The following is a 72,089-nucleotide window of genomic DNA, read 5'->3' as shown; positions in this document are numbered from 1 at the left end:
GTACCCATCCAAATTATTATATTAAACATACGGTGATGTATAAACATATCAACATCCAATGTTTCTCAAATATTTCGTTTAACACTAACAATTTCTTCAAAGGCTCTTTTTAATTGAAAGAAGCTAGAACTAATCAATAAAAGTTGCGATGAATATATATTGATCGATTGTATTACCAAGTAAAAAAAACTAAAAGACATGTATAGTAATGTAAATACCGGTTCAACAAAAGCCAGGGACGCCATTTTCACACATGCATCATCGCCCAGCTTGTCCTCGTACTTGATTGAGATCCACATCGCTATCAACATAATATTTTAATTTAACATCTACTTGTTTGGTCATGGATAAAAAAACACATTATAATCACAAAACATTAACATGGGCATTTTAACAAACACTTAACTATACATCTATAGTTTCTATTAAAATGCTAAAATGATGACATCATAAATTGAAGATATCCAGCCTACAATCTAGAAGCCCACCTTCTAGATATTCAAAGTAGGCAACCTTGACAACTCATATGAAAGTAGCAAAGTTGATGACGATGACGGCCGCCAACCTTCTCCGTTCACACTATTCCACCGCCATAGAATTTTTACTATAAATAGAGGTGTAAACCTCAATTGTAAATCATCCTAAATCACTCAGAGAAGTGTAATCACAACCTAGAGAGTGTGTGTGAGTTTGAGAGTTTTTTTGTAAGAGTTTTGTAATACTCTGTAATTCTATTCTTGTGAGTAATAGAGTTGTTTTTCTCTCAAATTTATATCTCCCAACGTCCAGGCGATCCCCTCTTCCTAACAAGTGGTATCAAGAGCTTGGTTAGAGACGTTGGTTGAGTTTTTGGGTCTTCTGAAGTTTTCTCAAAATTCAATTTTTAGTGTACCATTGGATTCGTCTCGTCGAACCGAGTCCAACGCAAAAAACGGCGACTTAAACGGAGTTATAACAAGCCCAGAAAACGCGGTCAAATTTTGGTCAACTCGCCGGAATCTCGCCGGAGAAGACGACCGGTGCCGGAATTTTCGCCGGAGAAGACGATCACTGTAGATATTCACTGTAGCAGCTGGCGGTACTGCAGCAGGTCACTGTAGCAGTACTGTAGCGGTACTGTAGCAATTCTTAAATTTTACAATTTGGCCCCTGAAATTTTCAGAATTTCATTTTTGGTTCCTGAAGTTTATAAAAATTATAATTTTGCTCCGTAAGTGGAATTTAAGCCGCGAAGTGTCTATTCCACCATTTTCAACCGTTCCGGACGTAACGGTGATCTCTGTTTTCTACAATTCAACCCCGTTTGTGTTAAAAAAAATTATTTGTAAGGTGATAATGTCCACAGAAGAGTCAACACCATCTTCCGGAGCTATGATTATGCTCACAGCCACAAACTACACGCTGTGGAAACCTCGGATGGAAGATCTCCTCAGCTGTAAGGATTTGTTCGATCCTATTGAATTGAAGGGTATAAACCCTTATTCTGCCAAAGAGAAAGAGTGGAAGAAATCAAACCGAAAAACTATTAGTCAGATCCGTCAATGGATTGATCATAGTGTCTTCCACCATGTTGCACAAGAGACAGACGCATATGTCCTCTGAAAAAAGTTGGAGGACATGTATCAGGCCAAGACTGCTCGGAATAAAGCCCTGCTGATGAGGCGTTTAGTCAACATGAAGCTCAAAAGTGGAACTTCAGTTTCCGAGCATACCAGTGAGTTCCAGAGCTTGGTCAACCAGTTATCTTCTGTAGAGATGCCGCTTGGCGATGAAGTTCAGGCGCTACTGCTACTTAGTTCCCTTCCCGATAGTTGGGAAATGCTGGTAGTAACACTCAGCAACTCAGCCCCGAATGGCAAACTTACCATGTCAATGGTCAAGGATGCCCTATTCAGTGAAGAGGCAAGGAGAAAAGACATGGGCACAGATCAGACCCATGTCTTTGTCACAGAGAATCGGGGGAGACAGCGAATGAGTAGCAAAAATAAATGGAGAGGCAGAAGCAAGAGCAGGGGCAGGTCAGCTGATGGCAGAAAATCAACATATAAATGCCATCATTGTGGATTAGAGGGACATATGAAGAAGAACTGCTATAGATTGAAAGAGGAACAAGGTCAAATCAGTTCACAGCCGAAGAATAAGGGTGGAGAAACATTAGTGACTATCTCTGGTGATATAGCTTATTGTTCAACCCATGATGAGACATGCCTTCACGTCTCACGAGAAGAAACAGAATGGGTGGTAGATACTGCAGCTTCCTACCACGTGACTCCATACAAGGAATACTTCACAACATACAAAGCTGGAGACTTTGGAGCTGTGAAGATGGGAAATTCCAGTTCCGCTGAGATTGTCGGAATTGGTGATGTCAAGATAAAGACAAGTTCCGGGAGCACAATCACTCTGAAGGATGTCCGCCATGTGCCAGATCTTCGGCTGAATCTACTTTCGGGGGTAGCTCTCGATAAACAGGGCTATGATAGTCATTTCAGTAAAGGCACATGGAAATTGTCAAGAGGCGCTATGATAGTCGCTCGAGGACACATTTGTGGCACACTATACAAAACTCATATGAAGATCTGCACAGACAGCCTTAATGTTGCAGAAAAGGAGGCTTCACAAAATTTATGGCACCAGAGACTCGGTCACATGAGTGAGAAAGGGTTGTCTACCCTAATAAAGAAGGAGCTTATTAATGTAGACAAGGACGCTGCACTAGATCCTTGCAATCATTGTCTGTTTGGTAAGCAGCATAGAGTCTCATTTAATTCCTCTTCAATGAAAAGATCAGAGTTACTCAGTTTGGTGCACTCTGATGTTTGCGGTCCCTTAGAGGTTGAATCAATTGGCGGCAATCGATACTTTCTAACGTTTATCGATGATGCTTCTCGAAAGGTGTGGGTATATTTCTTACGGACGAAGGACCAGGTGTTCGATTACTTCAAACAGTTCCATGTCATGGTAGAACGTGAGACAGGAAAGAAGTTAAAGTGTCTTCGATCCGACAACGGCGGTGAATACTCTTCCAGGCAGTTCGATGCCTATTGCAGATTGATGTCATGCGAGGTGTATATAAAATAGTTTATATTTTACTAGGAAAAACTATTGAATACGATACAATTTTACACAAGATATTTATTTATTTATAGAATGGATATACTTAAACCTTGCTACAACACTTATAGGCAGTGTACCTAATCGTATAGTAGTGTAGTTTTTAGTAAGTCCGGTTCGTTCCACAGGGAAATCTTTAAACAAAGCTCAACGCTATATTAGTTTACTTTTATAAAAATACAAATATATATATAAGTAATATTATTATTATAAAGGGGGGGTTTTTACCGTTTAATGACCGGTTTGTCGATTTTAAAACTTTAGTCGCAGTTAAAACCTAATGTAAAATATTAAATAAATAAAAGACTTAATTTAAAGCGTAAAGTAAATAACGATAATGAAATTGCGAATAATAAAAATGCGATAAAATAAACTTGCGATAATTAAAAAGTACGATAATTAAAAGTGCGATTAAATAACAATAAATAAAAGTGCGATAATTAGAAGTGCAATTAAATATAAAATAAAGGAAATTAAATATGAAATAAAAGAATTATGCTTATTTAAACTTCCGTAATCATGATGTTTGACGTGTTGATTTTAGTTTTATGCCCATGGGTTAATTGTCCTTTGTCCTGGATTATTCAATATGTCCGTCTGGTTTTGTCCATAACAGTCCATCAGTCATAAATATAAAGTGCGAGTGTCCTCGTCAAATTATTATTATACCCGAAGTTAAATATTCCAACTAATTGGGGATTCGAATTGTAACAAGGTTTTAATACTTTGTTTAATGAATACACCAGGTTATCGACTGCGTGTAATCCAAGGTTTTACTACTTTGTTAACAATTACACCAATTACCCTTGAATGTAATTTCACCCCTGTTTTAATTATTCTAGTGGCTATTAATCCATTTCCGTGTCCGGTTAAATGAACGATTATTCGTACATATAAATACCCTGCCCATCGTGTCCGATCGAGTGTATATGGTAATTTATAGGGACGCCCAATTGTAAATCTTTATATTAACATTAACAAACTATCATTTAGTTAAACAAATATAAAGCCCATTAATAGCCCATAGTCTAATTTCCACAAGTGTCGTTCTTTTGTCCAAACCCCAATTATGGTACAAAGCCCAATTACCCAATTTTAGTAATTAACCCAACATCATGATTACTTCGTTTTAAATAAGCATAATAATAACTTAGCTACGAGACATTAATATAAAAAGGTTGAACATAACTTACAATGATTAAAAATAGCGTAGCGTTACACGGACAGAATTTCGACTTACACCCTTACAACATTCGCTAACATACCCTTATTATTAGAATTAAAATTAAAATTAAAATATAAATTATATATATATATATATAAATTTTACGTATGATAAGAAAAGAAAAAGATATGAATTGTGATCAGAATTCGGTTGGCTTTATAGGGAATTTCGATTTTTGGGGCTCCGCGACTCGCGGTGAATTTTGCCTTCAAACTCCGCGAGTCGCGGAGGTTAATTTTACAGCTCAGAGGAGTTTGGCTCTTTGTTTACCGACGGTTTATAATATATATATAATATATATATAATTAATATAATTAATTATATATTATATTATATTTATATACATAGTTAACTTGTAATTTTTAGTCCGTTGCGTCGAGCGTTAAGAGTTGACTCTGGTCCCGGTTCCGAATTTTCGAACGTCCTTGCGTACAATTTTATATTTTGTACTTTGCGTTTTGAATCTTGTACTCTTGTGATTTCGAGACGTTTCTTATCAATAATTGGAACCTCTTTGATTGTCTTTTGTTCTTTTGAGCTTTTTGGTCGTTTGCGTCTTCAATTCGTCGAATCTGTCTTTTGTCTTCACCTTTTATTATTTAAACGAATATCACTTGTAAATAGAACAATTGCAACTAAAAGCTTGTCTTTCTTGAGGAATAATGCTATGAAATATATGTTCGTTTTTAGCATTATCAAATATTCCCACACTTGAGCGTTGCTTGTCCTCAAGCAATATTGTCTTGAAATACAAGAATCACTTCTTTATTCTTCACACTTTGTACATCAGTGATTTCTATACGGTGGTATAAACAATGGTAGTAACGATATGGTTTACAGTCCCACATGACTATAAAAATTTAGATCCATTAAGGAAATTGGATCTTTATGAAAACATTTGATCTTTTGAAATCTAGTTTTTACCCTAGATAAGTTTTCCGGAATAACCCTTTACCGGTGTTTGCAAAATATTTTTGTGGGTTTGGTGGGTTTTAGATTTGAAAATTTTAGCTCAAAACTTGTTGTTTTGTGTCACCCACTTGCTAACCTTGTATTAGGAAAGCAACACGTCCAGTTTACTTGTTCCGTATATTACCTTTCGGCAAACTACCGTCCGGTTGTAAAGGAAAGCGTTGAACAAGCAACTGTTAAGGCAATGTCCCGTGACATGCTTTTGATTATGGTCTATAACGTGTCGGACGCAATTACTATCCTTGGTAGGAGCAATAGTAAAGCTCACCCTTATAATTTTTCGGTCTGGCACAAGGTCCTGTCTTTGACCATGCTATGCAACCACCGTTCTTACGGTTGACACCCGATTTAGTTCAGGTGACCTAATGAATTCCAGGTGAATTCCTAGGATTTTACGTTCAATGGTAATGAACGCATTGAAAATAGGGTTTTCAGAAAACAAATTGGTTTGTATTTTTGATCAAAATATTTTCTCGTTCAAGCTCGAGTTTAGATATCATTGAATTCCATGAGTTTGAATTCTCAATCTTTAAGGTCAATCTCAAGGATTGAGTAATATCAGTCTTAAAAGCTGATTTTTAATCTTTAAGGAGATTATCCTTTCTGGGGATCTGATTCATTAGTCTTATCCAGCTAATTTGCATGGTTCCCCCCCCCCCATTGTACGAGATAAATCCTTCTCATGGTTAGGATAAATCCGACCACTTGGCGACCCTGTTTAATGCTGAGGTCCATGGATTTCCTGCTGATTTTAGTGATGACTTTTCTAGATTTTTCGTCAACCTACAGCTGGTCTGGACGACAACTTCATGACCTAAATCAAGAAGCGCGTGTCTTTTTCGGAAGACTTTACTTCCTTTTAATGATGGAATTAATTCATCGTGTAGATCCATCTCTTCTTTTCTTTTATCGGGTAAAACAGTTTAGTTTAGTCCAAAGCAAAAGTATTTTCAGTTATTTGTTACAGATATATGTGACATATGTTTAAAATAACTTGGTAAATTTTCCCACACTTGGCTTTTTATTTTTCTTTTTATCGTCCTCTATTCCATTTTAAATGAATTTTGACATTTTAGTTTGTTTCTTAATTTATGTCCTTTCCGAGGTAACAATAATTTCGGTGTTAAAACCTAGTTTTATCGTTCATAAATATGTATAAACATGATTTTGAATTCATTTAATTGAAAATTTTGAAAAATTTTACTAGAATTGGGTAGTCAGTATATAAGACTAGGGCTGTTCTTTTTTATCAGAGAGCACTAGATTCTAATACAACTACTGCTTTACTAGTATTTTTAATGGTAACCAAGTGTATAAAGTAAAAATTTTTAAAATCCGAAAGAATTTAACCCCTTCCCACACTTAAGATCTTGCAATGCCCTCATTTGCAAGAAATCAGTAACAATTTAAATTATTGAGGGTGATTAGTGTGAAAATGATTAAATTTTACCAAAGTTTCCAAATATATTGGCGTTTGTTTGCTGAATGATAAATGGTGCACATCATTTGTTCATTCCGTCTTGTTGTTATTTCACATATATTTTGCATCTTGTCGTCAAAATTAGTTGCTTTTGCTGAACTTAATGCCAGTCTTTGAAAATGCGTTGTTTTACCCTGTTGTGTACATAAGATAAACTGCAAACATATATACATATTTTTGAAGTTTGGTATATTACCCCACATTCAAAAATTATTAAAATCTAAGAATAAAAGTTAGACAATTATAAAAATGATTACAATATTAACAAAAGTATTAAACGTATCAATAATTACAAATTACAAAATAAAAAAAAATAATAAGTAAACTAAGGATGATATTGGTACCAATAGGGGTTCCAGGCATAACCATAAGTGCTATAGAATGCTTCGGCAGGGTCATACGTAGGATATGGTGGCTGCATCTCTATAGACCAAGGAGGGAAGATGGGTTTCGGTGTAGGAATATAGTTTCTACCTATATGTTGGCAATGAGCTATGATCTGGTTCTGATGAACTTGCCAATCTTCAAATGCTCTCTGTCTAGCATTTTCGTATTCCTGAGAAGCTATAAACCTATGCATTTCTTGCATCTCATTCCCCCCTCCTACATTACCTTGTTGTTGGTTTCTCTCCACCTGTGGATGTCTACCATGGTATCGTACTGCGGCGTTATTTCGCCTCTTCAAAACTTTCGCACCATGGTATACATTTAAACCTATAGTATCGCGGGGTTCCGGCTCTTCTAGTAATAATCCCCCCGACTTATATTCACACTGAGATATTCACCAATCAAAGTAATAAAAATACCACCTCCTATTATGCTATGTGGTCGCATCCCCCGAACCATAGCTGATAAATAATAACCCACACAATATGGTATACTTACAGCGCTTTGTGGGTCTCGAATACACATATGGTAAAACAAATCCTGTTCATTTACTTTTTCCTTGTTTTTACCCCTTTGTGTAATCGAATTAGCTAAAAACCTATGTATCACTCTTAATTCGGCTCTATCTATATCCAAATAAGAGTAATTTCCCCCTTTGAAACGGTGATGGCTTGTCATTTGACTCCACACACCGTGTGTATCAAAATTCTCATCTATCTTTCTACCGTTTAGTATCAATCCTCTACAATCGGCAGACGCTAACTCCTCAGGCGTATATATACGTAAAGCCTGAGCCATGTCCAGTAAAGACATGTGGCGCATCGAACCGCCTAACAAAAATCTAATAAAAGAACGACCGGTTAAACTAGCTACCCGATCATTCAACTCTATACTACATAACAATTCTTCACACCATACTTTATATACAGGTCTACGTATGGTGAATAAACATACCCAGTCATTAAAAGAAGAATTACCATACCTCTGTACAAGTAATTCCCTAATTGGCCCGGCCAATTCTACAGCTTCTAAGGGTCCCCATTCTATGACCCTCGGTACCTCAACAACCTTAGAATGAAGAGTATGCAAAACCCGTTGATATTTTGGATAATCTATCCAAAGTCTGTCAAATCTCAGGTTCGGGTGCAACTCTTCCAAGTGCATATCGGAAAAGGTCATGACTGAATGAGGTATATCCTGCTTGTAGTAGTTATCCACCTCCTGTTGTTCCAAATTCTCAGCAGGAGCATTGCGGGCTTGGGATGAAGATTCACCCCTTTCATTCTGCAAAACACATCAAACACAATTTTTGTGCATCCAAATATGCATTAGTGTCAGCAAAATCATCAATCAAAATAATTACAATGACATTATCAATTTATATCAAACTTAAGCTCATTTTCACATTTTTATCAAATCTACACTTTTTCAAATAAGCATATACGAAAATGTTCGCCAAGTTCATAAGCATTCAACTCAAATAACATGTCAAAATAATCATTACTAGCAATCAAACAAGTCGCAAATGGCATTATCTTTCAAAAATCAAGTTCATGAATTTTAGACTTGAAAAAGTCCACTTTAATTCTCAAAATCATGTTTAGGCTCAAAGTTTGGATCATTTAACTACCTAGACATGTTACACTACTCAATTTAGCAACAATTCATGACAAAAATCGGCCATAACCTGTTTATATCAAAAAGCCCCAAATTTGCTCAAGAACACAAACCCTAGATTACTCAAAATTTGAAGTTTAAGGCTTCTAATCATGTTAAACAGCATCAATCTAGGTTATACAAGCATAATACATAAACAATTTAAGTCTAATTACACTAAAAAGCATCAAAATCAAATTGGGGAAAAAATTGCTCAAGAACATCAAATTTCGGATTAAATGGTGTTTAGGTGTAGAAATTTACCGTTTTTCTTGAGTAATTCTTAGATAGCATCCTTCTCAACATGATTTTAGCAAAAGATTTGGTGATTAACGGTTAAAAATTGTGATTTTTGGGGTGTTTTTGGGTGGTTTTTCGGGGTTATGTTCGCAGTATTTTTGGATGTGGAGTGTGAAACTGAGCTGTTGCAGCTCTTATTTTTTTTTTCTATAATCCGGTCCTCCGCGAGTCGCGGGGATTAACCCTCCAAACTCCGCGACTCGCGGAGTTTGGTATATTTTTTTTTTTTTTTTTTTTTTTTATAATCATTAACTTATTAAAACAATTAAGTAATTAATTTTAAAATTTTGTTTCCCTTGTTATTTAGGACGAGGTCGTTTCAGATCGATGTCCTAGTCCGTCCTTCGACAAAATTTTAAAATTTGTCTTTTTGTAGCGATTGTTTTAAAAGCTAAGATTTTTTTGGGTTTTTTCAATGTTTTTGGCATACTTTAATTCAATAAGATTAAAAATAATGATAATAAAAGTTCTCGTCCCTCCCTCGGGTAAAGCAATTTCGGTTCAAAGACCTAGTCTTCAACTTACGACGAATTTTAAAAATCATATTCTTAACTTAATGAGATAAAGTAAATTTTTGTTTTTAAATTCACACAACTTAAATATAAAATTCAAAATTAATATTAAAAATTCACACCAAACTTAAAATTTGAAATGCATAAAATTAAAAATTAATATTTTAAAAATTAAAAATTCACACCAAACTTAATTTAAAAATTTATAAATTCATATCAAACTTATATTAATTTTTCAAATATTTACAATTTTAAATATATTGTTTTTACAAAGTTTACAATATTAATTTAAGATTTAAATATTAATTTTAAAAACATGGTAAAAATAAAATTAAAAATCTTTTTGTCTTTTTATCCCACTTTAATCAATCAAATATTATCAAAAATATGCGCCCCTCTTTTCGGTAAAGTAATTTCGGTTCCAAGACCTAATTTAACTCATGACGAATTTTTGAAATATTTTGGGTTGATTGATTAAAGATATTTATACCTTAAGAATAAACGTTAAAATTCGCAGTGATGTAATAAATTTTTGAATGATATCAATAATTTCGGTCGCCAAACCTAATTTTATTCAATACCAATTTAATACTTTTTAGCGAACAAATTAGCGTTTATTATCAAAAGGTTTAAAAATAAAAATAAAAATAAAAACTGTACAGACATACCTGTGAAATAGATTTCTTAGTTATATGATCTATCCCATTCATAAGATAGTCGGTTTAATTGGTTTTCCATGGATACATAGGCGTAACCTCGAGCATTCAGTGTCTTTTCTTCTAAACATATGAACGGTCCGTCTCTGCATAAAGTAACAAATTCGGTATTTGAATAGGTTTGATTATTTGAACATTTACCTCCATGTGACCATTTTCCGCATTTGTGACATCGTTCTAGGTGTCGTGCTCTTCTTTTCGCTGCGGATTTTGATTTTCCTTTACCAAATTGTAACTTATTATCTTCGCATCTGGATTCTTTTCTAACTCCGTCCATTCTTTCTCTGATTACTGATACTATTTCACTTGGTAGTATGTCATTATTACGTTTAGTGATCAAAGCGTGTAGCATTAGACCATGGTTTAGTTCACAGGCAGTCTTCATTTTGTAAAAACCTAAAAAAAATAAAAATTCAGAATGGGGGGAGAAGACTAGTTCTTTAGGGTCTGCTAGGGAAAGACCATTCGGGTTCCATTTTCGAGAACTACACGAAAACAGACAATCTAACTCTAACAGAAATACATATTATCCTTTAAAGACTTGATTCTCCCCACACTTAGTTAGCTGTGGTGTCGAAATTGTGATTAACTTCGTTGTCGACTTCCATCGGACCATGTATGTAATGTTTAACTCTGTGACCATTAACTTTAAATTCCATCCCATTTGAATTTATTAATTCTATCGTTCCGTATGGGAAAACTCTTTTGACTATGAATGGTCCAGACCATCTTGATTTCAATTTTCCAGGAAATAGCTTGAATCGTGAATTGAAAAGAAGAACTCTGTCTCCTTCTTTAAATTCTTTTGAACTTCTGATTCTTTTATCATGCCATTTCTTCGTTCTTTCTTTATAGATTAACGAATTTTCGTATGCTTCATGTCTTAATTCTTATAATTCGTTTAGTTGACTTAATCGTAGACGTCCAGCTTCATGTAAATCAAGATTACATGTCTTCAAAGCCCAAAATGCTTTGTGTTCAATTTCTACTGGAAGATGACATGCTTTTCCATAAACAAGTCTAAAAGGTGTGGTTCCAATTGGAGTTTTGTAGGCTGTTCTAAAAGCCCAGAGTGCATCCTCCAATTTAATGGACCATTCCTTCGGATTTGATCCTACGGTTTTCTCTAGAATACGTTTTAAAGCTCGGTTTGTATTTTCAACTTGTCCACTTGTTTGTGGATGATATGCGGTGGAGATTTTATGAGTTACTCCATATCTTTTAAGAACTTTCTCAAGTTGATTATTACAGAAATGAGTACCCCGATCACTTATTAAAGCTTTCGGTGTTCCAAACCTTGCAAAAAGACGTTTTAAAAAGTTGACTACAACTCGTGCATCGTTAGTTGGGAGAGCTTGTGCTTCCGCCCATTTAGATACATAATCAATGGCTACGAGTATATATAGATTATTATGAGATTTTGGAAATGGACCCATAAAGTCAATACCCCAAATGTCAAATACTTCACATACTTGGATGACATTTTGTGGCATTTCATCACGTTGACTTATTTTTCCGGCCCTTTGACATGCATCACAGGATTTGCAAAGAAGGTGTGCGTCTTTGTAAATTGTAGGCCAATAGAATCCAGCTTCATAAACTTTTTTTGCTGTTAGTTGAGGCCCATAATGCCCTCCTGTTGGTCCTGTGTGACAATGGTTTAAAATTTTACTAGCTTCATCTCCAAATACACATCGGCGTATTATTCCATCGGGACAACTTTTAAACAGATGTGGATCTTCCCAGAAATAGTGTTTTATATCACTGAAGAATTTCTTTCGTCTTTGGTACGATAATCCTTTTTCAAGGAATCCACAAACTAAGTAGTTTGCATAGTCTGCAAACCATGAGATTTCATTATAATCTATCTTCAATAGATATTCATCGGGAAAGTTGTCTTGTATGGCTGATTCATTCAGAACTTCTAACTCAGGATTTTCAAGACGAGAAAGATGATCAGCGGCGAGATTTTCTGCTCCTCTTTTATCTCGGATTTCAATATCAAACTCTTGTAAGAGTAAGATCCAACGGATTAATCTTGGTTTAGCATCTTGTTTTGAAAATAGGTATCTAAGAGCAGAATGGTCGGTATAGACCACCGTTTTTGCTAGAACGAGATATGATCGAAATTTGTCAAAAGCAAAGACAATAGCAAGGAGTTCTTTTTCAGTAGTTGTATAGTTCGTTTGTGCTCCTTGTAACGTCTTACTAGCATAATATATAGGTTGAAATCGTTTTTCAATCCTTTGTCCTAAAACGGCTCCCATTGCAAAATCACTTGCATCGCACATTAGTTCAAATGGTAGATTCCAATTTGGTGTTATCATGATCGGCGCATTAGTGAGTTTCTCTTTAAGAATATTAAAAGATTTGATGCACTCATCTGAAAAGATGAATGGAGCATCCTTTTCTAGGAGTTTATTCATAGGAGTGGCAATTTTTGAAAAATCTTTTATGAAACGTCGGTAAAAACCGGCATGCCCTAGAAAACTCCTAACTCCTCTAACATTGGTGGGATGTGGAAGTTTAGAAATTACATCTACTTTAGCTCTATCCACTTCAATTCCTTCTTTTGAAATTTTATGTCCAAGAACGATGCCTTCTTTAACCATGAAATGGCATTTCTCCCAATTAAGTACTAGATTTGATTTTTCGCATCTAATTAGCATTCGTTCCAGATTAACTAGACATGATTTAAATGTATCACCGAAGACTGAAAAGTCATCCATGAATACTTCCATGCATTCTTCTATCATGTCGTGAAAAATCGCCATCATGCACCTTTGAAAGGTTGCAGGGGCGTTACAAAGTCCAAATGGCATGCGTTTGTAAGCAAAAGTACCATAAGGGCACGTGAATGTGGTTTTCTCTTGATCTTCGGGTGCTATTGGAATTTGAAAATATCCGGAAAATCCATCTAGAAAACAATAGTAACTATTTCCGGCTAATCTTTCCAACATTTGATCTATGAAAGGTAAGGGAAAGTGATCTTTTCTGGTGGCGTCATTTAATTTTCTATAATCAATACATACACGCCATCCTGTTACAGTCCTAGTAGGAATAAGCTCATTTTTCTCATTTGTAATGACAGTCATGCCACCCTTCTTAGGCACGCATTGAACTGGGCTTACCCATGGACTATCAGAGATTGGATAAATTAAACCTGCATCTAGCAGTTTAATAATCTCTTTCTTAACTACATCTTGCATATTAGGATTTAGTCTTCGTTGGCGTTGCACATACGTTTTATGACCTTCTTCCATAAGGATTTTATGTGTGCAATACGAAGGACTTATTCCTTTAATATCATGAATCTTCCATGCAATGGCTGGTTTATGAGCTTTCAACACAGAAATGAGTTGTGATTTCTCATTTTCAGTAAGAGAAGACGATATTATTACAGGTAATTCAGATTCACCATGTAAATAAGCGTATTCCAAATGGTTTGGAAGTGGCTTTAACTCTAATTTCGGAGGTTCTTCTATCGATGATTTATATCGATATCTGTCTTCTTCTTTTAGCATTTGAATTTCTTCTGTTGTTGGTTCATATCCATTAGCTATAAGTGTAGCTAACATTTCAGCTTCATCAATTGGTTCATTACCTTCTCCTAAAGAACATTCTCCTGTTCCTTGTAATTCTGGAAATTCTTCTAATAATTCTGCATGTGCATCTATAGTTTGAATATAATAACATGTATCATCTGCAGATTGTGGTTGTTGCATTGCTCTATCAACTGAAAAGGTAACACTCTCATCCTCTATACTTAGGGTCAATTTCTTACCGAACACGTCTATCATTGCTTTAGCCGTGTTTAAGAATGGTCTTCCTAATATGAGAGGAACTTGAGAATCTTCTTCCATGTCCAAAACAACAAAATCTACTGGAAATACTAAAGTACCAACTTTAACTAGCATGTTCTCCATTATCCCTCTAGGATATTTTATTGATCTATCGGCTAGTTGTATGCTTATTCTGGTTGGTTTCAATTCTCCAAGGTCTAGTTTAGTGTATAGTGAATACGGCATTAGATTTATACTAGCACCTAAGTCTGCCAATGCTTCTATTGAACTAAGACTACCCAGAAAACATGGAATTGTGAAACTTCCTGGATCAGATAATTTTTCTGGTATCTTATTCAACAGCACTGCTGAACAATTAGCATTCATAGTAACAGCCGAGAGTTCTTCCATTTTCTTTCTATTTGAGATTAGATCTTTCAAGAATTTAGCATATCTTGGCATTCCTGAAATCACATCAATGAAAGGAAGATTTACATTTATCTGTTTAAACATATCCAAGAATTTGGATTGTTCAGCTTCAAGTTTCTCTTTCTTCATTTTACTCGGGTAAGGAAGTGGTGGTTGGTATGGTTTAACATAAGGTTTATCCTTAACTGTGTTATTTTCATTAACTTTTTCAACTACCGGTTCTTTTTCCTTATCTTGATCAGGTTGTGGTTCTTGTGGAGTAGGAATAGTTTCATCAGAAGTTATAGGTATTTCAGGTGGTTTAAGTGTTGTACCACTTCTTGTGGTAATAGCTTTAGCTGTTTCATTCCGGGGGTTAGCATTTGTATCACTAGGTAGACTTCCCGGTTTTCTTTCACCTATTAACCTTGCTAGGTTACTTACTTCTTGTTCCAGATTTTGAATAGAAGCTTGTTGATTTCTAAATGCTTGAGCATTTTGTTCATTGGTTTGTTTCTGAGATGTGAAAAACTGCGTTTGAGTTTCAACTAGCTTCGTCATCATATCTTCTAAATTCGGCTTTTTATCATCGGTTTGTTGTGGTGGTTTGTTTTGAAAATTAGGTCTTTGCTGATTGTAAGTATTATTGGATACTTGTTGATTGCTAGGACCTTGTTGGTTGTTGTATGGAATATTTCAGTTATAATTCTGGTTTTGATTGTAAATTGGTCTTGGCGGTTGATAATTATTCTGATAATTATTTCCAGGCCTTTGGTTTATGTATGAAATATTCTCTCTTTGTTCCATTGTTAATTCAATACTGAGACAATCTTTTGTCAAATGTGGTCCTCCACACTGCTCACAACTAATTCGTATTGAGTGAATATCCTTAGTCATCTTTTCCATTCGTCTCTCCACAGCATCTATCTTTGCGGAAATGGAATCTAAGTCATGGCTAGAATCGGCTCTAGCTGCTTTAGATGATCTAATGATGTCTTTTTCTTGGTGCCACTCATGTGAGTGGGAAGCAGTGTTATCAATAATTTTGTAAGCATCAGTTTCGGTTTTCTTCATAATAGAACCACCAGCTGCTATATCTATGTCTTTCCTTGTAGTGATGTCGCATCCTCGGTAGAATATTTGTACTATTTGACAGGTGTCTAAACCATGTTGCGGACATCCTCTTAACAACTTTCCATATCTTGTCCACGCCTCATATAGAGTTTCATTTGGTTTCTGTGTAAACGTAACAATTTCTGCTTGAAGTCTTACGGCTTTAGATGCAGGAAAGAATTGTTTAAGAAATTTGTCAATTAAAACGTCCCATGTATCAATCGCCCCTTCAGGTAACGATTCTAACCAATCTTTGGCTTCTCCCTTTAAAGTCCAGGGAAATAACATGAGATATATCTGTTCATCCTCCACTTCTCGGATTTTAAATAGTGTGCAGATCCTATTAAAGGTACGTAGATGTTCATTTGGATCTTCCTTCGGCGCACCACTAAATTGGCATTGATTAGTCACCATGTGTAGAATTTGTCCTTTGATTTCATAATCTGGCGCATTAATGTCTGGATGAGTAATTGCGTGACCTTGGCCAGTGCGTTTAGCTCTCATTCGGTCTTCCATACTTAAAGGTTCCAGATTCTCCATAATTGAATTTGTTGAATCGGTATCACTAGATGATTCTGATTTAATGGTTCGTTCCTCAATAATACTTGTTTGATTGATTGGTGGCTCCGGAGGAAAGTTTAATGGTTCAGGATCTACGAACCGTTCCTGAATATTTTCCGGATTCTCAATTGTGAGGTCGGGTTCAAAAAATGGATTATCGAAAATTTGAACTGAAGTACTTGGTCGACTGGATGACGATTCTAAAGAAAAATCAACGGCGGTTATATTTGCTAAATGTCTTGATCTAGTTACAGGTGGTGAACGTACAAAAGGTGATGAACGTCTTGCTCGGTGCATTCACTGAATATCCTATTAGTTTTTAAAAGGAAAGAAAAATTATAATAAGTTATCCAATCAATAGACTTTTCTGATTTTGCCCACGTTTCGAATAGCCAAAAGATGCAGCAGAGGGGCAGGATTCGTTTGGTCTCAATATAATTGAGGACTGTTTGGCTCCAATAACCCGGTCCACGTACAAATCCAACTATTACTACGAACCAGAAAATTTTGATGTCTATCAATTTAACCACTCAAAATAAATTTTTGTAATTTTAAGAAATTTAGATAAGAAGTAGAATAAAAATCTATGTCCTAAAACTAGAATAGCGAGAAATAAGAGAGAAAAAGAGTTCGTCGCAAAAGGTTGAAAAAGAAAAAAAATGGTTGAAAAATAAAAGGTGACGGAAAAATAAAAGAAACTTATAAAAACTTAAAAATACTTGACTAACCTAACCTTATTACTACAACTAACTTAAAATTATAATCGCAAATTGAAATTACTAATTGGAATGATAATTGATACATAGTAAAAGGTCTAAAAATATTAAAGCTTACAAGGAAAAACTAAATCCCAAATGGAAATAACTTAAAAAGAAACTAAAACTTAAAAAGGCGTCGCAAAATTCTAAAGCACCTAAATCTTAGTCTAAAGAAAAAGCACTTAAGGAATTCTACGGCAAAGCCTAAAAATCTAGGAGTAAAAATAACTATGGCAAAAACTGAATTTAAAATTAATTATGAGCTAAAAATACAAATATTACGCTACAATGATTAAAAAGGGACAAAATATAAAAATATATAAAAAGTTGTAAAAAGAACAATTTTTATAAAAATATTATTTTTATATTATTATTATTATTTTTTTTTTATAAAACTACTAATTTTACAATTTAATAAAACTAATTAATACTAAATACATAAATTAAATAAAAAGTAAAAGTAAAAATAAAACTAATAATAATAATAATAATTAGGGTTGAATAATAATTATAATTAATAATAAACCGTAATTAATGCTGAATTAGGGCTTCCTGTTCGCGTGTCAGAGAAGCTCCGCGACTTGCTGTAATTAATGCAGAAAACCCCGCGAGTCGCGGGGTTCCAGTTTTCAACTCTGGATCAGTTTGAAATTTTACGCGTTTTTTCTTTATTTATTTTTTTTTATTTTCTGTTTTCTGTTTTTAAATAAATAAAAGATATTTAAATAAAACTTATATTTTTATAAACTAAAATAAAAATAAAGAAACTTATAAAACTTAAATATTTAACAAAATCTTAAAAATGCTTATATTTTTGTTTTTTTCTTTTTATATTTTCGAATATTTAAAACATATTTTTACAAAAGCGAATTTTAATAAAAGTAAACAAAAAATCTTTTTTTTATTTTTATATTAGCGTTGCGCTTCCGGCGTTTAAGAGTGTCCCCGGCAGCGGCGCCAAAAATACTTGATGTCATGCGAGGTGTATATAAAATAGTTTATATTTTACTAGGAAAAACTATTGAATACGATACAATTTTACACAAGATATTTATTTATTTATAGAATGGATATACTTAAACCTTGCTACAACACTTATAGGCAGTGTACCTAATCGTACAGTAGTGTAGTTTTTAGTAAGTCCGGTTCGTTCCACAGGGAAATCTTTAAACAAAGCTCAACGCTATATTAGTTTACTTTTATAAAAATACAAATATATATATAAGTAATATTATTATTATAAAGGGGGGTTTTTACCGTTTAATGACCGGTTTGTCGATTTTAAAACTTTAGTCGCAGTTAAAACCTAATGTAAAATATTAAATAAATAAAAGACTTAATTTAAAGCGTAAAGTAAATAACGATAATGAAATTGCGAATAATAAAAATGCGATAAAATAAACTTGCGATAATTAAAAAGTACGATAATTAAAAGTGCGATTAAATAACAATAAATAAAAGTGCGATAATTAGAAGTGCAATTAAATATAAAATAAAGGAAATTAAATATGAAATAAAAGAATTATGCTTATTTAAACTTCCGTAATCATGATGTTTGACGTGTTGATTTTAGTTTTATGCCCATGGGTTAATTGTCCTTTGTCCTGGATTATTCAATATGTCCGTCTGGTTTTTGTCCATAACAGTCCATCAGTCATAAATATAAAGTGCGAGTGTCCTCGTCAAATTATTATTATACCCGAAGTTAAATATTCCAACTAATTGGGGATTCGAATTGTAACAAGGTTTTAATACTTTGTTTAATGAATACACCAGGTTATCGACTGCGTGTAATCCAAGGTTTTACTACTTTGTTAACAATTACACCAATTACCCTTGAATGTAATTTCACCCCTGTTTTAATTATTCTAGTGGCTATTAATCCATTTCCGTGTCCGGTTAAATGAACGATTATTCGTACATATAAATACCCTGCCCATCGTGTCCGATCGAGTGTATATGGTAATTTATAGGGACGCCCAATTGTAAATCTTTATATTAACATTAACAAACTATCATTTAGTTAAACAAATATAAAGCCCATTAATAGCCCATAGTCTAATTTCCACAAGTGTCGTTCTTTTGTCCAAACCCCAATTATGGTACAAAGCCCAATTACCCAATTTTAGTAATTAACCCAACATCATGATTACTTCGTTTTAAATAAGCATAATAATAACTTAGCTACGAGACATTAATATAAAAAGGTTGAACATAACTTACAATGATTAAAAATAGCGTAGCGTTACACGGACAGAATTTCGACTTACACCCTTACAACATTCGCTAACATACCCTTATTATTAGAATTAAAATTAAAATTAAAATATAAATTATATATATATATATATATATAAATTTTACGTATGATAAGAGAAGAAAAAGATATGAATTGTGATCAGAATTCGGTTGGCTTTATAGGGAATTTCGATTTTTGGGGCTCCGCGACTCGCGGTGAATTTTGCCTTCAAACTCCGCGAGTCGCGGAGGTTAATTTTACAGCTCAGAGGAGTTTGGCTCTTTGTTTACCGACGGTTTATAATATATATATAATATATATATAATTAATATAATTAATTATATATTATATTATATTTATATACATAGTTAACTTGTAATTTTTAGTCCGTTGCGTCGAGCGTTAAGAGTTGACTCTGGTCCCGGTTCCGGATTTTCGAACGTCCTTGCGTACAATTTTATATTTTGTACTTTGCGTTTTGAATCTTGTACTCTTGTGATTTCGAGACGTTTCTTATCAATAATTGGAACCTCTTTGATTGTCTTTTGTTCTTTTGAGCTTTTTGGTCGTTTGCGTCTTCAATTCGTCGAATCTGTCTTTTGTCTTCACCTTTTATTATTTAAACGAATATCACTTGTAAATAGAACAATTGCAACTAAAAGCTTGTCTTTCTTGAGGAATAATGCTATGAAATATATGTTCGTTTTTAGCATTATCACAGATCATATGGCATCCGACATGAGAAGACGGTCCCACGTACCCCTCAACATAATGGTATAGCAGAAAGAATGAACCGAACAATCATGGAACGTGTTCGGAGCATGCTCAGTATGGTTAAGCTGCCAAAGCCATTCTAGGGAGAAGCAGTCAGAGCCGCTTGTTATTTGATTAACCGATCTCCATCAGTACCACTGAATTTTGAAGTTCCGGAGAAACTTTGGTCTGGAAAGGATCCATCATACTCTCACTTAAGAGTATTTGGATGTTTGGCGTACGCACATGTATCCAAGGAGCTCAGGCAGAAGCTGGATGCAAGGACCACTCCATGCATATTCATAGGCTATGGAGATGAAGAATTTAGATACAGATTATGGGATCCAAAGGAGAAAAAGGTGATCAGAAGTAGGGACGTGGTGTTCCATGAAAGCCAGACAATAGAAGATATTGAAAAGCCCACAATATCTCAGAAGCCAAATGTTGCTGCTCAGGTGCCAGAGGCAACAACGGAATCATTCATGAGAAATGAATTTTCAGTGCAAGAAGAAATGCCAGAAGTAGAAGATAATGAGGAAAATGACGGTGCTGAGCAGGGGGAGCCACAACCCCATCTGCCAGACGTTCCAGCACCATCACAAGGTCAAGATGATGTTGGATCTCCTCAGAATGTTCCAGAAGTTCGTAGATCTGAACGAGGTCGGATACCATCGAGTAGATATCCAGAATTCGAGTACCTTCTACTTACTGAAGATGGAGAACCGGAGAGTTTTCATGAAGCAGTAACTCATAAGGATAAAGAAAAATGGTTGCTCGCAATGCAGGATGAGATGGATTCTCTGCAGAAAAATCAAACTTATGAGATTGTAGAACTTTCACGCGGGAAGAAGCACTGAAAAATAAATGGGTGTTCAAGCTGAAAAGGGATGGTAGTGGAAAAGTGGTGAAATACAAAGCACGACTTGTAGTCAAAGGATTCCAACAGAAGAAAGGGATTGATTTTAACGAGATATTTTCACCACTAGTCAAGATGACTTCAATTAGAGTCATACTTGGATTGGTCGCAAGTATGAACTTGGAGCTTGAACAGATGGATGTAAAGGCAGCTTTTCTTCATGGAGATTTACATGAAGAAATTTACATGGAGCAGCCAGAAGGTTTTGAGGTTTCAGGAGATAACCTCATATGTAAGCTGAAGAAAAGTTTGTACTGTTTAAAGCAGGCACCTAGGCAGTGGTACAAGAAGTTTGACTCGTGCATGGTGAGTCACGGGTACAAGAAAACTGCAGCAGATGAGTGTGTCTACATTCAGAAGTTTTCTGAAGGAGATTTCATTGCTCTTCTACTTTATGTAGACAATATTTTGATCGTAGGGAAAGACGCAACGAAGATCGACCAGCTGAAGAAGGAACTCTCTAAGTCTTTTGACATGAAAGACTTAGGACAGGCTCAACAAATTTTGGGAATGCAGATAACCCGAGACAGGAAGAATAAAAGGTTATGGCTATCTCAGGAGAAGTATATTGAACGAGTGCTTTCACGTTTCAATATGAACAATGCCAAACCTGTTAGCATTCCATTAGCTAACCATTTCAAGTTAAGCAAGAGTTCTTGTCCCTCATCCAAGGAAGAGATCGGGGAGATGTCGTCAGTACCATATTCTTCAGCAGTTGGAAGTTTGATGTATGCGATGGTGTGTACAAGGCCCGATATTGCTCATGCAGTGGGAACGGTGAGTCGTTTTCTCTCGAACCCCGGGAAAGAGCATTGAAATGCAGTAAAATGGATTCTCAGATATCTTAAAGGTACAAAGAATCTATGTCTTTGTTACGGGGGAGCTAATCCAATCTTGGAAGGCTATACAGATGCGGATATGGCCGGAGATCCTGATAGTAGGAAATCTACTTCAGGATTCATTTACACTTTTGCAGGGGGAGCTGTTTCATGGCAGTCAAGACTACAGAAGTGTGTTGCATTATCCACAACTGAAGCAGAGTATATTCCTGCCGCAGAAGCTGGAAAAGAAATGTTGTGGTTAAAGCGTTATCTCCAAGAATTTGGAATCAAGCAAAAGGAGTACAAGGTACATTGTGACAGTCAGAGTGCTCTAGATTTGAGCAAGAACTCCATGTACCATTCCCGTACAAAACATATTGATATTCGCTATCATTAGATACGCGAGGTAATTGATCGACAACTGTTGAGACTAGTGAAGATCCATACAAAGGAGAATCCTGCGGATATGTTAACAAAGGTGGTGACTCGAGGGAAGTTGGAGTTATGCAGAGACATAACTGGAATGTTCGTGGATTCGGCTGGAGGGGGAGAATTGAAGATATCCAGCCTACAATCTAGAAGCCCACCTTCTAGATATTCAAAGTAGGCAACCTTGACAACTCATATGGAAGTAGCAAAGTTGATGACGATGACGGCCGCCAACCTTCTCCGTTCACACTATTCCACCGCCATAGAATTTTTACTATAAATAGAGGTGCAAACCTCAATTGTAAATCATCCTAAATCACTCAGAGAAGTGTAATCACAACCTAGAGAGTGTGTGTGAGTTTGAGAGTTTTTTTTGTAAGAGTTTTGTAATACTCTGTAATTCTATTCTTGTGAGTAATAGAGTTGTTTTTCTCTCAAATTTATATCTCCCAACGTCCAGGCGATCCCCTCTTCCTAACATAAATAAGGTTTATCAAAATATAAAAATAATTCAAAAAGAAAAAGGAAAAAATCTAAGCTATCTTGATAATGTCATTAACATTAATTAATTAGATTTTAAAATAATTAATAATAATAAAAAAAAAGAAAGAAGAAGATTGATAGTCGTTCGTTATTTGAAAATAGGGTTTACGACCTCACCCCTTCTCTTGCTCTATTATTTTCAGTTACTTTCCTTTCTCTTTATTTTTTCTTTCGATGCATTCATACGAATTAAGAAATTGTACATACATCCAGGATAAACAATCAGAATTTTGTTCATCTATTCTAAGGTTGCTCATATAAATTTTTCAGTAAATCAAAATCTCACGGAGTTGTTACAGGTAAATCATATTCTCTATATTGTGACTTTCATTCATCTTCTTCATCATTTCATCACGATTGCACCTGCTTTTGTTTATATGATTTCTATACGGCCTTAGGACATAGATTTGAAATTGTTAGGTTTCGACTCTTATGGTGTCGTGCTTCTGTTTGTTAATTAGGTGTTTGATTTTTTATTTTTTTTTAGGGTTTCTGATTTGTTTGAATTTTGTAGGGATTTTGTTTTGCTTGCTTGATTTTCTTAGGTAGTAAGAGTGTTTATGTCTATAATTAAAGTTATAATTTAAGCTGATCGAGCCCATCAAAATTTGGGATAATGGATGATCCGTAGATATTAGTTTGGCAAGGTACGTTTCAGTTGCATAATAAGTTTTATAATTTTGTGGAAGTTAATTTGTCTGTATTTTGTTTTGAAGCAAATAAAGAAATATGCAGTTAAACAGTTAAGCATTTTTTGAAGAGAGGGAGAGCTTAAATTTAGGTCCTGAAGATGGTTTGCATAATGTGGTATGATTATATCTAATATGCGCAACGATGATTTCTCTGTTTCGTTCTTCGTAATGTAAATCTGATTGTGGGATATGGTTTTCATCTTCAGGTATAACCCTATATTTATTATTTCTATTTATACTTATGTTCGACATTCATCTTCTTTTATCATTCTCAAATTTCAGATTTAATCTAAAGATAGATCAGGTTGGGACTATCTTCAGGTATAGATCTATAAAAGTTATTGACGATCAATTTTTGTTGTTTATTTACAGCTATTTTGTACTCTGCACTATCTTTAATTTGGTCCTTATTATTGTGTTTGATGCGTTCGATTTATAACTTTATAATTGGGATACTATATGATGTTTATGATTCGAAGTCTGACATTAATATCGTTATTATTATTTTTGTTTGCAGCTACAATAGGAAGAGGCGAATGGAACAAGAAAATAGCAGATGTACATATACATATGTAGACGCTTCATCCAATTATAATCACTAAGGCCTGTAAATGTATTCCCATAAATGGGCAATGATTGTGAGTTCTGTATCATATGAAGTCGTAATTGTAGAAGTTTCAATAAAAGAAGCACAAAGCCCGCAGTAAAGCACGGCTCACCTATTTCCCGAACAATATTTCAGATTCATAATGTATGACCAACTTTACGAAAGTGCCCCAAATTTCCAGTTGCCACATATGAGAGGACGAAACATGTTTTAGATTATGATACTACGAAAGAGCCCCAAATTTCCAGTTTCGATAAAAGCACAAACATGTTGTATTTACCTCATTTGATTTCCACATCCATCAGTAGTTCAACCACAAATTCTGCCACATATATCTAAAGAGAAAAAGATTATAAAGGTATATATCATTTTTTCTGATTTCGCGTTTTTAGTTATAATCTGGGTGTAATAATGATTTAGGGTTTGTGACTAGATTTGAGATTATGTGTTTTAAAGTAATAAACCATTCATTTTCTTTTTGGTACATGTGGTTTAGCTATTCATTTTGGGTGGTGTTCGTTTTATGATGCCTATCTAATGTAACGTTTTATTATGAGGCAATAGATATAACCATGATTAACTACGTAATTCTGCACGCCAACTATTTGTTCAAATGTGCAGGTGAAAAACCTGTTTGATCTTACATGTTTATAATTGTTTTTTGTTCCTTCTATGAGTTTATATTCTATATACATGTTTTGGTGTTTTGGTTTAGATTATTAGTCCTTCGTTTATTTATGTTAATAGCTTCATTTAGGTATAAGTTTGTTGATTATTTTTTCCTTTTGTTATGTATTTTTCTTTAGGCTTTAAATGTGACAGTTATTATATTATAGTACTGATTAAATGCATTCCATTTTGCAGCTTAATGAAGGTCACAATAAATTTTATTGGATTCTCTTATTTGCCGTGGTAATAATGACTATGAAGGTATGTGTTTTGTTATCTTTAAAGGTTCAGTTAGAAGTAAAAATAAAGGTGCTATCTTGATGTTGATGATAAGTAAGTAGTATATTCCAAGATTGAAGAGGCAAATGGAAATCTTGATGGTCCTTTGACAAGATTGTTAATATATGCATGTTCTTGTGCTTTTTATCAGTAAAGTAGTCAATAGCTGTTTGGCTAAAGACACTCATCTTCATCTCTGTTTCAAAACAAAATGAAAGGTACTATTTCTCTTCTATTGCTTTTGTTCTAATTTTTGCATGACGGATTGATGTTTGTTTTTATTTACCATGATCCTGTTACTATTCTGTTTCTATGGTTCATTAATCATGCTTTTGCAAGTTAGTGATTTATTTTTTATTTATATAGCGATCTTAAGGTCTTTGTATGTAGTTATGATTTTGATTTTATACTACTGTGATAATATGATTGAACCTAGAATTTGAAAATAATATCTACTGTTAGTTTTTTTACTTTGTATCTGTTAAACTGTAAGTGTAAAATATGTGCGGATGGAAATATAAGTGGGTCTTGGCATATTGTGTTATAACTGACTTTTGATAAAGCAAAAGGTTGAAAATGAGTTGAATAAAGCTGAGAATGAATGATCAATATAATAGCTGAATTTGATGGCCAAGTACTGACTTTATAAGTCGCAGTGCAACTTTTATTGAAACTTACATGTCATTTTCATTTTAAACAACAACAGGTACTCAATGATACTTAGAAATTAGAATACATCAACTCAATGTTTTTAAAATTGAAAATTGTCGTCTCAGAGTATGAACAAATTTAACCCATTTATGTTCTAACTTAGAGTCATCTTATATATGTTCATTATAAGTTAGCATTAAGAAATTCGTTTGCATATATGTAAGATTTTTTGTTTTGTGTAAATTTCATTACACCATATTCTTCTTTTAGTTTTTCATAGATTCAAGTTAGCGTAGTTGAATTTGTATATAAGTTTTCAATTTTATTTTAGATCCATATAAGATTTTGATTACATTAGTCCAACTTGATTCAATGTAGGTGGTTGAAATGGAGGACGCATTTGGTGGTTGGAATGTGGGACACATTTTGAAGGATCAAAATAGCTAAATGTTCACCATAGGTGTTTCCATTTTGATTTTCTTTTTCATAAGTTTTATATGACAGACATAATGTTTCTCTATAAATGTACCTATAATCTCTCTTTTAAGTACTTAATAAATTTCAAATGTTTTATGTACTAATGTCAAATTTGAATTTTCTTGATATCTTTGATTTAAACAAACCCGTGAATTCACGGATCCTTTAACTAGTGTAATTCTAAAAGAATGCAGACCTTGTATAAATATATAATTAAACTAAACGAAAATTGATAATCATTCAAACTTTTGAACCCTTAGCCATCTGCAACTTCAATGGTTTAAATTAAGAAACCCTACAACCTTTTTATGTACATGATTGATGAATGAGTAAAGAAGAAGCGATTTAACTTACCTGGTGAGAAGATGAATTTGAAAAGTTGCGTGTATGATGTTTAGAAGATGAATTTATATTTATATTTATTTATATGATTATTAATTTCAAATGTGATAGTGATTTTATAGTGAATAAAGCAGACGTGAATTAGGTTATGAAAGCCTGCTTTGTAATTTTGGGCATCCTTAAACCTCACCGTTAGTCTAAGTCTTGTGCTAGTTACGTGGTTCTATATCTCATCTTCTATTCATCTTTCTTTCTGTATCTCTAAACCGCTCGATAAAACCTCTCTGTTATAATTGTTGGAAATTTTGGATAAAACAAATGAGTTTTACCAAACTTTGGACACATATTTATATATGATAACGTAATATATGTTAGTAGCTATTTAGTGGGTTTTTGTAGTCCTTGACGAGGACTTTAAAACGAGCTATAGTGTGTCCAAAACGGATAAAATGTGAATGAGATATCGAGTCTCAATGTTGTGTGTTTGATGCAAGAATATGGAAATCTAGTAGGAATGCATCTTGTCCCACATAGGAGTGGAGATAGACTTATGAGATGTATATAAGTTCTTATCTCCAAACCTATGTCAAGACCTTATGTTATATTTTACTCTAGCACCTACTCTCGCGCAAAAACTTGGGATTTCCTGTGATCCAACGGGCGTGGCCGCACGACCTGCGGACACGAATCCGGGCCTGTGCGAGGCAGGTTTTGTTTTTGCATTACATTTTTTTGTCACTTGTTGGAGTTGTTGGATCATGATTGTACAGGTTGGTGATGAGTTGTTAGTGACCCACTCACTTGTTGGAGTGGAGTTGTTGAAATGATTGAGTGGAATATATTATTAAGCTGGAATGATTACCCACTCACTTGCAACTTTTCTGTATATAAATAGTGGCTCAAACTGCAGAAATAAGCCACACACCAAATTAACCTGCAACTATACAGTACACGATTCCGTTTTCATCTCTGCTTCCGAACTTCTTTTCAGGCAAGTGTTAAGTCCGGCAGTCCGCTGCTTTCAACCGGTGTACCCTGGGAACAGACGACGAATCTGTTTAAGGGAATTGTGTCAAACACAAGCCCGGTTCAACCTTTATATTCGTTTGATCGATTTATATTTTCAGTTTTTATAACGCATGTTATTCATATGAATTTTATGTTTATTGTAATATCTGTATTATCAGTTTCGTATGCATATGTTCCTATATATAAGTTGCTTACTTGAATATAAACTGATTTACTATATTTACTGTTTATATTGTATGTGATTCAAATCATGAACATGATCTACATTTAATATACACAGTTACTTAATTGACCATGTGCATATGCAATTATTTAATACGTATGTATTAATAGTGCTTGTTAAATTAATCAACATGCTTAATTTGCTGGAGCTTGACATTTATTTGCAATCGTTTTGTGTAACCATGATAATATTATACAATTTTCACCTTATGTAAATTTGTAGATCATATTTATTATTGCATGTGTATTCGAATTTAAATGTACATGAGATTTATATATGTACTTCATTAGTGTGGCTATTAATTATTTGTAAAATCGACCTTGTTACTAATTGAAACTTCTTTTCAGAATGAATACTCAGTCGAACCCGGATTCCACTACCGTTGCTGCTACGAATACTGGTGCGACAGTATCGATCCCAAGCTCCTCCACTGTTAGTGCTACTGTTGCGACAGCTGCACCACTACCGAATGCGGTAGTTTCTCATGCTGAGAAACCTGAAAAGTTCACTGGTGTGGACTTTAAACGTTGGCAGCAAAAGATGCTCTTTTATCTGACAACGTTGAACCTTGCGAGGGTCTTAACTGAAACAGCTCCCCAACTTGTTGCTGGGGATGTTCAAACTGTGAGCGCGGTTGAGGCATGGAAACATTTGGATTACCTGTGCCGGAACTATGTCTTGAATAGTTTGGAGAATTCTCTCTATAACGTGTACTGCACAATAAAGCCTGCCAAAGAATTATGGGAGTCTTTAGAGCGAAAGTACAAGACTGAAGATGCTGGTACCAAGAAATGGGTAGTAGCTAAATTCTTGGACTTTAAGATGGTTGACTCAAAGACTGTTATGAGTCAAATTCAAGAATTACAAGTCATTATTCATGACATATATGCGGAAAAAATGATAATCAGTGAAAGTTTCCAAGTTGCAGCTATGATTGAGAAACTGCCACCAAGCTGGGTTGATTTCAAAAATTATTTGAAACATAAGCGAAAGGAAATGACCGTTGAAGACCTTGTGGTCCGTCTTCGTATTGAGGAAGACAACAAAGTTGCTCTTAAAAGGAGCATTACCCCTGTTTCAGCAAAGGTTAATATTGTTGAACACGGTTAATCCTCAAAAGGTAGCAACCGCAAATGGAAGACTGAGAAGAGTAACAAGGGAAAAGGGTTCAAGTTTGGACCAAAAGGAGGTGTTGCCAAGAAGAAAAAGTTCTCTGGCAAATGCTTTAATTGTGACCAGCCAGGTCATCGTGCTGATCAGTGCACTAAGCCAAAGAAATATACTTCTAAACAAGCTAACATGGTTGATGATGCTGACAACCTGGTTGCTATGATTTCTGACCTCAGTATCATGATTTCCGAGGTTAATCTGGTTGGTTCTAATACCAGAGAGTGGTGGGTTGATACTGGGGCTACCCGTCATGTGTGTGCTGATAAGAGCCTCTTTAACACTTTCAAAGAGGTTACTAGTGGAGATAAACTGTTTATGGGAAACTCGGCTACAGCTAATATCAAGGGTGAAGGAAATGTGATCCTAAAAATGACCTCTGGAAAGGAACTTACTTTGACTAATGTGTTGTATGTTCCTGAGATTCGTAAGAATCTTGTGTCTGGGTGGTTATTGAATAAGTTTGGCTTTAGACTAGTGTTTGAGTCTGATAAGGTCGTGTTGACCAAAAGTGGTGTTTATGTTGGTAAGGGTTATGCCCTTAATGGCATGTTTAAGCTAAATGCAATGGTTATTAACACTGAAGCTAATAAAACAAGTACTACTTCTGTTTATTTGCTTGAGTCTTCTAATGTATGGCATGGTAGACTAGGTCATGTTAATTTTAATTCCATTCGTCGCTTAATTAAATTGAATTGCATACCAACGTTACACATTGACTCAAACTATAAATGTAAAACATGTGTTGAAGCCAAATTAACAAGATCATCCTTCAAATCGGTTGAACGAATAACCGAACCCCTTGATATGATTCACACTGATGTGTGTGATTTAAAATCCATTCCAACGAGGAATGGTAACAAGTACTTCATTACATTTATCGATGATAGCATGAAGTATTGTTATGTTTACTTATTGAAAAGTAAAGATGAAGCAATTGAGAAATTTATTGCTTATAAAAATGAAGTTGAGAATCAACTTGAACGGAAAATCAAGGTTGTCCGCAGTGATAGAGGTGGCGAATATGTTGCACCTTTTACTGAATTTTGTGCGCAAAATGGTATTAGACATGAATTCACTGCACCTTACTCACCCCAATCAAATGGCACTGCTGAAAGAAAGAATAGAACCTTGAAAGAAATGGTGAATGCCATGTTGGTGAGTTCAGGTATAAGCCAGTCAATGTGGGGGGATGCCATCCTATCGGCAAACTATCTTTTAAATAAGATACCCCAAAAGAAAAGGAATGAAACTCCATACGAGTTATGGTGGAAAATAAAACCATCATATGAGTACCTCAAAGTGTGGGGGTGCCTAGCAAAGGTAGCTGTTCCACTACCTAAGGCACAAAGGATAGGGTCAAAGACTGTTGACTGCATATTTATTGGATATGCTGAACACAGTACGGCTTATCAGTTCCTTGTGCATGAATCCAAGATTTCGGATATACATAAAGGTTTCGATCATGGAATCGAGAAATGCTTCGTTCTTTGAAAATGTATTTCCGTGCATTGCAAATGAACATGTTGAAGTTGAGACACCTCATGAAAAAGTTCATGAGGAACTAGTAGAATCTGAGGAAGAAGAGCTTGAGCTGAGACGAAGCAAAAGAGCAAGGACAGAAAAATCATTCGGTCCTGATTTTCACACTTACATGGTTGAAAATGAACCTACAACTTACCGTGAAGCGGTGTCTTCCTCTGAAGGACCTCAATGGAAGGAGGCCATTAAAAGTGAAATAGATTCTATTTTACAAAACCATACTTGGGAGTTAGTGGATCTTCCTCCGGGATGCAAGCCACTAGGTTATCGATGGATCTTCAAGAAGAAGTTAAAGCCAGATGGTACCATTGATAAGTATAAGGCAAGGTTGGTGATCAAAGGTTATAGACAACGAGAAGGTCTAGATTACTTTGATACATATTCGCCGGTAACGCGAATAACCTCAATCAGGTTGGTACTTGCCATTGCCGCCATTAGAAACTTGGAAGTACATCAAATGGATGTGAAAATCGCTTTCCTAAACGGAAATCTCAAAGAAGAGATTTACATGGAACAACCCGCGGGGTTTAAAGCGCCTGGACAAGAAAGGAAAGTTTGTAAACTCGTTAAGTCCTTGTATGGACTAAAACAAGCTCCCAAACAATGGCACCAGAAGTTTGATCATGTCATGCTTGATTTAGGATTTAAGATCAATGAATGTGACAAGTGTGTTTATGTGAAAGACACACCAGATGGATATGTTATCCTTTGTCTATATGTAGATGATATGCTCATTGCTGGTAGTAATGAGAAGATGATTAAATCTACAAAAGACATGTTAAAATCGAAGTTTGACATGAAAGACATGGGTTTGGCAGATATGATATTGGGGATAAAAATCACACGAACCCAAAGTGGACTTGTTCTAAGTCAAACCCATTATGTGGATAAAATTCTTGAGAAGTTCAATGCAAATGACTCTAATGTAGCTAGAACTCCCATTGACACGAGTCAACATCTAGCTAAGAACAGAGGAGAACCTGTTAACCAATTAAAGTACTCAAGAATTGTTGCCAGCTTAATGTATCTAATGAGTTGTACTCGACCCGACTTAGCATATGCTGTAAGCAAGCTAAGTAGATACACGAGTAATCCAAGTATGTCTCATTGGAGGTGTATGATAAGGTTACTTCGGTACTTAAGATACACTAGGGATTACGGGCTGCATTATAACAGATATCCTGCAGTGATCGAAGGTCATTGTGATGCAAACTGGATATCTGATACAAATGATTCCAGAGCGACAAGTGGATATGTATTCACACTTGGAGGTGCTGCTATATCGTGGAAATCGTCTAAACAAACGGTTATTGCTAGATCCACGATGAAATCAGAATTCATCGCTTTAGACAAAGCTGGTGAAGAGGCAGAATGGCTACGTCAATTCGTTGAAGATATACCAAGATGGCCTAAGCCGGTGTCGGCCATAAGTATACATTGTGATAGCCAATCGGCGATTGGTAGAGCTCATAGCACAATGTATAATGATAAGAATAGACATATACGACGTAGACATAATACAGTACGACAACTAATCTCTACAGGAATTATCACTATTGACTATGTGAGGTCAAAGGATAATATTGCAGATCCGCTGACAAAAGGCTTAAGCAGAGAGTTAGTGTATAAGCCGTGCGTGGGAATGGGACTAAAGCCCATGAAAGGCTAAGTTTATATGAAGGAAAACCTAACTCAGTTGACTGGAGATCCCAAGATCTGAGTTCAATAGGACAACCTACTTGTATGAACTAGCGAAGTCACTGTGGGGGAGTTAATTACTAAACTAGCAATCCCTACACTTTGAAAATGGAGTTTACTAATTAAGAGTAGACTTCCTAGTCCATTCATATAAGTGACAAGTAAGAGGATAAGCCTATGGCTTTTAATGATTCAACTGAAATAACCATGCGTGGTTAATCAGTAGCCACGCTGTGGTGAATCACCTATGTGAGAGAGAAGTGGGGTCGCTTCGAAGGGTATTGTTGGGGCACAATATTTGATAAGCTCTCGCAGAACCAGGTGAATGTTCACGACCATAACGAACATAACTATGAGGACTTGACTTTGTCAGGGAGAGTCTTGTGTGAAGCGTATTGTCGCCGACACAAACGGCAGACGAGTTCAAAGACATCATCGTCTACTCAGAGCCAGTAGACTAAGTGCGTTTCATAAGCGAAGGTTCAAAGGGTAACACCTACCTATCGTATGCAAGATTCAACTGCTGAAATTTAATCGGAAGATTGTTGTTTCTGAGAGCGATCTCCATTCATGTGGGGGATTGTTGGAAATTTTGGATAAAACAAATGAGTTTTACCAAACTTTGGACACATATTAATATATGATAACGTAAAATATATTAGTAGCTATTTAGTGGGTTTTTGTAGTCCTTGACGAGGACTTTAAAACGAGCTATAGTGTGTCCAAAATGGATAAAATGTGAATGAGATATCGAGTCTCAATTTTGTGTGTTTGATGCAAGAATATGAAAATCTAGTAGGAATGCATCTTGTCCCACATAGGAGTGGAGATAGACTTTATGAGATGTATATAAGTTCTTATCTCCAAACCTATGTCAAGACCTTATGCCATATTTTACTCTAGCACCTACTCTCACGCGCGCGCGCGCGCGGGGGGGGGGGGGCAAAAACTTGGGATTTCCTGTGATCCAATGGGCGTGCCCGCACGACTTGCGGACACTAATGCAGCTCCGAAAATCCGGGCCCGTGCGAGGCCTGTTTTTGCATTACATTTTTTTGTCACTTGTTGGAGTTGTTGGATTACACGATTCCGTTTTCATCTCTGCTTCCGAACTTCTTTTCAGGCAAGTGTTAAGTCCGGCAGTCCGCTGCTTTCAACCGGTGTACCCTGGGAACAGACGACGAATCTGTTTAAGGGAATTGTGTCAAACACAAGCCCGGTTCAACCTTTATATTCGGTTTGATCGATTTATATTTTCAGTTTTTATAACGCATGTTGTTCATATGAATTTTATGTTTATTGTAATATATGTATTATCAGTTTCGTATGCATATGTTCCTACAATAATCTGGAATGTTTGCTGTAATTAGCTTCGTTAATCTTCGCCTAAGAATAGTATAGTGACGTAAGCACCTAATCGGCTAATTGCATAAACCGGAACTCTTGGTGTTATCGCTGAGCGGTTTCGTGTGATTGCCGTAGCAAATATAATTGCTGAGATCGTGATTTCCTGTTGATTTTTGTTAATTTAGTTTTCATTTATGTGGTTGGTGAAGTGAGCGAAGACGGAAGTATCCGGTGAGTTAGTGTGGAATGAGATGGAATGATTACCTCTTCAACATGTATCTACCTTTTATATAAATTACGGAGTATGTTTTATATTTGTTCCGGTGAATAATGGCATAATGCATCTCTCAGATCTCTAGTGTTTTGTTATTTGAAATAGAACATAATTTATTGAGAATTTGTGCAATTTTCCGATGAGAATTTTTACTCCAATTTCAATCATGTATTATAATTATTATATTCATCTATATCAGTTCTGAATTTTGTTGGAGTTTTGTCAATTATTCTAACAATTTGCATTTTGTTGACCTTCTGATGTGGCAATAATATGTTTCACTTGCTTTTAATCGATTGGATGGCTGATAGTAATTGGTTGATTTAACAATTCAAAGTTTTTTGACTTTCTCTAGTTTCTTTATTCACATTGCAATTGAGCTAATAATAATTTTTTGCCTGTGCATATTAAAAGAGATAATATAAATGCTCAACCTGCTGCTGCTATGCAGGGGAGAGATCCCATGTCGAAGCGGAAGCATGATAAGTTCAGTATAAATGATCTTTGATTGGATGGAAAAAATTTCCAAAATGCCCTGTACTTAATGTCACGTGAATAGCACAAGACTAAGACTAAAAGATTTAACAGAAGTTAAGACAGGGATTAATTTGAGACGTATTTTAGCATTTAAGGATGATTATTGCAGTTTTGTGAACACATGGACGATTTAGACAAAAATACATAAACACGGAGATGATTTGGGCAATTTTGTCATATTTTTAATTGTAAATTAAATTATTAATGATGTCATCTAACTTCTTTAGATTTTTTTCTAATCTTTTTTATTTTTTAATGAAGGAAAAAGTTTATTTATGATGTTATTATTTTAGTAATTTAATAGAACTTTTATATATATATATATATATATATATATATATATATATATATATATATATATATATATATATATATATATATATATACTAGTAAATCTCAGCCGTGCATACGCACGGCCCATTTCAGAGATACGAAAATTGACATACTTGAAGTTATCATATAACGATGAACACCCACCCCAATTCATAAGATCATCCATACATACATAACCATCGACTATATATATACTATTACACCATTTGTAAACAAACTTCCACCACCAATTACAAGTAATAGATCAATTAACAACTTGCAACTAATAGATAAGTAACAACAATATCCTAACAAATTGAGTCAATAGTAAGAGAAACTAAGCAGTCATCTGAAACTGAAATAGGTATGATACACAGTGTAAGCAAAAATTCTATTGTATCATTACTATGTCTGTTATTGAAGTACAACAACAATTGTAATATATTACATTTGGTTCTGGTTATTAAACAATGTTTCATTACGTTTCCTGTTTTCTTTGACCCGTGCCTTAGGTGTTGACTTGATTACCAAATCCCTATTTATTTACATGTCCCCTACCAGATCCATTAACGAATTTCCAAAGCCGAACTGAACTATACAACTTTCTTTGCAGAAGTTGTAGTAATACGGCATAAGATCAAACTATGCAAAATTTGAAAATGGATCAATAAACCCAAATTTCATTATGCATGAACAGTCGCCTGACCATGGGACATGATCTTTTCCAACCACAAGCTTGTTCAAAACCCAAAGCAAACGATTTCGCTGCCAGTTGTACCGGTGTGTAATGATCGAACTTCATTTCTCCTAGATATTGACCTTGCGCCTGAAGTAGATGATCACCAAAGGCGGGTAGCAATATGCCTTCACCTGCAATATTGGTGAGCTGGGCAGTTGAAAAATGCAGATCGTGACGTATGCAAAGTGTAATTTAAGAAAGGGTACCTCGGTATCTCTTCAAAAATTCAAATTTGGTTACACCTAATTATAAATTACATGGTTAATTGTGGAATACTATTTTATTGATACTTACCCGAGTCAAAAGATCCACACATAACGTTGACGCGAATAGCCATCTTGACCATAGAGTTGGACAAAGAGAATGCCTTCCATTCTGAAAAATCAACTAAGAAGGGTGTCACAAATATAAAAGAAAAACAACCAAGAAGAATAGTATCACCACTTCACAATCAAATATTATCTAAAAACAAATATAAAAGACACATTAATTAATTAATTAAATACCATCTAAAAATATTCCGTTACATGCTAATTTTAAACAGTAACATAAGAAAAAAAAATATACAAGCACAACATAGAAATAAACAATATGCTACTTCTATTTAAATCATTAAATCAAGCCAACGTTATTTCTGCTAAAAAAATCCGACAGCCTTCAAATCATACTCTTGATTTTCCCCCTAATATATCAATAATTCGCATATATAATTGTTTCAGTGAAAACATCTCACAAACATATCAATATTTCAAATAACAGTTTAATTAAATTGTAATAATAAAACTTAAGAAACGGAAAAGCAAAAGAAAAAGAAAGAAGAAAACATACCGGTCAAAGTTGTGCTTGGAAGAGTAAAAGAAGAGAGGATGTTTTGTTAATTTTTTTGGTTGATGTATATAGCATCTTAATGGGACTGAGATATAACACCTGTCATGAGCTAAAGAAATACACGTATTGTATGGTATTGTCATCCGCAAGCTGGCATTTTGAAGACAAAACGTGTAACGCAATGAAGGGCCAACAAAAGAATGTTATAAATATATCTTGAGCAGAAAGTTAAGCTAACAAAAGACAAAATAAAGATAAACATCCCTTTAGACTCAAACAAGGAGAGCTACCAGCCTGCTACTACAGTAAACAAAAGAATGACCAGTGAAATTACCATTATACCCCTGCTACAGTAATTAAACGCCTCTTTTTATGAGTAGGTATATATATATATATATATATATATATATATATATATATATATATATATATATATATATATATAGGGGCAGGATCAATGGGGAAGTAATCAATCGGGGAGAAGCGGGGGGAAGTAAAAAAAAATCGTTTTTTGAAAAAACTTTGTTCACGAACATTATAGAATGGATGAAAATATGAACATTTAAAAAAGACACTTCATGATGAATGTTATTATTTTAACGGAAAAACGATCGACAAAAATAACATTCAAGATAATATTGTTCGTTAAGAATGTTAACATTTTTTTTTCATGTTTTGTGAAGTAAAATTTAGCCCGATGTAGAGTTTAGGGTTAAGGGATTAGGGTTTAGGGTTTAGGGTTTGGTGTTTTGGGTTTGTGTTAAAAACTCAATCTAAATCCTAAATCTAAACCCTAAACCCTAAATTTCTAAACCCTAATATATAAACCCTATAAACCCTAATATCTAAACCCTAACATCTAAAACCTCAACATACACTCGAAAAACACGATAATTGTTATATATTATTTCTTCGAGCGTTTTTCCGCCAAAATAAAAACATTTATCACAAAGTGTCTTTATTAAATGTTCATATTTTCATCCAATATATAATGTTCATGAACAAAGTTTTTTCAAAAAACGAAAAAAATTAAATTTTGCTTCCCCCCGCTTCCCCCCGATTGGTTACTTCCCTCTTGATCCTACCGCTATATATATATATATATATATATATATATATATATATATATATATATATATATATATATATATATATATATATATATATATATATATATATATATATATATATAAGCCAAAAGTTTTTTGTGAATTGTGATTGAAAGTTATTTAAGAATATTTATATCTATATATAATTAATACTCAGTATTGTTTGCTTTGCTACTTTATCATTATGCAATTTTCAATTTGATTAATTAACTATATCATCAGACTTTAAGAATAAATAACATATTCTAGACTAAATACAACATATTTTATTATATACACAGAGTACTTGCATACAATATACCATTCGTATACACAATTTTGTAAAACTAATTATACTTGTCATGTTAGTTTAATTTTCTATGAAATTTATAAATGACGACTCTCTCAAGTATCCTTATTTTATTGAAATGACCAACAACATTTTTAAATTAAACTCGCGAGTTATGCTTTTATTTAAAAAATAATTGTATATAATAATTATAAAATATTTTACCACCGTCCAACGTACGGGCTCTAAAACCAACATAACGGGCTCTTAAACTCAAAATAATAATAAAAAAAATATTAATGGTGAAAAATAAAAAAATTGTAGACGTTAAGTTACTAACACCACTTTTAAAATTTGTCAACAACATGGACTCTTCAACTTAAATAAAGTTTTAAATTTTTTTAACACCATGGGCTCTTAAATAATTCTTATAATTTTTCTATTTTTTAGTATCCCTATTTACATATCAATATGAACTTCAAATTACGTTTTTTACGGTTTTTTACACACTCGTGCAACGCACGGGCTCAAAAACCTAGTATATATATAACAGAAAAAGTTATTCTTGATTGTAGTTGAAAGTTATTTATGAATTGTTATATGTATATATTATATATATTATTTACAATTATATAAATATAAAATAAAATATAAATGTGAAAGTGAAAGTGAACGTGATTTTGTCATACGGAGTATTAAACAATGCATTATTTATATATTGAATTGATAATTTAAGAAGAATTTAACAATTTATCCCCTTTTATTTGGGTAGTTATTGTAATTTACTAAGGGTAAAAAATATAACTCGAGGGTTATATAAAAGGTAAATTCACTATTTAATATAAACCTACCAAATAAAATCCACCAAAATTTTTGAGGATTTATTTTTCTGTTCACCACGAGTTAGGTTCCACAGCCATTACCATTTGTAACATCCTCAATCAGGCCTAGATGTAAGATTACTAAAGTGCCCTTAAGTTAGTATTGTGTTATTATATGCTTTTATTTTTATTTAATATTTACTATTAAATAATGTTGTGGTTAGGACCAGTTTGTGACAAGGGTCACAGAACAAGTTTGTTTATTTATTTTGGACTTCGTTTGGGCTATCAAATGATGTACGAAAGATATCAGATAACTGATAAATACCCGTGTGTTGCACAGTGTGAGAATTTAACCCAATTAAGTGACTAGTGTGCTGGTTCCTTTCTCATTTTCCAGACTCTTCCACACACTCCCGTACTTCATCCTCTTCACCTAGCAAACCCTAAATTCTAATCCTTGTTCTTGAGCTCAAATCTTTTACATTATCTTGTTCCTTTTGATTTACTGATTCTAACAAGGTAAGATTCATAGCTTTTCATGCTTTAATCTTTGAGAAAAATGAGTTTTTGTGTAAAGTTTTTATAAAGTGTGTAATTTGGGTCAAAGTGGTTAGATTTGATGTTGTTTGAGTCCAAATCTTGTGGGTTTATGTTTCTTAATGTATAGTGTCTTCGATTTGGTCAGTTTTGAGGTCATAAACGAGCTCTAGAGCAAGAATTGGTCGATTTTGGGTGAAACCTGTCACTTTGTCTTCAGCTTCTGCAGATGAACACGGTCGGCCGAGTGTCTCCTGACACTCGAACGACTGACTCGACCATCGACCGAGTGTGTATGACCTACAGCCGAGTGTGTCTGCGAGAGACCATCGACCGAGTGACTAGACACTCGGCCGAGTGAGTGTAGATAGTCGGCCGACTGTCTCTGACAGTCGACCGAGTGTCTTGGACAGTGAATATTTTACCAAGTGTTGATTTCTAGCCGTTATGCTGCCCGTTTGTATTTTGATGATCAGGATGTAAATTTTGAAAGTGCACAAGTGTTAAGCAAAAATTTTTAGCGGATACTTTTTCTGACAAAAATTTATATATTGTGTTATTTGATGTTAACGAACAGAAACTAACTTGTGTATATGTTTTCTCAGGAGAAAAGGAGAAAGAGAAGGTTCAGTGATTAGATAGCTGAATACCTTCTCGTTTGCTGGTATTTGGTGAGTGGGACTAACTGGAGAATATAGTATATAGAAGCATGTTATATTATGATTGACATGCTTGTTAGATATACTTATTGTTGTGGTTAGTTAGATCTTGTGATGACTTAATGTTAGTTGATGCTTGTCTGCTGGAGCCCAGTGCGTCCCTATTGTGTGGTAGCCTCGGTAGGAGAGATCAACCTGCGGGTTGGGTTCCTCTGTGGTAGCCTAGATAGTCGTGGTGTATATATATGTGAATGACGCGTCCGTCGCGTGTGGATTATGTATATACATACGGTGGTGGAGGAACTTCTGGTAAGCCCTAGTCCGATCAGCTGGTGGTTAATGGTTTGGCCGAGCCGCCAGAGTCTCTGTAGACGGCACTTGGGTGATGTTTGTGTGTTAGACTATTGTGACATGATTAGTATAACGCTTATGTATGCTATGGCCTGTAGTTAGTCGTACTCACTTAGCTTCGTGCTAATTCCCCTCCATCTCCTCCCTGCAGGTTGTTAGCTTTTGTAGATATTGCTTTTGGGAGAAGACGGGCATGGTGATGTTATGTTTGACATGAGTCAACTCTGATGTTGTCTTGCTTTATGAAAATAATAATCTTTTGTAAACTGATTGTAACTACCTCTTCTCCGTATAAACATGTATTTTGTAATGACACGTGACACTGGTTGTCTTAGCAATAGTTAATGTTTATATTGTAATTAATAAATAAATGCTTCCGCCAAGTAATAAAAAAAAATAGCGGTGTCACAAGTTGGTATCAGAGCTTAGTTTGGGAGCATGTGCATTGTGATCTAAATGTCATGTTCCCAAACTTAGTAGAGTCATGTCAAACATAACATGCTGGGGATGGGTTAAGTGAGTATTAGGACAGGATAAGTGTTAGTTGTTAGTACTAACAGAATTTATACTAAGCTTTGGTTTGAGTGTTGTGGTAGTGCAGTAATGGCAGATAATGAAGCAACCGCTACTGGCCTTACTGTCCCTGGAACTGGTACTTTTAGAGCCCCAGACGAAGATGGACAGGTGTCTTCAGAAGAAGAAACTTCTCAAGAAGTAATAGAACTTCAAAGTCGGTTACTAGAAGCTCAGGAAAAAATTAAGGAATTGGAACAAGAACGGGCGCAATGGAACCCTAATACCACTGCGTTAAACACGACTTTTCCTTCAAACTTTTATAATCAAGCCGGTGGAAGTTCCCAATCGCAGTTTCCGCAAAACACCTATCAAAACCTCCAAATGCCATTTCCGTTTAACCAGACTTTTCCTAATCAAATGATGTACCCATTTCAAGTTCTTGAGGCAAGAAGGAAGTGTACCTATAAACAGTTTATGGACTGCAAACCTCCTGAGTACAGTGGTCACACAAACCCTACAATGACCCTTAATTGGCTAAGAGAGGTAGAGAGAGCGTTGGAAGCATGTTTTTGTGAGCCTGAATCTATGGTACTGTTTGCAAGTAGACTTCTCAAGGGTGAAGCAATGGAATGGTGGGATTCTATTACTGCATATTTACCCAAGGAACAGATCAGCCAGATTACCTGGGAACAATTTGCTGCTAAGGTTCGTGAGCAATATTGTTCTGAGTATCAGATGGAAAGATTGAAAACTGAGTTTCTGATTATGAAGATGACAGAAAGTATGACGATTGATGAAGTTTTCAGAGATTTTACATCTAAGCTAAGGTTTGTCCAACAGTGGGTACGAACTGAGAAGGATAAAATTCAGCATTTCATGCGGGTGATTAAGCCGGAGTATAGAACAGTTGCGAGATTTGCAACAACTTTGGCACAGGCTCATTAGATGGCTAAAGTTACTGAAGGTGATGTAATGGCAGGGAAAAGAGAAAGTTCAAAAGGTGGATCTTTTGGGGGAAAATCAGACAGTCAATCGGGTGGGCAGTCGACTCAGCAGTCGAGTAAGCAATCCGGTTTTCGTGGTAAAAAGTCAGGCGGGTTTAAACAAAAAAGTAATTCTGGTATTAGTGGATCGGGTTCAACTCAGTCTGGGTGGTGTAATGTTTGTAAGTCGACCCATGTTGGTCCGTGTTCTCCAATGACCAGAAGGTGTTTGAAATGTGGAGTGTTAGGTCATGAATCAACAGCTTGTTCATTTAAGTCTAATGTTTGTTGGAGTTGCCATCAAGAGGGGCATAGATCTGCTAATTGTCCATCTACGTCAAGATCCGGTTCTGGGCCAGGGTCAGGAGCGAGGTCGGCTACTTCTGGGGGATCTTTTGCTTCTACCACCGGGCAGAAGAGAAAGAATCCTCCAACAGCAGAGGCAAGGGCGTTTTAGATGACGGTAGACGCTGCAACTGCTACCGATGACGTCATTACCGGTATGTTCTTGGTTAATTCCTTGCCAGCTCGTGTGTTGTTTGATTCAGGAGCGAATCGTTCTTTTATGTCCTTAGGCTTCTGTGATAAGTTAAAGTTGCCTGTTAGGGTGTTAGATGCGCCTTTGGGAATAGAAGTAGCTGATGGTAAAATGGTTCCATGCACATCATCTGTGTCTGGAATTTCCATCGAAATTGACGGCCATTCCTTCCCTTTAACCTATTTGTTGATGCCTATACCTAGCTTTGATGTAGTCATAGGCATGAATTGGTTAAGAGCTAATATGGCTAATATTAAGTGTGATAAGAAGATGATTTCTTTCCATTTGGCCGATGGATCCCGAGTGATAGCTAGGGGAGAGCGCAGTGGACTTAACTTCCCTATGGTTTCCCTAATGAGAGCTCAAAAGGCGATATCGAAAGGGTGTGATTCATTCTTGTCTTATGTGATTGATGTTAAGAAAGAAAAGAAGCAGGTGACAGATATTCCCGTTGTGTCAGAATTTCCAGAAGTGTTTCCAGATGATCTACCAGGGTTACCTCCAGTACGTGAAGTAGAGTATAAAATCGATTTAGTTCCAGGTGCTACGCCAATTGCAAAAGCTCCATACAGATTAGCTCCGTCAGAAATCCGAGAGATGATGTCTCAGATTCAGGAACTGTTGGACAAAGGGTTTATCTGACCAAGTTCCTCACTGTGGGGTGCTCCTGTGTTGTTTGTGAAAAAGAAAGATGGGTCGCTTCGTATGTGTATAGATTATCGTGATTTAAACAAGAGAACAATCAAGAATAAGTATCCGTTACCAAGAATAGATGACTTATTTGATCAGTTACAGGGTGCTTCCTACTTTTCAAAGATTGATTTACGTTCAGGGTATCATCAGGTACGTGTTGCAGAGAGTGATATACCGAAAACAGCGTTCAGAACTAGATATGGTCATTATGAATTTTTAGTTATGCCATTCGGGTTAACAAACGCTCCAGCAGTTTTTATGGATTTAATGAATAGGGTGTGTCGTCAGTATCTTGACAAGTTTGTGATTGTCTTCATAGATGATATTTTAATATATTCGAAAACCGAGAAAGATCATGCTACACATTTGAAATTGGTATTAGAACTTCTGAAACAGGAACAGTTGTACGCTAAGTTTTTTAAGTATGAATTTTGGTTGCGGGAAGTACAGTTTCTGGGCCATGTGATTTGTGAACAGGGTATTAAAGTAGATCAGTCTAAGATAGAGGCCGTAATGAATTGGAACTCACCGAAAACGCCGACAGAAATCAAGAGTTTTCTGGGTTTAGCAGGTTATTACCGTCGATTTATCAAAGACTTCTCTAAAATAGCAGGTCCGTTGAATAAGTTAACTAGAAAAGATGTAGCCTTTCGATGGACCGATGAACAAGAAAAGGCTTTACAGACTCTCAAACAGTTGTTATGTCAAGCGCCAGTTTTAGGTTTACCAGAGGGAACAGATGATTTTGTGGTTTACTGTGATGCGTCACGTGCAGGTCTGGGTTGTGTTTTGATGCAGAGAAATAAAGTTATAGCGTATGCTTCACGACAGTTAAAAAATCATGAACGAAACTACCCTACTCATGATTTAGAATTAACCGCAGTTGTGTTTGCCTTAAAGCTTTGGAGACACTATTTGTATGGTACGCATTGTGAAATCTATACAGATCATCAAAGTCTTCAATATATCTTTTCACAGAAAGAATTAAATATGCGTTAACGTCGATGTTTAGAATTGATTAAAGACTACGATTGTGAGATTAAGTACCATCCGGGTAAAGCAAATGTGGTCGCAAATGCTCTGAGTCGCAAGAAAACCATCGAAAACGTTAGATTTATGAGAATTGAAATAGTTTCAGACTTAATTGATCAATTGAAAACCGTTCAGTTAGTAGCTTTGAATGACGAAAACTTAAAGACTGAACAAATGACTAAAAGAAAATTTGACCTATGCAATGATTCTAGAGGATTAAAGACCTATAACGATCGAATTTGGGTGCCTATGCTTGGAGATTTGAGGGATTTAATCCTTACTGAAGCACATAAATTGAGATTATCAGTGCATCCAGGTAGTACAAAGATGTATAGAGACTTGAAAACATTGTATTGGTGGCCGACAATGAAGACAGATGTTGCGAATTTTGTCGAAAAATGTCATATTTGTGCGCAAGTTAAGGCAGAACATCAGAAACCGTATGGATCTCTAAGACAGTTAGAAATTCCTCAGTGGAAATGGGATCATATAACGATGGATTTTGTAACCAAGTTACCCCAAACCCAGAAAGGACACGACTTGATCTGGGTGATTGTGGATCGTTTAACAAAGAGTGCTCACTTTTTAGCTACTCGTGAAACAGCTTCGTTAAGTGATTTGGCAGAATTGTACTTAAAAGAGATCGTTAGTCGACATGGTATACCGTTGTCAATAGTTTCCGATAGAGATATTAGGTTTGTATCGAACTTCTAGAACAGTTTACAACAGAATCTGGGTACGCGTGTGAATTTAAGTACATCATATCATCCACAAACAGACGGTCAGAGTGAACGAACGATTCAAACGTTAGAAGACATGTTGAGAGCGTGTGTCTTAGAATATGGTGGTTCTTGGGATTCGCATCTTCCACTGATAGAGTTTGCTTACAACAATTCGTATCATTCGAGTATCAGAATGTCGCTGTATGAGATGTTGTATGGTCGAAAGTGCAGAACTCCTACGTGTTGGTTAGAAGCAGGTGAGAAACAATTTGCAGGCCCCGAAATTGTTCAGATAACTGCAGAAAATGTTGAAATTGCACGTGAGAAGTTAAAAGCCGCTAGAGATCGACAAAAGATGTATGCTGATCCGCGCAGAAGTCCAGTGATATTTAATGTAGGTGATCGTGTATACTTGAAAGTTTCGCTGTGGAAGGGAGTGATCAGATTTGGTAAACGTGGTAAGCTAGCTCCGAGGTTTATTGGGCCATTTACAATCATAGAAATTCTGAATGATCAAACTGTTGTTTTAGATCTTCCATCAGAGTTAGCAGGAATTCACAACAAGTTTAACGTGTGCTATATGAGAAAGTGCAAAGTAGACGATGAAAGTCAGATTATTCCATTGAAAGATTTGAAAGTCGACTTGACTAAGAAACTAGTAGAAGAGCCGGTTAGAATAGTGGACAAGAAAGTCACAAAGTTAAGAAAGAAACAGATTCCAATGGTGTTAATGGAATGGCGGCACTGTTTAGGTTCTAACTTGACGTGGGAAACCGAGGAGTTAATGAGGCGCGCTATCCCAGTTGTTTGACCTTGACCAGATTTTGAGGACGGAATCTTCTTAAGGGGGTAGATTTGTAACATCCTCAATCGGGCCTAGATGTAAGATTACTAAAGTGCCCTTAAGTTAGTATTGTGTTATTATATGCTTTTATTTTTATTTAATATTTACTATTAAATAATGTTGTGGTTAGGACCAGTTTGTGACAAGGGTCACATAACAGGTTTGTTTATTTATTTTGGACTTCGTTTGGGCTGCCAAATGATGTACGAAAGATATCAGATAACTGATAAATACCCGTGTGTTGCACAGTGTGGAAATTTAACCCAATTAAGTGACTAGTGTGCTGGTTCCTTTCTCATTTTCCAGACTCTTCCACACACTCCCGTACTTCATCCTCTTCACCTAGCAAACCCTAAATTCTAATCCTTGTTCTTGAGCTCAAATCTTTTACATTATCTTGTTCCTTTTGATTTACTGATTCTAACAAGGTAAGATTCATAGCTTTTCATGCTTTAATCTTTGAGAAAAATGAGTTTTTGTGTAAAGATTTTATAAAGTGTGTAATTTGGGTCAAAGTGGTTAGATTTGATGTTGTTTGAGTCTAAATCTTGTGGGTTTATGTTTCTTAATGTATAGTGTCTTCGATTTGGTCAGTTTTGAGGTCATAAACGAGCTCTAGAGCAAGAATTGGTCGATTTTGGGTGAAACCCGTCACTTTGTCTTCAGCTTCTGCAGATGAACACGGTCGGCCGAGTGTCTCCTGACACTCGACCGACTGACTCGACCATCGACCGAGTGTGTATGACCTACGGCCGAGTGTGTCTGCGAGAGACCATCGACCGAGTGACTAGACACTCGGCCGAGTGAGTGTAGACAGTCGGCCGACTGTCTCTGACAGTCGACCTAGTGTCTTGGGCAGTGAATATTATACCAAGTGTTGATTCCTAGCCGTTATGCTGCCCGTTTGTATTTTGATGGTCAGGATGTAAATTTTGAAAGTGCACAAGTGTTAAGCAAAAAATTTTAGCGGATACTTTTTCTGACAAAAATTTATATATTGTGTTATTTGATGTTAACGAACAGAAACTAACTTGTGTATATGTTTTCTCAGGAGAAAAGGAGAAAGAGAAGGTTCAGTGATTAGATAGCTGAATACCTTCTCGTTTGCTGGTATTTGGTGAGTGGGACTAACTGGAGAATATAGTATATAGAAGCATGTTATATTATGATTACCATGCTTGTTAGATATACTTATTGTTGTGGTTAGTTAGATCTTGTGATGACTGCATGTTAGTTGATGCTTGTCTGCTGGAGCCCAGTGCGTCCCTATTGTGTGGTAGCCTCGGTAGGAGAGATCAACCTGCGGGTTGGGTTCCTCTGTGGTAGCCTAGATAGCTGTGGTGTATATATATGTGAATGACGCGTCCGTCGCGTGTGGATTATGTATATACATACGGTGGTGGAGGAACTTCTGGTAAGCCTCAGTCCGATCAGCTGGTGGTTAATGGTTTGGCCGAGCCGCCAGAGTCTCTGTAGACGGCACTTGGGTGATGTTTGTGTGTTAGACTATTGTGACATGATTAGTATAACGCTTATGTATGCTATGGCCTGTAGTTAGTCGTACTCACTTAACTTCGTGCTAATTCCCCTCCATCTCCTCCCTGCAGGTTGTTAGCTTTTGTAGATATTGCTTTTGGGAGAAGACGGGCATGGTGATGTTATGTTTGACAGGAGTCAACTCTGATGTTGTCTTGCTTTATGAAAATAATAATCTTTTGTAAACTGATTGTAACTACATCTTCTCCGTATAAACATGTATTTTGTAATGACACGTGACACTGGTTGTCTTAGCAATAGTTAATGTTTATATTGTAATTAATAAATAAATGCTTCCGCCACGTAATAAAAAAAAAATAGCGGTGTCACACCATTCAACTCGAAATAATTTTACGAACTAAACACAATAAATTGTATTCGACACGGAGCTTCGATGCACTACCAACGTAGCATTTCTTTTTAGAATAATTATGGAAGTAATTTGAATTAACAGTTTAAGTCCTTAAAATATTTACGAACATACAAATATGACTATTATAATACTAATTATGCATGACGACTCCCCCGAGTACCCTTATATTGCTGAAATAACAAACAACCTTTTTAAAATTAAACTCGCGGGTTATATTTTTATTCAAAAAATAATTGTATATAATAATTGTAAAATATTTTACCCATGTCCAACGCACGAGCTCTGAAACCAACACTACGGGCTCTTAAACTCATAAGAATAATTAAAACGATATTAATGGTGAAAAAAATATTGTAGACGTTACGTTACTAACATAACTTTTAAAATTTGTCAACACAACGGGATCTTAAACTCAAAACAATTTTTAAAAAAACACCACATGCTATTAAATAATTACTCCCTCTATCCCATATCTTTTGTCCATTATTCATTTTTTGAATGTTCCAAATTAATTGTTCATTTTCATAAATAGAAAAGAAAAAATGTGATAAATTTCTTTTATGCCCCTACTTTATACATGCAAGACAAAAATATAGGTTAAAAGTAAGGTGTAAAATTAGAAAGTGGACTGACGAGTACATGTGTCAGGTACTTTTTTTTAAACTGTGTGTTTTTTTGTCTGAGGACAATAGATTTGGGACGGAGGGAGTATTATACTTTTTATATTTTTTTAATATCGCTATTTACATACCAATATGAACTACAAATTACATGTTTTGCACTGTTTTTTACACACCTGTGCAACGCACGGGCTCAAAAACCTAGTGTATATATATATATATATATATATATATATATATATATATATATATATATATATATATATAGTTAAAAATCATTACTAATAAATATTAAATGTATCGGATACTTTAACACAATAACACTTTACTAATATACTACTGTACTATTTACATCTTGTGTTTCATGTTTATACACGAACCATTATGTTTCCAAGCCTGATACATAATTATTGCTTACGTTTGATTTAATTTTATATACGGAATACTAAAATTGATATGTTATCTAAATACATAGATCACAAATAGAATTGCAGAGCACAAAAGATACAACTTAAGCTAATTTACATATCTTAAAAAACTATTACTCACTTGATTTAATATGAACTGGGTCATTGAGTTTTTGACTATTTTAAATTAATATAATTATAATTGTTAAATGTTTGATTTACATATTGATTGGTCAATATCCGTTCGCACCAAAAGTTATAGTCAAAACGTTTTCATTTGAATGCAACAGTATATTATGTACTCATATTTTCTCTAGATATTATGTAGTATATAAATTACATATAATTAAAAAGGTATTAATAGCGAGAAATAAAAAAAAAATTGTAGACTTTAAGTTACTAACACTACTTTTAAAATTTGTCAACATTACGGGCTCTTTAACTCAAAAGAATTTTTAAAATTTGTCAATATCACGGGCTCTTAAATAATTCTTATATTCATCCTATTTTTTTAGTATTGGTATTTACATACCAATATGAACCGCAAATTACATTGCAAAGTACATTTTAGTTGCAGACATTAAGTTACTAACACCACTTTTAAAATTTGTCAATACCACGGGCTCTTAAACTCAAAAGAACTTTTAAAATTCGTCAACACCACAGACCCTCAAAATCAAAAGGAATTTTTAAATTTTTTCAACACCACGGGCTCTTAAACTCAATTTTTTTTAAATTTGTCAACACTATGAGCTCTTAAATAATTCTTATACTTTTTCTTTTTTTAGTATCGCTACTTACATATGAATATGAACCGCAAATTACATTTTTTGCACGGTTTTGTACACACTCGTGCAACGCACGGGCTTAAAAACCTAGTATATATATAAACCTTAAATTTTTTTATTGATTGTGGTATGTTATATATATATATATATATATATATATATATATATATATATATATATATATATATATATATATATATATATATATATATATATCAAAAAAGGAAGAACTGGAGAACCAAAATACATATCAAAAAAGGAAGAACTGGAGAACCAAAATACATGAGGGTAAATCTATAAATTTCATATTATATAACGTTTTCCGATTTTTCTTTTAATGAAAATTTCAAGTTTTAATTATAAGATCTCTCGGTGTGGGAGCAAGCACCCCAACGTCGGAGGCCGACTTTTAACCGACGCCACCACACCACCCCGGCGTCGGTCCAGCTTCGAGGTGGCCGGCGTCGGGTCCAAGACTTTGGTGTTTGATGATTAAGTGGGCCCCATTTTCATATTTCTAGCCGTTGGCATCTGTTTTTTTTTCTTTTTTTTATATTACATATTAAACCTCTATAAATACACACACAAATCACATACTATATACTCACACAAACCTCACTTCTCTCATTTTTTATACAATACAAATAATAAAAAATACAATGGCCTATTCATCTTCCGACGATGAGTATACGATGCTTGCACTCGAAATGTTAGAGGCCGATCAAAGTGACGAGGGCGATAGTTCTAATGTTCGTTTAACGCGACGCTATATCAGACGTGATCACCATGAAGCACATGAACGCCTCATAAGAGACTATTTTGCTGAACGTCCGAAGTATAGCAAAGTGGAGTTCAAACGTCGACTTCAAATGAGGAGACGTGTATTCAACCGAATTATGGAAGGTATATTAAATTTTTCTGCAAATCGTTTACCTGAATATTTTGAATGGTTTCATGTTAAACCTGATTGCCGTGGCGAGTTAGGTATTAGTACACATTTAAAAATAACGGCGGCACTTCGTCAGTTGGCATACGGTTATGCACCGGATGCGTTAGACGAGTATTTACAAATGTCGGAACGTGTAGCTCGTGAAAGTTTACAGAATTTTTGTAGATGTATTACTGTTTTATATTCAAATGATTATATGCGCGAGCCTACTCGTGAGGACATGGAACGTTTATACGAGGTTCATGAGGAAAAGCATGACTTTCCCGGCATGCTAGGTAGTATAGATTGTATGCATTGGGTTTGGGAAAAATGTCCGGTTGCATGGCAAGGCCAATTTAAGCGAGGAGATCATAGTCATCCAACTATTATGCTTGAAGCCGTTGCCTCGTATGATAATTGGATATGGCATGCTTATTTTGGGGTTGCTGGGTCAAACAATGACATAAATGTGTTAAATACCAGTCCTTTGTTCAAATCGATGCTTAATGATAATTTCCCAGACATCCCTTATGTTATTAATGGTGTGGAGTACAAAAGGGGTTATTATTTAGCGGATGAGATTTACCCTCAATGGGCATCGTTTGTTAAAGCGTATTCGAGTGCAGCTGATCCCAAGAGTAAATACTTTTCACGCAAACAATCTAAGGCAAGAAAGGATGTTGAGAGGACTTTTGGTATTTTACAAGGACGTTGGCATATACTACAACAACATGCAAGGCCTTATTCGTTGAAGGCTATTCAAAGAATTATGTATGCGTGTATCATAATGCATAACATGATAGTTGAAGATAATGAGCTCAATATTTCTGAGAATAATTGGGTGTATGAATCGGTTCAAAACATGCAAACTACTTGGTACGATAGATGTGAAGAGTATAAAGCCAGGACGAAGGAATTACACGATCGGGAGGTGCGTGAACGTTTACGAGGCGATTTAGTCGAACATGTTTGGGCTATTCGAGCTCAGGAGGAGGAAGAGGAGGCGGAGGATGAGGGGGAAGAGTGAAATTGGTCGAACATCTTTGGGCTTTTCGAGTTACAAATAACGTCTTTATTATGCATTGTATTTTTAATTTGTAGTTTAATTTTTAATTATGTAACTTTTTTTTATTATTAATGAAGTTTATTTTGTGTTAATATTGTATTTTCTAATAATTAAATTAATTTTAAAACATAATTAAAAAATAATAAAAAACAATATTTTTTCTTTCCAAGACACTGATGCCTTTGTTATGCGGTATGCGGATTCGTATCTAATGCCTTTGTTCCCGGTACAGCGATTACTTGGCTATCAAGTAAATATCTTTTCCATAATTACATCCGTGATTCGGGGGAGTTCGTTATGGAAAGGATTGCCATTATCTCGGATGGTTCTAGAATTACGGTTTGCCTATATATACAAACCCTAACTATCATTCTAGACATCATCACATTACGTAACTACCATCTGCCACACGTCTTACGTAATTAAGCATCATTCTCCGTCTCTTTAAGGTTAACAGGTTAGTTCTTCATTAAGCTAGCACCTACAACCTTATTTGGGGCCTTCTGATCAGTGACCGCTATCGAAGGTGGACTTAATCACTTGGCTACCCCGCTGACATCGTCATGTCAGCTAGGGTTATTCACGGTAGCCGGACCGGAGAGCCTTGTTCTAAGATCCTTAAACCCCACCAACGTATTGAGCAGGCATGTTAAACCCTATGGTGAAAACATGCATGATCAAATGGTGCTTTCATTGAGAGCCGAATTAGTTCAAGACCATTTAATTGCTTTTTCTTTTAAAAGGTTTTGAATTATAAGGTTTATTATTCACGAAATTTATTTTTGAATTTTTTCTTTTAACAGTATCATGACTTCCGGGGACTCGTCGGAACGTACTCAAACGGATAATCAAAACACACCATCTGGCAGTCAGCATACGCAGGCTATGACTACAGGGGCGGGATACGCGCCTTATCTTCCACCTGTATCCGGCGAGCCTTTTCAGAGGTATAAGCCGATATATCCAGATGGGATTACACCGCCAAGGGCAAACTCGCCAGTTACCACCACGCGGTTGGATTTTTTCGCAGTGGATCCAAGGGTCATCTTGGTAGGCACTAGCGGTGAAACAGTAGGCCCGCACGTAGTATGCTGCGGCCAGGTACCTATTTATAGTACTACGGTTTCAATTCCTCTGCAGACACAGAGTGTGTAGCAGAATTCATCATTTACACCGCTGCAACCTTGGCAACCACCGCGTCCAATTTCGCAGTTTTTGACTCCTGTGGATGCGCAGGCATTACTTAATAGTTGGGGGTTCGGTGCTGATAATGCTAAAAACGAACATATATTTCATAGCGTTATTCCTCAAGAAAGACAAGCTTTTAGTTGCAATTGTTCTATTTACAAGTGATATTCGTTTAAATAATAAAAGGTGAAGACAAAAGACAGATTCGACGAATTGAAGACGCAAACGACCAAAAAGCTCAAAAGTACAAAAGACAATCAAAGAGGTTCCAATTATTGATAAGAAACGTCTCGAAATTACAAGAGTACAAGATTCAAAACGCAAAATACAAAATATAAAATTGTACGCAAGGACGTTCGAAAATCCGGAACCGGGACCAGAGTCAACTCTTAACGCTCGACGCAACGGACTAAAAATTACAAGTTAACTATGCATATAAATATAATATAATATATAATTAATTATATTAATTATATATATATTATATATATATATTATAAAACCGTCGGCAGAGAAACTCCAAGGGTGTGAGCTGTAAATACATTCTCCGCGACTCGCGGAGTTTGAAGAGGATTTTGCCGCGAGTCGCGGAGCCCCAAAAATCAACTCTGGCTATAAAGCAAACCGAATTCTGATCATTTTTCATATCCATTTTTCTCTCTTCTCTCATATATACGATATATATATATATATAATTTATATTTTAATTTTAATTTTAATTATAATTCTAATAATAAGGGTATGTTAGCGAATATTGTAAGGGTGTAAGTCGAAATTCTGTCCGTGTAACGCTACGCTATTTTTAAATCATTGTAAGTTATGTTCAACCTTTTTATATTAATGTCTCGTAGCTAAGTTATTATTATGCTTATTTAAAACGAAGTAATCATGATGTTGGGCTAATTACTAAAATTGGGTAATTGGGCTTTGTACCATAATTGGGGTTTGGACAAAAGAACGACACTTGTGGAAATTAGACTATGGGCTATTAATGGGCTTTATATTTGTTTAACTAAATGATAGTTTGTTAATGTTAATATAAAGATTTACAATTGGGCGTCCCTATAAATTACCATATACACTCGATCGGACACGATGGGCGGGGTATTTATATGTACGAATAATCGTTCATTTAACCGGACACGGGAATGGATTAATAGCCACTAGAATAATTAAAACAGGGGTGAAATTACATTCAAGGGTAATTGGTGTAATTGTTAACAAAGTAGTAAAACCTTGGTTTACACGCAGTCGATAACCTGGTGTATTCATTAAACAAAGTATTAAAACCTTGTTACAATTCGAATCCCCAATTAGTTGGAATATTTAACTTCGGGTATAATAATAATTTGACGAGGACACTCGCACTTTATATTTATGACTGATGGACTGTTATGGACAAAAACCAGACGGACAGATTAAATAATCCAGGACAAAGGACAATTAACCCATGGGCATAAAACTAAAATCAACACGTCGAACATCATGATTACGGAAGTTTAAATAAGCATAATTCTTTTATTTCATATTTAATTTCCTTTATTTTATATTTAATTGCACTTCTAATTATCGCATTTTTATTGTTATTTTATTTAATTTCACTTTTAATTATCGTACTCTTTAATTATCGCAAGTTTATTTTATCGCACTTTTATTATTCGCAATTTCATTATTGTTATTTAAGTCTTGTATTTATTTTTAATATTTTACATTTGGTTTTAACTGCGACTAAAGTTTTAAAATCGACAAATCGGTCATTAAACGGTAAAAACCCCCTTTATAATAATAATATTACTTATATATATGTTTATATTTTTATAAAAGTAAATTAATATAGCGTTGAGCTTTGTTTAAAGATTTCCCTGTGGAACGAACCGGACTTACTAAAAACTACACTACTGTACGATTAGGTACACTGCCTATAAGTGTTGTAGCAAGGTTTAAGTATATCCATTCTATAAATAAATAAATATCTTGTGTAAAATTGTATCGTATTTAATAGTATTTCCTGCTAAAATTAATAACTATTTTATATACACCTCGCATAACATCAAGTATTTTTGGCGCCGCTGCCGGGGAACTATCTTAAAAGCCGGAAGCGCAACGCTAATATAAAAAAAAAAAAGATTTTTAGCTTACTTCTATTAAAAATTCATTTTTGTAAAAATATGTTTTAATTATTCAAAAATATAAAAAGAAAAACAAAAATTTATATATTTTTAAGAGTTTGTTAAAAGTTTTATAAGTTTCTTTATCTTTATTTTAGTTTATAATAATATAAATTTTATTAAATATCTTTTATATATAGAAAAAAAAAACAGAAAATAAAAAAAAAAAAATATATAAAAACGCGTAAAATTTCAAACCTGTCAGCTGAATTCTGGAACCCCGCGACTCGCGGGGTTTGATGCTTTAATTGCCGCGACTCGCGGAGCCTTTCTGACAGGCGACAAAAAACCCTAAACCTGCATTAATTACGGGTTTTAATTAATTATTATTATTTAAACCTAATTATTATTATTATTATTATTAGTTTTATTTTAAGATTTACTTTTTATTTAATTTGTTTTATTTAGTATTAATTAGTTTAATTAATTTGTAAAATTAATAGTTTTATTAAATAAATAATATAAAAATAATATTTTTATAAAAATTGTAATTTTTACAACTTTTTGTATATTTTTATATTTTGTACCTTTTTAATCGTTGTAGCGTAATATTTGTATTTTTTAGCTCATATTTAATTTTAAACTTAGTTTTTGCTATAGTCATTTTTACTCCTAGATTTTTAGGCTTTGCCGTAGAATTCCTTAAGTGCTTTTTCTTTAGACTAAGATTTAGGTGCTTTAGAATTTTGCGACGCCTTTTTAAGTTTTAGTTTCTTTTTAAGTTATTTCCATTTGGGATTTAGTTTTTCCTGTAAGCTTTAATATTTTTAGACCTTTTACTATGTATCAATTATCATTCCAATTAGTAATATCAATTTGCGATTATAATTTTAAGTTAGTTGTAGTAATAAGGTTAGGTTAGTCAAGTATTTTTAAGTTTTTATAAGTTTCTTTTATTTTTCCGTCACCTTTTATTTTTCAACCATTTTTTTTTTCTTTTTCGACCTTTTACGACGAAATCTTTTTCTCTCTTATTTCTCGCCATTCTAGTTTTTAGGACTTAGAATTTTTTCTACTTCTTATCTAAATTTCTTAAAATTACGAAAATTTATTTTAAGTGGTTAAATTAATAGACATCAAAATTTTCTGGTTCGTAGTAATAGTTGGATTTGTACGTGGACCGGGTTATTGGAGCCAAACAGTCCTCAATTATATTGAGACCAAACGAATCCTGCCCCTCTGCTGCATCTTTTGGCTATTCAAAACGTGGGCAAAATCAGAAAAGTCTATTAATTGGATAACTTATTATAATTTTTCTTTCCTTTTAAAAACTAATAGGATATTCAGTGGATGCACCGAGCAAGACGTTCACCACCTTTTGTACGTTCACCACCTGTAACTAGATCAAGACATTTAGCAAATATAACCGCCGTTGATTTTTCTTTAGAATCGTCATCCAGTAGACCAAGTACTTCAGTTCAAATTTCCGATAATCCATTTTTTGAACCCAACCTCACAATTGAGAATCCAGAGAATATTCAGGAACGGTTCATAGATCCTGAACCATTAAACTTTCCTCCGGAACCACCAATCATTCAAACAGAGATTGTTGAGGAACGAACCATTAAATCAGAATCATCTAGTGATACCGATTCAACAAATTCAATTATGGAGAATCTGGAACCTTTAAGTATGGAAGACCGAATGAGAGCTAAACGCACTGGCCAAGGTCACGCAATTACTCATCCAGACATTAATGCGCCAGATTATGAAATCAAAGGACAAATTCTACACATGGTGACTAATCAATGCCAATTTAGTGGTGCGCCGAAGGAAGATCCAAATGAACATACGTACCTTTAATAGGATCTGCACACTATTTAAAATACGAGAAGTGGAGGATGAACAGATATATCTCATGTTATTTCCCTGGACTTTAAAGGGAGAAGCCAAAGATTGGTTGGAATCGTTACCTGAAGGGGCGATCGATACATGGGACGTTTTAATTGACAAATTTCTTAAACAATTCTTTCCTGCATCTAAAGCCGTAAGACTTCAAGCAGAAATTGTTACGTTCACACAGAAACCAAATGAAACTCTATATGAGGCGTGGACAAGATATGGAAAGTTATTAAGAGGATGTCCGCAACATGGTTTAGACACCTGTCAAATAGTACAAATATTCTACCGAGGATGCGACATCACTACAAGGAAAGACATAGATATAGCAGCTGGTGGTTCTATTATGAAGAAAACCGAAACTGATGCTTACAAAATTATTGATAATACTGCTTCCCACTCACATGAGTGGCACCAAGAAAAAGATATCATTAGATCATCTAAAGCAGCTAGAGCCGATTCTAGCCATGACTTAGATTCCATTTCCGCAAAGATAGATGCTGTGGAGAGACGAATGGAAAAGATGACTAAGGATATTCACTCAATACGAATTAGTTGTGAGCAGTGTGGAGGACCACATTTGACAAAAGATTGTCTCAGTATTGAATTAACAATGGAACAAAGAGAGAATATTTCATACATAAACCAAAGGCCTGGAAATAATTATCAGAATAATTATCAACCGCCAAGACCGATTTACAATCAAAACCAGAATTATAACCGAAATATTCCATACAACAACCAACAAGGTCCTAGCAATCAACAAGTATCCAATAATACTTACAATCAGCAAAGACCGAATTTTCAAAACAAACCACCACAACAAACCGATGATAAAAAGCCGAATTTAGAAGATATGATGACGAAGCTAGTTGAAACTCAAACGCAGTTTTTCACATCTCAAAAACAAACCAATGAACAAAATGCTCAAGCATTTAGAAATCAACAAGCTTCTATTCAAAATCTGGAACAAGAAGTAAGTAACCTAGCAAGATTAATAGGTGAAAGAAAACCGGGAAGTTTACCAAGCGATACAAATGCTAACCCCCGGAATGAAACAGCTAAAGCCATTACCACAAGAAGTGGTACAACACTTAAACCACCTGAAATACCTGTAACTTCTGATGAAACTATTCCTACTCCACAAGAACCACAACCTGATCAAGATAAGGAAAAAGAACCGGTAGTTGAAAAAGTTAATGAAGATAACACAGTTAAGGATAAACCTTATGTTAAACCATACCAACCACCACTTCCTTACCCGAGTAAAATGAAGAAAGAGAAACTTGAAGCCGAGCAATCCAAATTTTTGGATATGTTTAAACAGATAAATGTAAATCTTCCTTTCATTGATGTGATTTCAGGAATGCCTAGATATGCTAAATTCTTGAAAGATCTAATCTCAAATAGAAAGAAAATGGAAGAACTCTCGGCTGTTACTATGAATGCTAATTGTTCAGCAGTGCTGTTGAATAAGATACCAGAAAAACTATCTGATCTAGGAAGTTTCACAATTCCATGTTTTCTGGGTAGTCTTAGTTCAATAGAAGCATTGGCAGACTTAGGTGCTAGTATAAATCTAATGCCGTATTCACTATACACTAAACTAGACCTTGGAGAATTGAAACCAACAAGAATAAGCATACAACTAGCAGATAGATCAATAAAATATCCTAGAGGGATAATGGAGAACATGCTAGTTAAAGTTGGTACTTTAGTATTTCCAGTAGATTTTGTTGTTCTGGACATGGAAGAAGATTCTCAAGTTCCTCTCATATTAGGAAGACCATTCTTAAACACGGCTAAAGCAATGATAGACGTGTTCGGTAAGAAACTGACCCTAAGTATAGAGGATGAGAGTGTTACCTTTTCAGTTGATAGAGCAATGCAACAACCACAATCTGCAGATGATACATGTTATTATATTCAAACTATAGATGCACATGCAGAATTATTAGAAGAATTTCCAGAATTACAAGGAACAGGAGAATGTTCTTTAGGAGAAGGTAATGAACCAATTGATGAAGCTGAAATGTTAGCTACACTTATAGCTAATGGATATGAACCAACAACAGAAGAAATTCAAATGCTAAAAGAAGAAGACAGATATCGATATAAATCATCGATAGAAGAACCCCCGAAATTAGAGTTAAAGCCACTTCCAAACCATTTGGAATACGCTTATTTACATGGTGAATCTGAATTACCTGTAATAATATCGTCTTCTCTTACTGAAAATGAGAAATCACAACTCATTTTTGTGTTGAAAGCTCATAAACCAGCCATTGCATGGAAGATTCATGATATTAAAGGAATAAGTCCTTCGTATTGCACACATAAAATCCTTATGGAAGAAGGTCATAAAACGTATGTGCAACGCCAACGAAGACTAAATCCTAATATGCAAGATGTAGTTAAGAAAGAGATTATTAAACTGCTAGATGCAGGTTTGATATATCCAATTTCTGATAGTCCATGGGTAAGCCCAGTTCAATGCGTACCTAAGAAGGGTGGCATGACTGTCATTACAAATGAGAAAAATGAGCTTATTCCTACTAGGACTATAACAGGATGGCGTGTATGTATTGATTATAGAAAATTAAATGACGCCACCAGAAAAGATCACTTTCCCTTACCTTTCATTGATCAAATGTTGGAAAGATTAGCCGGAAATAGTTACTATTGTTTTCTAGATGGATTTTCCGGATATTTTCAAATTCCAATAGCACCCGAGGACCAAGAGAAAACCACATTCACGTGCCCTTATGGTACTTTTGCTTACAAACGCATGCCATTTGGACTTTGCAACGCCCCTGCAACCTTTCAAAGGTGTATGATGGCGATTTTTCACGACATGATAGAAGAATGCATGGAAGTATTCATGGATGACTTTTCAGTCTTCGGTGATACATTTAAATCATGTCTAGTTAATCTGGAACGAATGCTAATTAGATGCGAAAAATCAAATCTAGTACTTAATTGGGAGAAATGCCATTTCATGGTTAAAGAAGGCATCGTTCTTGGACATAAAATTTCAAAAGAAGGAATTGAAGTGGATAGAGCTAAAGTAGATGTAATTTCTAAACTTCCACATCCCACCAATGTTAGAGGAGTTAGGAGTTTTCTAGGGCATGCCGGTTTTTACCGACGTTTCATAAAAGATTTTTCTAAAATTGCCACTCCTATGAATAAACTCCTAGAAAAGGATGCGCCATTCATCTTTTCAGATGAGTGTATCAAATCTTTTAATATTCTTAAAGAGAAACTCACTAATGCACCGATCATGATAACACCAAATTGGAATCTACCATTTGAACTAATGTGCGATGCAAGTGATTTTGCAATAGGAGCCGTTTTAGGACAAAGGATTGAAAAACGATTTCAACCTATATATTATGCTAGTAAGACGTTACAAGGAGCACAAACGAACTATACAACTACTGAAAAAGAACTCCTTGCTATTGTCTTTGCTTTTGACAAATTTCGATCATATCTCGTTCTAGCAAAAACGGTGGTCTATACCGACCATTCTACTCTTAGATACCTATTTTCAAAACAAGATGCTAAACCAAGATTAATCCGTTGGATCTTACTCTTACAAGAGTTTGATATTGAAATCCGAGATAAAAGAGGAGCAGAAAATCTCGCCGCTGATCATCTTTCTTGTCTTGAAAATCCCGAATTAGAAGTTCTAAATGAATCGGCCATACAAGACAACTTTCCTGATGAATATCTATTGAAGATAGATTATAAAGAAATCCCATGGTTTGCAGACTATGCAAACTACTTAGTTTGTGGATTCCTTGAAAAAGGATTATCGTACCAAAGACGAAAGAAATTCTTCAGTGATATAAAACACTATTTCTGGGAAGATCCACATCTGTTTAAAAGTGGTCCCGATGGAATAATACGCCGATGTGTATTTGGAGATGAAGCTAGTAAAATTTTAAACCATTGTCACACAGGACCAACAGGAGGGCATTATGGTCCTCAACTAACAGCAAGAAAAGTTTATGAAGCTGGATTCTATTGGCCTACAATTTACAAAGACGCACACCTTCTTTGCAAATCCTGTGATGCATGTCAAAGGGCCGGAAAAATAAGTCAACGTGATGAAATGCCACAAAATGTCATCCAAGTATGTGAAGTATTTGACATTTGGGGTATTGACTTTATGGGTCCATTTCCAAAATCTAATAATAATCTATATATACTCGTAGCCATTGATTATGTATCTAAATGGGCGGAAGCACAAGCTCTCCCGACTAACGATGCACGAGTTGTAGTCAACTTTTTAAAACGTCTTTTTGCAAGGTTTGGAACACCGAAAGCTTTAATAAGTGATCGGGGTACTCATTTCTGTAATAATCAACTTGAGAAAGTTCTTAAAAGATATGGAGTAACTCATAAAATCTCCACCGCATATCATCCACAAACAAGTGGACAAGTTGAAAATACCAACCGAGCTTTAAAACGTATTCTAGAGAAAACCGTAGGATCAAATCCGAAGGAATGGTCCATTAAATTGGAGGATGCACTCTGGGCTTTTAGAACAGCCTACAAAACTCCAATTGGAACCACACCTTTTAGACTTGTTTATGGAAAAGCATGTCATCTTCCTGTAGAAATTGAACACAAAGCATTTTGGGCTTTGAAGACATGTAATCTTGATTTACATGAAGCCGGACGTCTACGATTAAATCAACTAAACGAATTAGAAGAATTAAGACATGAAGCATACGATAATTCGTTAATCTATAAAGAAAGAACAAAGAAATGGCATGATAAAAGAATCAGAAGTTCAAAAGAATTTAAAGAAGGAGACAGAGTTCTTCTTTTCAATTCACGATTCAAGCTATTTCCTGGAAAATTGAAATCAAGATGGTCTGGACCATTCATAGTCAAAAGAGTTTTCCCATACGGAACGATAGAATTAATAAATTCAAATGGGATAGAATTTAAAGTTAATGGTCACAGAGTTAAACATTACATACATGGTCCGATAGAAGTCGACAACGAAGTTAATCACAATTTCGACACCACAGCTAACTAAGTGCGGGGAGAAGCAAGTCTTTAAAGGATAATATGTATTTCTGTTAGAGTTAGATTGTCTGTTTTCGTGTAGTTCTCGAAAATGGAACCCGAATGGTCTTTCCCTAGCAGACCCTAAAGAACTAGTCTTCTCCCCCCATTCTGAATTTTTATTTTTTTTAGGTTTTTACAAAATGAAGACTGCCTGTGAACTAAACCATGGTCTAATGCTACACGCTTTGATCACTAAAAGAAATAATGACATACTACCGAGTGAAATAGTATCAGTAATCAGAGAAAGAATGGACGGAGTTAGAAAAGAATCCAGATGCGAAGATAATAAGTTACAATTTGGTAAAGGAAAATCAAAATCCGCAGCGAAAAGAAGAGCACGACACCTAGAACGATGTCACAAATGCGGAAAATGGTCACATGGAGGTAAATGTTCAAATAATCAAGCCTATTCAAATACCGAATTTGTTACTTTATGCAGAGACGGACCGTTCATATGTTTAGAAGAAAAGACACTGAATGCTCGAGGTTACGCCTATGTAGCCATGGAAAATTAATTAAACCGACTATCTTATGAATGGAATAGATCATATAACTAAGAAATCTATTTCACAGGTATGTCTGTACAGTTTTTATTTTTATTTTTATTTTTAACCTTTTGATAATAAACGCTAATTTGTTCGCTAAAAAGTATTAAATTGGTATTGAATAAAATTAGGTTTGGCGACCGAAATTATTGATATCATTCAAAAATTTATTACATCACTGCGAAATTTAACGTTTATTCTTAAGGTATAAATATCTTTAATCAATCAACCCAAAATATTTCAAAAATTCGTCATGAGTTAAATTAGGTCTTGGAACCGAAATTACTTTACCGAAAAGAGGGGCGCATATTTTTGATAATATTTGATTGATTAAAGTGGGATAAAAAGACAAAAAGATTTTTAAATTTATTTTTTTACCATGTTTTTAAAATTAATATTTAAATCTTAAATTAATATTGTAAACTTTGTAAAAACAATATATTTAAAATTGTAAATATTTGAAAAATTAATTTTAAGTTTGGTGTGAATTTTTAATTTTTAAAATATTAATTTTTAATTTTATGCATTTCAAATTTTAAGTTTGGTATGAATTTTTAATATTAATGTTGAATTTTATATTTAAGTTGTGTGAATTTAAAAACAAAAATTTACTTTATCTCATTAAGTTAAGAATATGATTTTTAAAATTCGTCGTAAGTTGAAGACTAGGTCTTTGAACCGAAATTGCTTTACCCGAGGGAGGGACGAGAACTTTTATTATCATTATTTTTAATCTTATTAATTTAAAGTATGCCAAAAACATTAAAAAACCCAAAAATCTTAGCTTTTAAAACAATCGCTACAAAAAGACAAATTTTAAAATTTTGTCGAGAGACGGACTAGGACATCGATCCGAAACGACCTCGTCCTAAATAACAAGGGAAACAAAATTTTAAAATTAATTTCTTAATTGTTTTCAAAAGTTAATGATTATAAAAAAAAAAAAAAAAAAAAAAAAAAAAACTCCGCGACTCGCGGAGTTTAAAGGGTGTTTCACCGCGACTCGCGGAGGGATGAAAAATCAGAAAAAAATAAAGAGCTGGAACAGATCAGTCCCAACCCCAAAAAAATAAAAACCTGCGAAAAACACTCCGCAAAAACACGAAAAAAACCCCCCAAAATCACAATTTTTAACCGTTAATCACCAAATCTTTTGCTAAAATCATGTTGAGAAGGATGCTATCTAAGAATTACTCAAGAAAAACGAATGAAAGGGGTGAATCTTCATCCCAAGCCCGCAATGCTCCTGCTGAGAATTTGGAACAACAGGAGGTGGATAACTACTACAAGCAGGATGTACCTCATCCAGTCATGACTTTTTCCGATATGCACTTGGAAGAGTTGCACCCGAACCTGAGATTTGACAGACTTTGGATAGATTATCCAAAATATCAACGGGGTTTGCATACTCTTCATTCCAAGGTTGTTGAGGTACCGAGGGTCATAGAATGGAGACCCTTAGAAGCTGTAGAATTGGCCGGGCCAATTAGGGAATTACTTGTACAGAGGTATGGTAATTCTTCTTTTAATGACTGGATATGTTTATTCACCATACGTAGACCTGTATATAAAGTATGGTGTGAAGAATTGTTATGTAGTATAGAGTTGAATGATAGGGTAGCTAGTTTAACCGATCGTTCTTTTATTAGATTTTTGTTAGGCGGTTCGATGCGCCACATGTCTTTACTGGACATGGCTCAGGCTTTACGTATATATACGCCTGAGGAGTTAGCGTCTGCCGATTGTAGAGGATTGATACTAAACGGTAGAAAGATAGATGAGAATTTTGATACACACGGTGTGTGGAGTCAAATGACAAGCCATCACCGTTTCAAAGGGGGAAATTACTCTTATTTGGATATAGATAGAGCCGAATTAAGAGTGATACATAGGTTTTTAGCTAATTCGATTACACAAAGGGGTAAGAACAAAGAAAAAGTAAATGAACAGGATTTGTTTTACCATATGTGTATTCGAGACCCACAAAGCGCTGTAAGTATACCATATTGTGTGGGTTATTATTTATCAGCTATGGTTCGGGGGATGCGACCACATAGCATAATAGGAGGTGGTATTTTTATTACTTTGATTGGTGAATATCTCGGTGTGGATATAAGTCGGGGGGGGATTATTACTAGAAGAGCCGGAACCCCGCGATACTATAGGTTTAAATGTATACCATGGTGCGAAAGTTTTGAAGAGGCGAAATAACGCCGCAGTACGATACCATGGTAGACATCCACAGGTGGAGAGAAACCAGCAACAAGGTAATGTAGGAGGGGGGAATGAGATGCAAGAAATGCATAGGTTTATAGCTTCTCAGGAATACGAAAATGCTAGACAGAGAGCATTTGAAGATTGGCAAGTTCATCAGAACCAGATCATAGCTCATTGCCAACATATAGGTAGAAACTATATTCCTACACCGAAACCCATCTTCCCTCCTTGGTCGATAGAGATGCAGCCACCATATCCTACGTATGACCCTGCCGAAGCATTCTATAGCACTTATGGTTATGCCTGGAACCCCTATTGGTACCAATATCATCCTTAGTTTACTTATTATTTTTTATTATTTTGTAATTTGTAATTATTGATACGTTTAATACTTTTGTTAATATTGTAATCATTTTTATAATTATCTAACTTTTATTCTTAGATTTTAATAATTTTTGAACGTGGGGTAATATACCAAACTTCAAAAATATGTATATATGTTTGCAAGTTTATCTTATGTACACAACAGGGTAAAACAACGCATTTTCAAAGACTGACATTAAGTTCAGCAAAAGCAACTAATTTTGACGACAAGATGCAAAATATATGTGAAATAACAACAAGACGGAATGAACAAATGATGTGCACCATTTATCATTCAGCAAACAAACGCCAATATATTTGGAAACTTTGGTAAAATTTAATCATTTTCACACAAATCACCCTCAATAATTTAAATTGTTACTGATTTCTTGCAAATGAGGGCATTGCAAGATCTTAAGTGTGGGAAGGGGTTAAATTCTTTCGGATTTTAAAAAAAAAAATTTATTTTATACACTTGGTTACCATTAAAAATACTAGTAAAGCAGTAGTTGTATTAGAATCTAGTGCTCTCTGATAAAAAAGAACAGCCCTAGTCTTATATACTGACTACCCAATTCTAGTAAAATTTTTCAAAATTTTCAATTAAATGAATTCAAATCATGTTTATACATATTTATGAACGATAAAACTAGGTTTTAACACCGAAATTATTGTTACCTCGGAAAGGACATAAATTAAGAAACAAACTAAAATGTCAAAATTCATTTAAAATGGAATAGAGGACGATAAAAAGGAAAATAAAAGCCAAGTGTGGGAAAATTTACCAAGTTATCTTAAACATATGTCACATATATCTGTAACAAATAACTGAAAATACTTTTGCTTTGAACTAAACTAAACTGTTTTACCCGATGAAAGAAAAGAAGAGATGGATCTACACGATGAATCAATTCCATCATTAAAAGGAAGTAAAGTCTTCCGAAAAAGACACGCGCTTCTTGATTTAGGTCATGAAGTTGTCGTCCAGACCAGCTGTAGGTTGACGAAAAATCTAGAAAAGTCATCACTAAAATCAGCAGGAAATCCACGGACCTCAGCATTAAACAGGGTCGCCAAGTGGTCAGATTTATCCTAACCATGAGAAGGATTTATCTCGTACAATGGAGGGGGCACCATGCAAATTAGCTGGATAAGACTAATGAATCAGATCCCTAGAAAGGATAATCTCCTTAAAGATTAAAAATCAGCTTTTAAGACTGATATTACTCAATCCTAGAGATTGACCTTAAAGATTGAGAATTACAAACTCATGGAATTCGATGATATCTAAACTCGAGCTTGAACGAGAAAATATTTTGATCAAAATTACAAACCGATTTGTTTTCTGAAAACCCTATTTTCAATGCGTTCATTACCATTGAACGTAAAATCCTAGGAATTCACCTGAAATTCATTAGGTCACCTGAACTAAATCGGGTGTCAACCGTAAGAACGGTGGTTGCATAGCATGGTCAAAGACAGGATTTTGTGCCAGACCAAAAAATTCCTAGGGTGAGCTTTACTATTGCTCCTACAAAGGATAGTAATTGCGTCCGACACGTTATAGACCATAATTAAAAGCATGTCACGGGACATTGCCTTAACAGTTGCTTGTTCAACGCTTTCCTTTACAACCGGACGGTAGTTTGCCAAAAGGTAATATACGGGACAAGTAAACTGGACGTGTTGCTTTCCAAATACAAGGTTAGCAAGTGGGTGACACAAAACCGTAAGTTTTGAGCTAAAATTTTCAAATCTGAAACCCACCAAACCCACAAAAATATTTTGCAAACACCGGTAAAGGGTTATTCCGGAAAACTTATCTAGGGTAAAAACTAGATTTCAAAAGATCAAATGTTTTCATAAAGATCCAATTTCCTTAATGGATCTAAATTTTTATAGTCATGTGGGACTGTAAACCATATCGTTACTACCATTGTTTATACCGCCGTATAGAAATCACTGATGTACAAAGTGTGAAGAATAAAGAAGTGATTCTAGTATTTCAAGACGATATTGCTTGAGGACAAGCAACGCTCAAGTGTGGGAATATTTGATAATGCTAAAAACGAACATATATTTCATAGCATTATTCCTCAAGAAAGACAAGCTTTTAGTTGCAATTGTTCTATTTACAAGTGATATTCGTTTAAATAATAAAAGGTGAAGACAAAAGACAGATTCGACGAATTGAAGACGCAAACGACCAAAAAGCTCAAAAGTACAAAAGACAATCAAAGAGGTTCCAATTATTGATAAGAAACGTCTCGAAATTACAAGAGTACAAGATTCAAAACGCAAAATACAAAATATAAAATTGTACGCAAGGACGTTCGAAAATCCGGAACCGGGACCAGAGTCAACTCTTAACGCTCGACGCAACGGACTAAAAATTACAAGTTAACTATGCATATAAATATAATATAATATATAATTAATTATATTAATTATATATATATTATATATATATATTATAAAACCGTCGGCAGAGAAACTCCAAGGGTGTGAGCTGTAAATACATTCTCCGCGACTCGCGAGTTTGAAGAGGATTTTGCCGCGAGTCGCGGAGCCCCAAAAATCAACTCTGGCTATAAAGCAAACCGAATTCTGATCATTTTTCATATCCATTTTTCTCTCTTCTCTCATATATACGATATATATATATATATATACATAATTTATATTTTAATTTTAATTTTAATTATAATTCTAATAATAAGGGTATGTTAGCGAATATTGTAAGGGTGTAAGTCGAAATTCTGTCCGTGTAACGCTACGCTATTTTTAAATCATTGTAAGTTATGTTCAACCTTTTTATATTAATGTCTCGTAGCTAAGTTATTATTATGCTTATTTAAAACGAAGTAATCATGATGTTGGGCTAATTACTAAAATTGGGTAATTGGGCTTTGTACCATAATTGGAGTTTGGACAAAAGAACGACACTTGTGGAAATTAGACTATGGGCTATTAATGGGCTTTATATTTGTTTAACTAAATGATAGTTTGTTAATGTTAATATAAAGATTTACAATTGGGCGTCCCTATAAATTACCATATACACTCGATCGGACACGATGGGCGGGGTATTTATATGTACGAATAATCGTTCATTTAACCGGACACGGGAATGGATTAATAGCCACTAGAATAATTAAAACAGGGGTGAAATTACATTCAAGGGTAATTGGTGTAATTGTTAACAAAGTAGTAAAACCTTGGTTTACACGCAGTCGATAACCTGGTGTATTCATTAAACAAAGTATTAAAACCTTGTTACAATTCGAATCCCCAATTAGTTGGAATATTTAACTTCGGGTATAATAATAATTTGACGAGGACACTCACACTTTATATTTATGACTGATGGACTGTTATGGACAAAAACCAGACGGACAGATTAAATAATCCAGGACAAAGGACAATTAACCCATGGGCATAAAACTAAAATCAACACGTCGAACATCATGATTACGGAAGTTTAAATAAGCATAATTCTTTTATTTCATATTTAATTTCCTTTATTTTATATTTAATTGCACTTCTAATTATCGCATTTTTATTGTTATTTTATTTAATTGCACTTTTAATTATCGTACTCTTTAATTATCGCAAGTTTATTTTATCGCACTTTTATTATTCGCAATTTCATTATTGTTATTTAAGTCTTGTATTTATTTTTAATATTTTACATTTGGTTTTAACTGCGACTAAAGTTTTAAAATCGACAAACCGGTCATTAAACGGTAAAAACCCCCTTTATAATAATAATATTACTTATATATATGTTTATATTTTTATAAAAGTAAATTAATATAGCGTTGAGCTTTGTTTAAAGATTTCCCTGTGGAACGAACCGGACTTACTAAAAACTACACTACTGTACGATTAGGTACACTGCCTATAAGTGTTTTAGCAAGGTTTAAGTATATCCATTCTATAAATAAATAAATATCTTGTGTAAAATTGTATCGTATTTAATAGTATTTCCTGCTAAAATTAATAACTATTTTATATACACCTCGCATAACATCAGGTGTCATTCCGGATGCCAATTCTCATTGGACGCCGATAACCGCAGAACAGCAAAGCACTGCGCATACGGTTGGGCTTATAGCGGCATATCCTCAGATCTCGCAGGCATCTGCGCCACAGGTTTCGGCACCTTTTCAGATATCCGTATACTCTGCGCCTGCAAGCCTGCCTTCTTTTCCAAATCAGCCTTGGCTGTATCCGCAGACGCCAGGGCAGCCATGGCAAAATATTCAGGGGCAGGCGAATCTCGCAGGCCAATTTATGCAGGCGACACCTCCCGACATGGTTCACCTGTTTTCACAACCTGATTTTGTTCAGGATATGATGAGGCGTTTCTTCACAGGGCTCAAAGGTGACCCGGTTAAACCACCTTTTGAGCTACCAACAACTTTTGTTAAGTTTCCTCCGCATATAGCTACATATCCGTATCCATCTACGCCAAAGATACCTCATACGTTAGGTACTTACAATGGCTTAACTGATCCATATGACTTCTTACAGCGTTTTGAAGGCGCAATGCGCACTCAAGGTTGGGTGGATCCGGTTGCGTGTTAGATATTTCCAATGACACTGCAGGGTATTGCTCGTGAATGGTTTAATAAGCTGTCGGCGGGTAGTATAGCCGGGTTTATGGACCTGCGGACGAAATTCTTGCTGCAATATCAGAATCAGAGGCCACGCAAACGCACTCATATTGAATGTCATGATATTGTGCAGAAATCCAAGGAATCTTTGGGTGAATTTCTCACAAGATATACTAATGAGTGTCTGCGCATACCAGATCTCAAACCAGAGCAACAGATTTCTGGACTCATACATGGTATAAACTCAGAACGTCATCCAACACTGGTAAGGCGTCTACGCCATACAGTCCCAACAACTTATGCTGAGGCGCTTAATGAATGCCACGACTATATGCGGAGTGGCAAAGATAATGATATCCCAACAGCTAGCTCACGCAACGAGAGGAAGGACGACGATGATCGTTCGCGCGATCAAAATCGTGGTAACAACTCTCGCGGAAGGTATCCTAGCGGCGGTCCTATCAGGAATGATAAAGGGAAATCAAGTGGCAATTATCGAAACAACAATCAGCGAGGCATCAATAACCAGAACTATGCGCTGCTTAAAAGTTTGTCTAAAACGCCAAAAGAAATTTTGGCAACCGAACCGGTATGCGCAACCTTTGCGGTTCCAACTCCGCTTACAGAATTTTGTAAGCGGGATAAAACAAAGTATTGCGAATTCCATGACGACTACGGGCATGACACTAATCGATGCAAAAACTTGATGGAACGAGTGCTCGAGGCACTACGCGCAGGTAAGTTGGATCACCTAAAACCACCTAAGAAGGACAAGGGAAAATCCGCAGAGGAAGGTTCGAAGGCTAAAACTTTCGCATGGCAAAAAGTTGATAAAGCAAAAAACGCGGACTTAACCATTAATATGGTTGACGCAGAGAAAGTTAGCCTGAGGAGAAAATACAATGATCATCATGACTGGGAACTTCTCCCAATCACGTTTCCTCCTGTAATGTCAATCGACACAGTTAACGAGCCCATTATCATCAAGTGTCGTATCCCTACTTGCGGAGTACAAATTAAACGCATGCATGTTGACACCGGGAGTGGCATCGACATTATTTATGAACATTGCTATCGTTTCCTTCCTGCAGAAGTTAGGACGCAGCTACGCCAGTCTGATGTTACGTTATCTGGGTTCTCCGGAGAAAGCTCATGGCCGATAGGGCGGATAGAGCTGATGGTAGAGCTTGCGGATGACAGGAATTCGCAGATGGTCAGACATGAGTTGGTTGATTTTTATGTGGTCCGATCGACTTCGCGTTATAACGCGCTGCTAGGAAGAAACTTCATACGGCGTTTTAACATTATACCATCAGTGGTGCGTGGCTTGATTAAGTTTCCTACAGTGGGAGGCGTTGTCACGATTGTGTCACATCAAACAACTGAGTTGTGTGGCTCAGTTGTACCTATAAGCACTCCCAGCGTGGGGGAACAACTTGCAAACTGTGCGTTCATAGCGAATCGTTTACATCTGGATAAGCGAATTAAAATCGGCGCAGGTTTGTCAGCTGAAACCAAGGCTAAGCTACATGGAATATTATTCGCAAACACAGATGTTTTTGCGTGGCGCGAATCAGACATGACTGGGGTTCCGCGAGATATTGCGGAACATAAATTGAATGTTAATCCATCACTCACGCCTGTTAGGCAAAAGAAGCGGCATATGGCTCTTGAACGCAGTGATTGGTTGTGCGCAGAAGTAGATAACCTAGTCAAAGCAAACATTTTGTGGGAAGTGCGCTATCAGACATGGGTTGCTAATCCTGTGTTGGTGAAAAAGGCTGACGGTAACTGGCGGATGTGTGTTGATTTTAAGGATATTAATAAAGCATGTCCCAAGGACAACTATCCTCTTCCGGAGATAGAATGGAAGGTGGAATCACTGTCAGGTTTTCGGTACAAGTGTTTTCTAGATGCATACAAGGGTTATCACCAAATCTTAATGGCTGCGGAAGATGAGGACAAAACTGCTTTTCATACGCCGCAAGGTATCTACTATTATAAGAAGATGCCCTTCGGATTAAAAAACGCAGGCGCAACCTATCAGCGCGTAATTGATGCGGCATTCAAACACCAAATTGGCAGGAATCTTGAAGCGTACGTTGACGACTTGGTAATTAAGAGCAACACTGAAGAAGAAGTGCTCGCGGACATCCTAGAAACGTTTGCGTCTCTACGCAGAATAAACATGAAGCTTAACCCGCTCAAGTGTAGTTTTGGGGAAGAGGAAGGCAAGTTTCAAGGTCATGTGGTGACAGCGCGGGGAATCAAGGCAAATCCCAAAAAGATTGAGGCCATTGATAGTTTGCCATCTCCGAAAACAAAGAAAGACGTGCAGAGTCTAACCGGGAAGCTTGCGGCGATCACGCGGTTTTTGTCGAAGGCCGCGGAGCGACAATTGCCATTCTTCAAAACTTTGAAGAATTGCTTAAAGAAAAAAGACTTTGTATGGACTCAGGAGGCGGAATCAGCTTTTCAGGAGATGAAGAGGGTGCTCGCAGAATTACCAACACTCACCGCACCAGTAACAGGAGAAACGCTTACGCTGTACCTTGCGGCATCAAAAGAAGCAATCAGCTCAGTCCTTATCGTAGACCGCGGAAAGGTAATCTACTTTTATTTACATTATTTATTTCGCAGAAATTTAACACTGAGGTTCTCTCAGACGCAAATGCCGGTCTACTTCGTGAGCAAGACGCTGACATCAAGCGAAGTAAGATATTCACCAATAGAAAAGCTAGTATATACGCTGGTCCATACGGCGCGGCGTTTGCGTCGATATTTTCAAGCACATCCAATTGTGGTTCTAACTGATCAACCAATCAAACAGGTTGGTACATGCAAAATTTGCGGCAATGTTTGGGGTTACCACATTGATTAACGCAATCATTTTTCTTTTAGGTGTTGTACAAGCCTGAGATTTCTGGCCGAATGGCTAAATGGGCAGTCGAGTTAGGAGAGCATGAAATAAATTTTTCTTCGCGAAGCGCAGTTAAGGGTCAAATACTTGCGAATTACCTTGCAGAGTTACCTGCGGATGTCGAGGCATCAGCAGAACATCAAGATACGCCTGCACCAACTTTGTCACCATGGGAGTTATATACCGATGGTGCTCGCAGCGCAGCTGGCGCGGGTGCGGGTGTAATTTTAACTGGTCCAGACGGTGAAGAGCA

The 72,089-nt window shown here is 35.3% G+C and overlaps 1 protein-coding gene and 1 long non-coding RNA gene across 6 annotated transcripts; both read left to right on the top strand.

The window, feature by feature from the left end:
* Positions 1–22,849: 22,849 nt before the first annotated feature.
* LOC139890517 (uncharacterized) lies at positions 22,850–26,123 on the top strand. 5 transcript variants are annotated; one of them, XR_011773349.1, is made up of 7 exons: positions 22,851–22,984; positions 23,200–23,332; positions 23,402–23,583; positions 23,660–23,698; positions 23,895–24,342; positions 24,849–25,150; positions 25,962–26,123. It is a non-coding gene; the product is annotated as an uncharacterized lncRNA (long non-coding RNA). The 5 variants fall into 5 exon arrangements; XR_011773350.1 differs by lacking the exon at positions 23,200–23,332 and having other exon boundaries at positions 22,850–22,984; XR_011773347.1 differs by having other exon boundaries at positions 23,200–23,583.
* Positions 26,124–49,557: 23,434 nt separating this feature from the next.
* Positions 49,558–50,853, top strand: LOC139894691 (uncharacterized). The gene has a single exon (XM_071878104.1). The coding sequence runs from the start codon at positions 49,558–49,560 to the stop codon at positions 50,851–50,853; it is 1,296 nt and encodes a 431-aa protein (XP_071734205.1).
* The last annotated feature ends 21,236 nt before the right edge of the window (positions 50,854–72,089 follow it).

Source organism: Rutidosis leptorrhynchoides, chromosome 2 (assembly GCF_046630445.1).
Source record: "Rutidosis leptorrhynchoides isolate AG116_Rl617_1_P2 chromosome 2, CSIRO_AGI_Rlap_v1, whole genome shotgun sequence".
NCBI classification, from domain to species: domain Eukaryota; kingdom Viridiplantae; phylum Streptophyta; class Magnoliopsida; order Asterales; family Asteraceae; genus Rutidosis; species Rutidosis leptorrhynchoides.
Note: the sequence above shows the minus strand (reverse complement) of the source record. Positions and strands in the feature narration are given on the sequence as shown.

Coding starts and splice junctions, on each gene's coding strand:
- LOC139894691 (XM_071878104.1), top strand. CDS start 49,558: ATGGCCTATTCATCTTCCGACGATGAGTATACGATGCTTGCACTCGAA.